Source organism: Lepidochelys kempii, chromosome 9 (assembly GCF_965140285.1).
Source record: "Lepidochelys kempii isolate rLepKem1 chromosome 9, rLepKem1.hap1, whole genome shotgun sequence".
NCBI lineage: Eukaryota > Metazoa > Chordata > Testudines > Cheloniidae > Lepidochelys > Lepidochelys kempii.
In genome coordinates, this window is record NC_136388.1 from 89,567,502 (window position 1) to 89,628,449 (window position 60,948).

The 60,948-nt window shown below is 43.8% G+C and overlaps 1 protein-coding gene across 7 annotated transcripts; it reads left to right on the forward strand.

Moving 5' to 3' along the window:
* The first annotated feature begins 16,894 nt into the window (after positions 1–16,894).
* On the forward strand, positions 16,895–59,532 carry SEPTIN6 (septin 6). 7 transcript variants are annotated; one of them, XM_073361333.2, is made up of 11 exons: positions 16,895–16,999; positions 24,732–24,846; positions 35,710–35,905; positions 37,276–37,462; positions 37,752–37,913; positions 46,244–46,340; positions 46,653–46,821; positions 48,233–48,365; positions 49,431–49,621; positions 52,268–52,310; positions 55,384–56,647. In XM_073361333.2, exons 1-10 carry the CDS (start codon positions 16,970–16,972, stop codon positions 52,269–52,271), a joined length of 1,284 nt encoding a protein of 427 aa, XP_073217434.1. In that variant the 5' UTR covers positions 16,895–16,969; the 3' UTR covers positions 52,272–52,310; positions 55,384–56,647. The 7 variants fall into 7 exon arrangements, with proteins under 7 accessions (XP_073217434.1, XP_073217433.1, XP_073217430.1 ...); XM_073361332.2 differs by lacking the exons at positions 52,268–52,310; positions 55,384–56,647 and adding an exon at positions 58,512–59,532; XM_073361329.2 differs by lacking the exons at positions 52,268–52,310; positions 55,384–56,647 and adding an exon at positions 56,654–58,332.
* The last annotated feature ends 1,416 nt before the right edge of the window (positions 59,533–60,948 follow it).

The following is a 60,948-nucleotide window of genomic DNA, read 5'->3' on the forward strand; positions in this document are numbered from 1 at the left end:
CCTGAACCCCTCATACCCAGCCTCACCCCAGCCCAGTGAAAGTGAGTGAGGGTGGGGAAGAGCAAGCGATGGAGGGAGAGGGGATGGAGTGAAAGAAGGGGTGGGGCCTCAGAGAAGGGGCGGGACTGAGGGCAGGGCAGGGGTGTTCAGTTTTGTGCGATTAGAAAGTTGGCAACCCTAGAAGGGCTGTGAGCCAGGACACCTGCTGTTTGAATTGTTTTTCATTCTTTCAAAGACGGTGCCTCACTTTTGGTAAGTGATCAGCTGGCAAGCGGGAAATGAGCAGAACAGCACAGAGTGGCCTCCAAAGGGCTGATCCTTTTGTGACTGCTGAGAGCTGCACAACTCACACATGGGCCTCCATTGCTAAGAGCTTCTCTGGACCAAAGCCTGCTTCCTGCTCGGCACAGGACATTATGTGAATCCTCCAGTCCCCGCTCCACAGCATGGGGCAGATACCTCACTGTGGCTACTGCAACCTTAAGGTTCTCCGTTCTTCTGAGGCTCTTCTATGCTGCTGTAGCAGACCCCTGAGAGAGGGGCTCCCCAGACCAGGCAGAACAGGTCTAAGGACTCCGTGCTAGCCCTACTGACGATGGGGTCATGGCCAGTCTGTGGGCAGGAAAGGGGGTATGTCTGGAGTGCACTGAGCTAAAAGGGAGCCCATGGGACGCTGAGGATAACTTAGAGCAGCCCTAAGACTGCTCTAATGTACACCACGGGCCTCCAGCAGCCCCACAATACAGAGAGTACAAAGGCAGCTTAAAGCCACTGTCCCAAGGACAGGAACAGAGGTACCTAGAAATGGGATCTGAAACAGGCCCTGGCTGCTGCTGTCTCTTCTTTTAGATACAGTTAGTTCCCCAGAAGCCGGGGTATTTGAATTAGTTTTTGCATACAGAGCCAAACTGCATGCCCCAGAACACACACAGCCCTGCCATTGAAAACACTGGTAGGTACGTGCTTGTAAACCATGGCAGAAATTGGCACACAAGGAGCGACAGATAATGAGCCCTTCTTTTGCCTTATGTTTTCCTCTGACTTTTCCTGAGCAGAGAGCACTGTGCTAACTGAGAGTTTGTGCTGTCATCTGACTGATGACTTTGGCCTGTGGGTTTTAATCTCTGTCCTCTGAAGCATCATGACCTAAATGACAACATGTGCTTTAGACAGAAGAGGTCAAAAATCTCGGGGCATTACAAGCAGATGAGGATCTTTCCGGTGCCGTTAGGAAAGCATCTCTCATAAGAGGTAAGGGACCTGCAGGCAGCTGATCACGTGCTGCACATGCAGGGCATGTCAGACAGCTAGTAGCAGAGGGAAATAAAGCAAGTCATCTTGTATTAGACACTGAGATCAGCATAGCCGGAGGGAACTCCCTGCTCCATTGGGAAGCATTTGTGTTTTCAAAACAAATCCCCTTTTGAGCTTCCTGGGTCCCATCGGCTGCTTCAGTGACTCTCAAGTGATGTCACTGTGGCAGCTCTGTCCTGCCATGCCGCCCGATCGTTCTGTTGTGGCTGGCGGTAAACAGCCATTCGAGATCTCTCCTGTGCATCAGTGACTCCATTTATGCACGTCTGTTTGTCCCTTATGGGACACGCTCTGCTCTGCGCTGCTCTGCCCTGCCATGTGGTGTGGAGCAAAAAGGGGTAGAAAAACTCTAAAGGGAGGGAATTGCACCATCTGTGTGACCCCCAGGCCCTGGAGAAGCCCCTCCATGTGACCCCATGCAGTAGGGTTTGCATTGCTGTTCCCCTCCCTCCATAATCTCTCACACACCCACACCTGCTAAGGTCATAATATTTGAAAAATCGGAAGAGGAAATAATTACTCTGGTGAGGCTGCTAACATTAAACATTGACGTTCCTAGGGAACGATAGGAGTATTTCCGTCCATCGTTGTTCTACTTAGAAATAGTGTAAACCACTAGGGCTGCGTTGGAATGCCAAGTAATGTTTGCTGGCTTTTATTCCTGGGGGCATTGCGGTAGCCATGGTGAGATCAGCAGAGTAGTCGCTCTTGCTGCTCTGTGTTGCTTGAAGTAAACATGGCTAATGCATGGCTAATGCATCCGATGAAGTGAGCTGTAGCTCACGAAAGCTTATTGCTCAGATAAATTGGTTAGTCTCTAAGGTGCCACAAGTCCTCCTTTTCTTTTTGCATTTGGTAGTGGGACGAGTGGCTGGTTCAGTCAGCACAGTAGAGAGGCTTCATTTATATGCAAACTTGTTATGCTGTGAGGGCCCCATCCTGTGAGGTGCTAGCTGAATTAGGAGCTCAGGATTTGTCCCACACTGACTCATTCAGTTTGAACTGTCCTGTCAGCCTCTCTTGGTTGCAAACTCCTTAGGGCAGACATGGAGTTTTCCTCTGTATTTTGTACAGGGCTGAGCATGCTCTGGGTGCTTAGCAAATAATAAGGATCACCACAGAAACTACACTGGCACATTAAAGGGCTCGTTCTTGCTCCCACTGAAGTCAATGGAAGTTTTGCCCTTTACTTCCCTGAGAGCAAGACAAGCCCAAATTCCATCGTCTCTGAAACGTCACCGCTCCTGTTTTTTCTCCCATAGGTCTTTATTGTTAATTACGTATTAAGTGCTCCTCACCTCAGGATGGCTTTGATTTGCCCTGCCTTCCAGCAACCTTTTTTCCCCTCCCCCATCTCCCCTGCTCCTTGATCATCTCATTTCTCCTCTTCCTTTTTCTGTGCTACAAAAAGGGCATTGTAGGTTGAGCTAATTCAGCCAGTTACCCTTTTTACTTAGGTTACATCTCTAATACAATCTCACTGGGTAACATGCCTTAAAATCCTAAATTTAAAAAATATAAGACTGTTTGACTCGCCTTTTCAGATGGCTGCCAACCCCAGAGCAAGGACATCTATGTGATCTGTCACTTGTGCCAATGGGATCAGATCTGCGGAAGGAATCTGCTGCACAGAGAAAACACACTAACCTCTATACAGCACAGACAGGCAGGTAAATGTGATTGTGGGAGACTGCAGGAGGCAAGTAAGTGCAATGCAACTTGAAGAATTACAACCAATTTTGATCAAAACACACTCGGCTCCTCAAGGGTTTGTCCTGGGGAGAATCGCCTCTTAGCCTCTGTTTGACTCAAAGGCTGCTGGACTGAATTAACAACATGAGCAGTTTTCTTTGGCAGCTGGGCACATGCTAAAGAAATTGGTCAAAAAGGAGGGTTTGTATCTGGAATACTGAACAGCTGAGAAAGCCGTTTTGCAGAGTAGGTTTAAACCACAGCAGCTCCAAAGACAATTAAATCAGGAACCAGACTTTGCGCGATGGGAAGCGAAATGGTGCCCATCCTGGGAATGCCGAAGCACAGTGAACGATGTACGGTGGAACTGTGAAGTACTTCAGAAAGGTGGTACTCTGCCACCAGTCAGACTCCACTGAGGGAGGCTGCCCTTCTTATAGACAACCTCAACTACGTACTTTGGTTGAGCCATTCTGTGCACCCATTTTAGAGGCTAGGTGGGGAAGCCTGGATCACGTCAGGAAGCCAAAGCTAGTGAAGGTTAAAACATAAATGTCCATTGGTTTCCTCTTACGGAGCTGTGTGGTTTAGTCAGTGACCTATGGTGGTTAGAGAGGACACAGGGAGTCAGGAAAATGGGGCTGCTGGAGACTCTGAGCTGTGGGAACTTGGACAAGTTGCTTAACTTCTCCGTACCGCTGTTTTTCCCTACTGTAAAATGGGGCTATGAAGCCCCACCTTTGTAATGTACTTGGCAATCTTCTGCTAGAAGGGGCAGAATGTTATTAATTCTGATTATCGTTCTGTAATGGACACACACAGGTTTCTAGCTTCTGTGTATCTCATCATGCTAGGAAAATCCAGTACCTGGTTTCAAACCTTTCTAAGGTGGCTGGAGTGGCTTACCTCAGAGAATGGGCCAGGTACTCCATGCCTGTTGAGATCCACTGCCAGGCTGGGCCCAGTCTCTAGTTCTTTACTCAAACAAGACTCTCATTGGCTTCAAAGGGAGTTTAGCCTTCAGCGAGTGTGGGAGTTCACCTCCCTCTGGTGTTGTCAGAGAAAGCCCTTTCCATGAGGAAGTCTAAATAGTTCTATTTCCTTAGAGCAGCAAATTTGCAAAATAGTTATCTATGAGATCCTAGTCAGAGATATGACACTGACACAAGGGACAGAGGGACCAAAAGAGGAAGAGAAATGAGTGTTACACAGAACTTCACTTCCTAACAGCTCATTCTTGTTTCCGGTCGTCTCATTACTATCTGCAAAATATTACCCCAGAACAGTGAATGGTTTGATTCCATGCTATGCAGACAACTTGCCAGCAGAATGTGAGCTGGGAAAGTTGAATGGGTAGAGAAAGATGGTAAAAGCTCAATGTGATCTCTGCAAGATCATCAAACTAACAAGCTTCCTCTGGGGCCACATGAATATTAAATCATATTTGCACATGGTTAATCGTCTCTGTACACTTTAAATCCCAGGAAGCTGTTTACTCTGCATGTGAATTCTGAGTCTGCTCCTCCTGTCACACCAGCATAATTCCAGTGACTTCCACTGAATTATTCCTAATTTACACTGGTGTCTGTGGGGAGATGAGACTGGGACACAATCCTGTGAGGTTTTGAATGCCTCCTGGTTTACTCAGATTTATTCATAGATTATAAAGACAGAAGGGGCTGCTGTGATAATCTAATCTGATCTCCGGCCTAACACAGTCCACAGAACTTCCCTGAATTAATTCCTGTTTGAACTACAACATATCTAGAAAAAACATCCAATCTTGATGTCAAAGTTTCCAGTGACAGAGACTATCACAGCCCTGGGTGGGTTGTACCAGTGGTTAATCAGCTGCATTATTATAAATTTAGACCTCATTTCCAGTCTGAATTTGTTTAGCATCAACTTCCAGCCATTGGACCTCATGATACTTTTGTCTGCTATTGCCCAGTTCTTTAGTGGTCATTGATTATTATTGATTTCCAATTAATTATTAATTTAAAGAGCTGTGGCTTGTAGGGGTCTAGTCCCAAAATCAAGATTATCCAGTTCAGTATCTGGTTGAGAGCCCGATGTGCACAACAAAGACATACTGAGGACAAAGCAAAACTTTAAGCAATTTTATTAGCACAGTTAATAAAGACACAAATGCTCCAAGCCACATAAAATGATGGCAGTATTATAGTATGAAGCTAATTTTTGTACCATTCCTTACATCTACTGACATCCTTTCTTGGGGATCTGGTGGTAAAATACAAAGGTCCTGCTCTGTCTCTGGCATGCCAAAAAAGTCTAGTGGTACAGATCTCTCCTTTCATGGTTGTCTGGCCTATTAAAGGGCCTATGGACTGTCATGAATATTCATACAAATATCTGGCCTCCTTTGTCCATATCTAACTTCCTCACCTTAATTATGTTGTAGTATCCTTATGCTACAGATTAGTATACTAATGGTCTTGACCTATTATCATATGTACATCAATTCACTGCCCAGGCAAGTTTATGGTTAAGCATCTGCAAACATTTCTGTCCTAAAATAGCCAAGACTAGTATCAGTTCAATGTTCGTGGTATCATTTTGTACACACTCCCCTTCCCTGCCTTCCCAAGCACAATGTTTCCAGTACTTCAAAACTCAGGGTCACTGCTGGGCCACTTATTTATGCTAAAGTTCATAGGCCTCAAAGCCATATGCTAACTGCTTAATGCCTTACAGGTTGTAGGCCTGTAGGTTCCTTGTGTGATTGTTAAATGAAATGCTAAGCTGGCTCTATAGGCTACACTCAAGAGCCTTCTTATTAAACTTCTGTCCCTCTTATAGGTAATTATAGCCTGTGATCAAGTCACTCTTTAACCTTCTCTCTAATAAGCTAAATAGATTGAACTCTTCGAGTCTTTCAGTATAAGGCATGTTTTCTAATCCTCTAATCATTCTTGTGGGTCTCCTAACTTATGTATATGGCTCTCACTAGAAATACTCCCATTCACTAATGATTCCCCATTCACAATTACATTTTGATACCTGTCTGTTATCTAGTTTTCAATCCATTTAATATATGCCTTGTTGATTTTGTATCATTCTATTTTTTAATCAAAATGTCACATGATACTAAGGCAGAAGGCTAAGTATGTTACATCAACACTATGACCTTTATCAACCACACATGTAATCTCATCAAAAAGAGATCAAGTTAGTTTGACAGATCTATTTTCCATAAACCCATCAACACTGATGGTCCAGAGAGCTCCTTGGCTGGGTCTTTTAAAACTCTCAGATGCAAGTTAGCAGGATCTGCTGATTTAACAGTGTCTGACTCTAGTAGTGGCTGTTTAACATTCTCCTGAGTTACTGTTGGAATGGAAAGTATTTCATCAACATACGATAAGAATACATCATCTGACTTTTCCTGAAATACGAAACACAAATATTTATTGAATACTTCTGCCTTTTCTGCATTATTGACAATCTTTTGGGGTTTTTGTTTTTTTAAGCCAGTGTAGCCTTCTTTCTCAGTTGTGGAATTGTGATTTTTTGAGCACCTAGTAAAATATTCTTAAACAGTTTCCAATTAGCATTCATGTTTTTTCTATTTAAATTTTCTCCCAGATGATTTGGCTCATAATTGTTTTCAGCTTTGTGAAACTGGCTCTTTGTAAAATACCAATTATATAGATATTACTGGTTTGGACTTTATTCTGTTTCCACATTACAAACATAACCAAGTCATGATCACTTGCACCAAAGTAACCACTAATTTTTAGTTCTGTGATAAAGATGAATTAATCTGTCAAGATGAGGTCTAATACAGAATTCTTCCGTTGAATGCAACACTTTTTTAATTAGGAAATTGTCATCTATAATTTTTAGAAATCCTGAGCATGCTTTAGTACTGGCAGCATGGGACCTGCAGCTTATATCACTCGGACTGATAAATATGAAGGACCAAATCCTTTCTTCAGATAAACGTGCTCATAAAAGTCAATAAGAGTTGTGCTCTTATGGCAAAGAATTTGGCCCATAGAATGTACTGAGATGGAAAAGGTCTATTTGATTATAGAGGAACTATTGCCCCTTTAAATTAATGAGGTATCTCCACTGATTTAATGGCTGTTGAACCAGGCCCTTAGTCCATCCCCCACAGGGACCAATACATTTCCAAATGTGTTGTCCTGGCTGGTTTTATGATACACTTCATGGGACATAGAAGTAAATAGCAAAACTGCTACTAGTTAGACTGGGGAAAATAAAAGACTTTTCAGTTGTCCACTGAAAAGCCGGGCACGTTTTGCTTTTTCAATCTGATGAATGAGAAATGTGACAAGTGGTTAAATATAAGGTTATGAGGTGCAAAACTGGTTGGAAAACCATTCCCAGAGATTCCAGAGGAACAGCCGTGTTAGTCTGTATTCGCAAAAAGAAAAGGAGTACTTGTGGCACCTTAGAGACTAACCAATTTATTTGAGCATGAGCTTTCGTGAGCTACAGCTCACTTCATCAGATGTTTACCGTGGAAACTGCAGCAGACTTTATATACACACAGAAATCATGAAACAATACCTCCTCCCACCCCACTGTCCTGCTGGTAATAGCTTATCTAAAGTGATCAACAGGTGGGCCATTTCCAGCACAAATCCAGGTTTTCTCACCCTCCACCCCCCCACACAAATTCACTCTCCTGCTGGTGCTAGCCCATCCAAAGTGACAACTCTTTACATAATCAAGTCGGGCTATTTCCTGCATAGATCAAGGTTTTCTCACATCCCCCCCACCCCCATACACACACAAACTCACTCTCCTGCTGGTAATAGCTCATCTAAACTGACCATTCTCCAGGTTTAAATCCAAGTTAAACCAGAACATCTGGGGGGGGGGTAGGAAAAAACAAGAGGAAACAGGCTACCTTGCATAATGACTTAGCCACTCCCAGTCTCTATTTAAGCCTAAATTAATAGTATCCAATTTGCAAATGAATTCCAATTCAGCAGTTTCTCGCTGGAGTCTGGATTTGAAGTTTTTTTGTTTTAAGATAGCGACCTTCATGTCTGTGATTGCGTGACCAGAGAGATTGAAGTGTTCTCCGACTGGTTTATGAATGTTATAATTCTTGACATCTGATTTGTGTCCATTTATTCTTTTACGTAGAGACTGTCCAGTTTGACCAATGTACATGGCAGAGGGGCATTGCTGGCACATGATGGCATAGATCACATTGGTGGATGTGCAGGTGAACGAGCCTCTGATAGTGTGGCTGATGTTATTAGGCCCTGTGATGGTGTCCCCTGAATAGATATGTGGGCACAATTGGCAACGGGCTTTGTTGCAAGGATAAGTTCCTGGGTTAGTGGTTCTGTTGTGTGGTATGTGGTTGTTGGTGAGTATTTGCTTCAGGTTGCGGGGCTGTCTGTAGGCAAGGACTGGCCTGTCTCCCAAGACTTGTGAGAGTGTTGGGTCATCCTTTAGGATAGGTTGTAGATCCTTAATAATGCGTTGGAGGGGTTTTAGTTGGGGGCTGAAGGTGACGGCTAGTGGCGTTCTGTTATTTTCTTTGTTAGGCCTGTCCTGTAGTAGGTAACTTCTGGGAACTCTTCTGGCTCTATCAATCTGTTTCTTTACTTCTGCAGGTGGGTATTGTAGTTGTAAGAAAGCTTGACAGAGATCTTGTAGGTGTTTGTCTCTGTCTGAGGGGTTGGAGCAAATGCGGTTGTATCGCAGAGCTTGGCTGTAGACGATGGATCGTGTGGTGTGGTCAGGGTGAAAGCTGGAGGCATGCAGGTAGGAATAGCGGTCAGTAGGTTTACGGTATAGGGTGGTGTTTATGTGGCCATTGTTTATTAGCACTGTAGTGTCCAGGAAGTGGATCTCTTGTGTGGACTGGACCAGGCTGAGGTTGGTGGTGGGATGGAAATTGTTGAAATCATGGTGGAATTCCTCAAGGGCTTCTTTTCCATGGGTCCAGATGATGAAGATGTCATCAATATAGCGCAAGTAGAGTAGGGGCTTTAGGGGACGAGAGCTGAGGAAGCGTTGTTCTAAATCAGCCATAAAAATGTTGGCATACTGTGGGGCCATGCGGGTACCCATAGCAGTGCCGCTGATCTGAAGGTATACATTGTCCCCAAATGTGAAATAGTTATGGGTAAGGACAAAGTCACAAAGTTCAGCCACCAGGTTAGCCGTGACATTATCGGGGATAGTAGTTGTCAGTGGTTCACAGTCATGCTGGAAGAGCATAATGAATAGGGTCCCGCAGGGATCAGTTCTGGGTCCAGTTCTGTTCAGTATCTTTATCAATGATTTAGATAATGGCATAGAGAGTACACTTATAAAGTTTGCAGATGACACCAAGCTGGGGGGGGTTGGTTGCAAGTGCTTAGGAGGATAGGATTAAAATTCAAAATGATCTGGACAAACTGGAGAAATGGTCTGAAGTAAATAGGATTAAATTTAATAAGGACAAATGCAAAGTACTCCAGTTAGGAAGGAACAATCAGTTGCACACATACAAAAATGGGAAATGACTGCCTAGGAAGGAGCACTGCGGAAAGGGAGCTGGGGGTCATAGTGTACCACAAGCTAAATATGAGTCAACAGTGTAACGCTGTTGCAGAAAAGCAAACATCCTTCTGGGATGTGTTAGCAGGAGTGTTGAAGCAAGACACTAGAAGTAATTCTTCTGCTCTACTCTGCACTGATTAGGCCTCAACTGGAGTATTGTGTCCAGTTCTGGGCGTCACATTTCAGGGAGGATGTGGACAAATTGGAGAAAATCCAGAGAAGAGTGACAAAAATGATTAAAGGTCTAGAAAACATGAACTCTGAGGGAAGATTGAAAAAATTGGGTTTGTTTAGTCTGGAGAAGAGAAGACTGAGGGGGAACATAACAGTTTTCAAGTACATAAAAGGTTGTTACAAGGAGGAGGGAGAAAATTTGTTTTTCTTAACCTCTGAGGATAGGACAAGAAGCAATGGTCTTAAATTGCAGCAAGGGAGGTTTAGGTTGGACATTAGGAAAAACTTCCTAACTGTCAAGGTGGTGAAGCACTGGAATAAATTGCCTAGGTTGGACAAACATCTGGCAAGAATGGTTTAGATAATACTTAGTCCTGCCATGAGAGCAGGGGACTGGAGTAGATGACCTCTTGAGGTCCCTTCCACTTCTGTGATTCTATGATGTGGACTTTATTGCAGATTCAATGTCTGACATTGCTGGCCATGAAATGTATAGACTGAATGTTATGGTCTGGTATTTTCACAGGTGACTAAGGGATTTAGATGTTGAACTCCTCCTTTCTTTAGGAGTTGGGTACATAATCCTTCTAGGCATTTTTGTAAATTCTGGCTGTAATAATTTGCATCAGACTATATTTAAACTTTTTTAAAAAATAAGAAACAGTGAGAGACATTAATCCAGTGCCTAGGAAAGATCAAATCATTTTGATAAACCCTGTGTATGATAATCAAGGTGTGCCATTTCCTGCACATATCCAGGTTCTCTCACCCCCCCACCCCCATACACACACAAACTCACTCTCCTGCTGGTAATAGCTTATCTAAAGTGATCATTAAACTTCCTGAAAAAGCACAAGATCAAATCCGCACAGACACACCCCTGGAACCCTGACCTGGGATATTCTATCTACTACCCAAGATCCATAAACCTGGAAATCCTGGGCGCCCCATCATCTCAGGCATTGGCACCCTGACAGCAGGATTGTCTGGCTATGTAGACTCCCTCCTCAGGCCCTACGCTACCAGCACTCCCAGCTACCTTTGAGACACCACTGACTTCCTGAGGAAACTTCAATCCATCGGCGATCTTCCTGATAACACCATCCTGGCTACTATGGATGTAGAAGCCCTCTACACCAACATTCCACACAAAGATGGACTACAAGCCGTCAAGAACACTATCCCCGATAATGTCACGGCTAAGCTGGTGGCTGAACTTTGTGACTTTGTCCTTACCCATAACTATTTTATATTTGGGGACAATGTATACCTTCAGATCAGCGGCACTGCTATGGGTACCTGCATGGCCCCACAGTATGCCAACATTTTTATGGCTGATTTAGAACAACGCTTCCTCAGCTCTCGTCCCCTAAAGCCCCTACTCTACTTGCGCTATATTGATGACATCTTCATCATCTGGACCCATGGAAAAGAAGCCCTTGAGGAATTCCACCATGATTTCAACAATTTCCATCCCACCATCAACCTCAGCCTGGTCCAGTCCACACAAGAGATCCACTTCCTGGACACTACAGTGCGAATAAACAATGGTCACATAAACACCACCCTATACCGGAAACCTACTGACCGCTATTCCTACCTACATGCCTCCAGCTTTCACCCTCACCACACCACACGATCCATCGTCTACAGCCAAGCTCTGCGATACAACCGCATTTGCTCCAACCCCTCAGACAGAGACAAACACCTACAAGATCTCTATCAAGCTTTCTTACAACTACAATACCCACCTGCGGAAGTGAAGAAACAGATTGATAGAGCCAGAAGAGTTCCCAGAAGTCACCTACTACAGGACAGGCCTAACAAAGAAAATAACAGAATGCCACTAGCCATCACCTTCAGCCCCCAACTAAAACCCCTCCAACGCATTATTAAGGATCTACAACCTATCCTGAAGGATGACCCAACACTCTCACAAATCTTGGGAGACAGGCCAGTCCTTGCCTACAGACAGCCCCGCAACCTGAAGCAAATACTCACCAACAACCACATACCACACAACAGAACCACTAGCCCAGGAACCTATCCTTGCAACAAAGCCTGTTGCCAACTGTGCCCACATATCTATTCAGGGGACACCATCACAGGGCCTAATAACATCAGCCACACTATCAGAGGCTCATTCACCTGCACATCCACCAATATGATATATGCCATCATGTGCCAGCAATGCCCCTCTGCCATTTACATTGGTCAAACTGGACAGTCTCTACGTAAAAGAATAAATGGACACAAATCAGATGTCAAGAATTATAACATTCATAAACCAGTCGGAGAACACTTCAACCTCTCTGGTCACGCAATCACCGACATGAAGGTCACTATCTTACAATAAAAAAACTTCAAATCCAGACTCCAGCGAGAAACTGCTGAATTGGAATTCATTTGCAAATTGGATACTATTAATTTAGGCTTAAATAGAGACTGGGAGTGGCTAAGTCATTATGCAAAGTAGCCTATTTCCCCTTGCTTTTTCCTACTCCCCCCCCCGACCTTCTGGTTAAACTTGGATTTAAACTTGGAGAGTGGTCAGTTTGGATGAGCTATTGCCAGCAGGAGAGTGAGTTTATGTGTGTGTGTGTGTGTGTGTGTGTGTGTGTGTGTGTGTGTGTTGCCCGGGGTGAGAAAGCCTGGATCTGTGCTGGAAATGACCCACCTTGATTATCATGCACATTGTAGGGAGAGTGGTCACTTTGGATAAGCTATTACCAGCAGGAGAATGAGTTTGTGTGTGTGGTTTTTGGAGGGGGCTGAGGGGGTGAGAGAACCTGGATTTGTGCTGGAAATGACCCACCTTGATTATCATACACATTGTGAAGAGAGTGGATGGGCTTTGGATGGGCTATTACCAGCAGGAGAGTGAGTTGGGGGGGGGGGGGGGGCAGAGGGTGAGAAAACCTGGATTTGTGCTGGAAATGGCCCAACTTGATGATCACTTTAGATAAGCTATTACCAGCAGGACAGTGGGGTGGGAGGGGGTATTGTTTCATGGTCTCTGTGTGTATATAATGTCTACTGCAGTTTCCACGGTATACATCCGATGAAGTGAGCTGTAGCTCACGAAAGCTCATGCTCAAATAAATTGGTTAGTCTCTAAGGTGCCACAAGTACTCCTTTTCTTTTTGCAAAGAATTTACTGAGACTCACAGATGTAAAATACTTAAATCCAAGCCCTAAACCATGATCCAGTCCCCGAGAAGTGTTTACAAACACTGCATTAGCATAGGGTGCCATGTGTTATCCAGATTATAAACTGAGAATACACTTTTAACCAATGAAGTGTTTTTTTCCTGCAAAGTCCATAGTTTCTCATTGTGTGTGCATTCTGTTAGTCCCTTGCTCTGCCGTGGGTAGCAACAGCCCACTCTCAGATTAATACGAATTTGATTAAACTTCCAAAAAGAGTGGATTAGGAGTTTTATTTAGAAGTATAAATCAAATATTGGTAGTATTTGTTTACTGAGCTCATTGGTGGAAGTTATGTGTAAAACACAGAATGAAACATGGGATGAAATCTTGGCTCCAGTGAAGTCACTGGAAGTTTTCCATTGACTTCAATCCCACAAAGTTTAGATTAGACCTCCTGCAGTTCTGGTAGGTCACTTGCAGATTTGCATGGGCTTGATGCTGCGGATCATTACTTGTGTGAGTTGCCCTTCTGCATTCACATATATTAAGAATTAAGTCCAATTTTAATAGACCAGCCACAAAGTTTTGAAAAAGGAGTTGGAAAATTAGTATCTCCTGCTGCAGGCAATCTGGACAACATCTTTTGGAATGGAACTAGTCACATTATAAGCACATCAGCAGTAGGGAAGGGTGTGTGGTCCACCTGATTGCATTCACTCAAAGGACCCTATGGTTCTATGGGTTAGTGATTCCCACAAGGAGATGAATACTTTCACTTTGCATCAAACTCACTGGGAGTTGAGGGTATTCAAAACATTACTGAATTGGGCCTGATCCTGTACTATTGAAGTTGATGGATACTCAGCTGTTACAAGGTCACACAGGCTCAATCCTGCACTGGGCTCTATTAAGGTGGTCTCTCTTGTGCCCATGTGGAGTCCCACGGAAGCCACTAGGACTCTATATAGGCACAGGCTGAGACAGAGAATCCCAATGGAGGACTGGAACCTCACTTAGTTGCCTAAGTATGGATTTTGGTGCCTAAAGTTTGCCACTCAAATTTGAAAATGCTGGCCCTAGTTCCCAGACTGAGCAGAGCGGTGGCTCCTACTGGCTCCTTTGATGGTCATGAAAATGCCATTTCATGGAAAGCATCAGCTGCTTTGCACAGAGGTCTGGATTTTGCAGGCTGGCAGCTGGAAAGAGTGGCTGATAATAGACGTGACAAATTGCAGGACTCTGACAAAGTAAGGGACTAAATCCATATCCTAGTGAAGTCAGTGTGGGTTTTGCTGTTGAGCTGAGTTGAATCAGGAATTTGCCCATGATCTTTGTTTTTCGGCTGTTCTGTAGGGAAACTGGACTTCATAACTGATGTACTGTGTTAAGACACAAAGCTGATGATGAGAACACATCAACATGTTTAACTTCTGTATCTTTGCCAGTATTATCCAGATCCTTCCTTTCTCTTGGGCAGGGATGGGCAGAGAAGGGTTTCATCAAAACATTCCCCACTTCTTCTGCAATGGAGCCCAAGTAAAAGGGGGGCATGTGCTTGCACTGTGAGTGAGTGACTCACTTTGTTCTCCCATTTAGACAAGAATGTTTGATCTTAACCATAATCAAGGCCAGAGACACCCAGCATACACCAACCTGCATGGTGCTAGCCTTTTTTATATTTTGTCCCTGAAATATGCTGAGTACATGGATAATATTCCCCCCTTTTAGAATACTTGTCAGGTGTTTATTTGTCCTCTCTGGCAGGCAGGGGGCCATGAATGAGGGGATTGCTCCTTCACAGACAGGGAAATCACCCCAACTCTCCCTTCAGAGGGGTGGCAAATTTTTAACAAGGGGGCTGTTCATGGTCCCTCTTATCACATCAGTATTGTGGAGACTCGTTCTCACCATTGGGAATTCTTCTCACCCAGAGCTGCAAGCTGCTTGTTATGTGTTTACAGAATATCTGAGTTTGGCTCAAGAATGTGAGTTACAATTTTGTTTGATATGTAACTATTTATTCCCATCTCTCACACGAGTTTTTATTTGGATCTCTACTCTTTCTTTAAAACATTTCCTTTTGTTTTGTAATGGAACTCCAGTGCTGTGCATAATACAGGAGTGGAGGTCTGATAAAACTGGTAAACTAGGGCACCCTGTTCCTTTGGGAGCAGAGGCTCTCTGGTTTCTGTGGGTATCCAGTGATCATGGGTTCATGTTGAAGGGACTCAGGGATTGGGGTCCATCCATTATCAACCTGCAAGGCAAAGACAGGGCTGGTGTAGCCCAAAGGAGAGTGCTTGAGTGGCTGACAGGCTGGTTGTGCTAGGGAGCTAGCACAGGCAAGGCTCCCTCATGCTGGAGGCAGGTGGTAACAAGGAGGCGACTCAATCCTGGTGCCCTGAGAAGCATCCCAGCCACCACTGTCAATCCAAGCTGTCACCTCCCAGGTGTGCTGCAAGAACTGGTGTGATCTGAATTACAAAATGAGGCTTTGCTCTTGTAATGGACTCCTGCTCATGCGTGGGGCCCCGTGGCTGCGACGCAGCTTTGCACAGGCCCCGGGATCTGCCAGCATGCATTTTGTCACAGGATGGGGGCCTTTAGTAGATGAAAGTAATATAGTTGATGTCATATATTTGAATACAGCATTTATACCGTCTCTCATGGAATCTGAATTGAAAACAATGCATGTTGGCTTGAGTAAGAACACTAGCCTGTGGACTGAAAACTGGCCAAAAGGTGTTAAACCAAAGGTAACGATAAGCAGAAATGTATCCTATTGGCGGAGATCTGTAATGCAGTGTCATTGAGATTGAGGTCAGCACCAGTCATCCTGGGAGCAGCTCCATGCACCAGGCTGGATCCTGGGAGCAGCTCCATGTTGGTGCATTCAGTGCTTAATTTGTAACAAAAGGGGTGCTGGGGCTCAAGCACATGTTTTAATTTCATAATTGATGAGGGGCTAAGAACTGCCACGCCCAGAGATGCTGGGATTTACAAACTGCCAAATCCAGAGGTTCTGGGATTTACAAACTGCCACGCCCGGAGATGCTGGAGTTATGAATTGCCACGCCCCGAGGAGCGGGGCCTCAGCCCTAACACCAAATAACCCCTGGAGGCTCCACCGACAGGAAACTCAAAGCTGGAGGCCTTATTTAACATCTTAATTAATAACCTGGAAGCCTGGAGTGAATTGTCTGTCACTGAGTTCATCACAGATGATGCTAAATTGGGACTGAAGCAAGTTCAGAGAACAGCAACCAACAATAAGGGGGGGGAGAGACTGAATATTGAGGAAAGATTAAAGGAGCTGACCACCCCTACTGCAGCACATGGCAGCAGCCATCCCAGATTTTAAAGGGAGTAAACACCAAGCTGGGGCAGGAGCTATTTAGTGATGTACACGGGAGAAGGGAGATGAAGGCAGGGAACAAGGCTTGAAATGCAGGAGGACTGAGGAAGAAATGGGGGCAGTGCTGCAGGATCAGCGGGGGGAGGGATGCATCTACTCCCAGCAGCAGGGCAGGGCTAAGATGGGAGTCTGCATGGCCCAGGGCTGCAGGCCGCCGTGTGCATCCCCTGCGGGCAGGTGAAGGAGGAACGCTTCCCCCCCCCGGGGGGCAGGGCGGGGGGTGCTGCAGATGGCGGAGCCTGGCCTGGGGGGGCCCCGGCAGTGGGGCAGAGCTGAAGCTGGCTGTGTGTGTGCGGGGGGGACAGCAGGGGAGCGCAGGGCTCGCGCCAGGCGCTCCGCCGCCCAGACACATTGTAGCCGACAACTCGCCCGGGCTCGGGTCGGACCATTCCGAGCCGGGGGGGGGGGAAGGTTCAGCAGCTCGCATTTCGGGGCGCCCAGCGGGGCGGGAGCCGGCTCGGGGCCGGCCCGTGGCCACGCGGGGAGGAGGGGCGGTGCGGAGGGGCGCGGGCGCCGTGTCGGGGTCGGCCTGCGGGGCGCGGAGGGCGGGGCTGCTGCTCTCACCCCCCCCCCCCGGGCGCAGTGGGCGGGTCCCGGGGGTAGCTCGGGCTCCCGGCCGCGCGAGGGGGCGTTTCCCCTTCGGCTTCTGGCGGCGGCGGCGGCGGGGCCATGGCGGCGACCGAGATCGCGCGGCAGGTGGTGAGCGCGGGGCCGGGCTGCCCGGGCCGGGAGGGGGCTGCGGGGAGGGAGGCCGGGGCGTTGCCGAGTGAATGGCTGCCCCGAGCGGCTCCGTCCGGCCCCGGAGCCCGGGCTGCGAGCGGGGCTCGTGCCGCCGGGGGGGCCCCGAGCTGCTCCCCGGGCCCCCGCGGAGCCCCCTAGGGGAGGTGGGCGGGACTGGAAATTGGGCGGTGCCCGGGCCCCGCGCGTCCCCCTTGCTCCCGAGGGAAAGTTTGGAGGCGAGCTCTGCCGCCGGGTAGCTCTATCGAGCTCACCCTCTTCCCCCCCCCCACCGGGGGACCCCCGCTTTCACCCCCTTCCTGGATCCCCCTTTTCCCGGGGGACCCCGCCCCCTACTTTGCTTTCCCAGCTCTCCATCGCGGAGAGGGGGGCAAGTGTGGCCCGTGTTCTGTGGCCGCAGGGCTCTGCTGCGTTTGCAGCTCATCTGCTCTCTGTCCTGTGTAGCTCTCTGTGCCTCCGTGAAAGCCAAAGGGACTCATGAACCCGACAGGAAGGATGGGTCCATGGTTAGGATGCTACCCTGGTGCTTGGGAGGCTGGGGTTCAAGTCCAGGCATGGCCACAGGCTTCCCCGTGACAAGTCACTGTGCTTCACGCCCCCCCCCCCCCCCCCGCAAAAATGATAATAGCCCATCCCTGCTTTACAAGGGTGTTGTGATGTTGCACACAGGGCTGGAAGGCTCTCTAAGTGCATGCGGTAGCTGGATGTAAGTGGGGCAGGGTTCCTGGTAAATCCACCCTCTGTTGAGGATGAGAGGAAGTTGTATGCGTGGTTCTAGTGGCGGTGCAACTAGTACATCCTGTCACTTCAGGGTATGTCTGCTCAGCATTTTGGAGCCCGTGGGCGCAAGCCCCGCAGCTCGGACGGACCATCTTGGGCGAAGGGGACTCATGCTGATGCTCTAGAAATAGCTGTGATGTTGCGGCTTGGGCTCTGGCGCCTAGGGAGGGAGATAGCCGTTAGAGCCCAAGCTATACCTTTAAAATGCTGTCTAGACAGCTCTTTTTAAAGTTCTATCGCAAGCCCAAGTCTGTCAACCCAGGCGGGGAGGCTTGTTCCCACAGGCCCCAAAACACTGTGTAGATATCGCTTAGAAGTTAGACATGAAGGGCTTGTGAGGTCCTCTTGCCGTAGGGGGACATTGGAATAGAAGGTTGGTGTAGTATTACCACCAAGGAATATCCCTGGTTGATCCTGAGGTTCTTTTAAAAATAATGTGGCTTTATGAATAAATGTTGGCATTCGTATAGTCGCACTGTCCCTAACTCACTCTGTTATGACGAGATGTTGCGTTTATCTAATCTTGGATCAGAAGGCTTCCCAGGAAAGTGACTTGTGCCAAATCCATCATAAATGCAGTAAGAATTAACTTTTACGTTCGCAGGATTAGGGACGTTAGCCAATTTTCTGTTTATTTCTAATATTAATGGGAAAGTCTTGTGCCTCTTCCATTGCTGTGAATGCTTGTTAACTTGGCATTATTTCCCATCCATAAAGAGCCATACTTTACCATTTTTGTTCTTAGCTTATTAACGGCTCACTTTGCTAATAGACTTTTGAATCTGTCCCGCATTGCAGACATCACTTAGGACGCAAACAAGGCTCTTCCACCCTTGTCGATCTTGGGCTGCTCTTTGCATGTCCCTGTGATATTAAGCACCATACATTTTCTCTTTGTGAGTAGTATTCGATTTAGCTCCTTTTGCATTTTCCTCCAGCTGCTCATGGCACACCTGCTCTGGCTTCATTCTTCGCACATGTCCCAAATATTTCCATTTCCTTTTCTGGATAACTCTAGCTATAAGGGGTTGTGGAACCCAGATGAATCTCGGCATTTGTTATAAATCGATTTCATTTAATACTTAGTGTTTTTCTATGGCATTTACTGTTGAAGGCATTTCGACATTTGTCTGTACTTTTGGCGGATTTCCAGCTTTCGTATCCATATGTTAAGATGGAAATAACAATTGAGTTGAATGTTCAGTTTGGTTTCTAAACTGTAAATTTTCGATGACCACATCTTGGTTAAACTGGTGATTGCAGCCTTTGCCTTGCCAGTTGGTGACATTATTTCCTTCTGGACATCCCCCTTGGCATATTGTCATGGTATGAAAATTGGCACACTTCTTGTATTTCTTTGCCTTCTAAAATAAAATTCAGCACTGCATTCTCGTAAAGGGATGCTCAGAACTGTTAAGCACTCATGTGATGTGGCATGGCTACTGTTGCAAGGCAAGGTAGACAGCTACTTATTCACACTGTGTGATTTAAAAAAAAATATTTTTTCTTTAGACAGATGAAAAAATGAATGTGTCACAAACTGAAAATGTCTTTATCCTGATAGATGACTCATGCTGTCGTGGGCCCAGACTTGAGGCAGTGGTTTGTTGTGCAGTCAGTCGTAGCACAGTGGAGAAGAAGAGCACTGTTATCTTTTGAGAGCAGTTTAAATTGTATAAGAAGGGTGGGGGGTTGGATGGCACCAGGGATTCGTTGCAGGGATACATAACCTTTCATCCCTGTGTTGTCACTTTGATACCAGCCCAGGTCAGTAGTAATGGAAAATTATTACTACTTAATGGCTGTTGAGTGATCTCTAGGAAATAAGTGTGGTATTGATTCAGTTTTCAGGGAACATGTATCCACAGCACAAAAATGATTGCTGTTATTGTCAGCCTTTGCTGAGATGCAAAGAATGAACTCCCCCTTTACCTCTAGAAGGCAGTTCTTTCTGCTCATGGTTGAGGTACCTTAGCAGGGCAGTGTAGATGAGCTTCGGCTACCTTCTCTGTAGATGAATAGGGTGCAAGTCTCAGTGGTTGTGAATCTGACACCTTTCATGAGCAATAAAGTCCTGATCCTGCAAGCTGATCATCATGGGCAGAAGCCTAATGCCCATGTGGGGCCTATTTGAAGTCAGTGGGTCTCTGCTTGGATGAAGGGGTTCATGTTGGGGAGAGGAGGTCACCTTGCAGGATCAGGGTCTAGATTTGGATAGGAAGCTGTCATATGTAATTTATATAGTATAAGATTGAAAGTAATGGGAGGAGGGGTGCTGAATGTTTTTTTATCCAATTTTTTTGGTTGAGGGGAATTTTTCCTGGGAAAATATCCAAATAGTCTGACATCTCTGCAATCTTTGGCAAGGGCATCAAAAAGCGTTAGCAATGGAGCTTGAGTCTGAAATTGCAGAAGCACTTGACTGTTCTTGGATGTTGAATGGATGATCAGTGCAATCAAGTCAAAGAGGAGACGGCCATAATTTTTTCTTGGTGAATTCAAAACCACTTTTTTTTTTTTATAAATTAACCTACTGATTTATTCAGTAATAGCTGGGAAAGAAAAAGAAACATGAAGCCCTTTTCCTCCACAAGTGTAATGCAGGCATCTGAAATATAGATGTTTACACTGCCAACCAGGGATTTCTGTCATTGCATAAAAGAACCACATACTTGTACAATTCAGAAGTAGTCAGTAAAAGTGCTGTTATAGGCTGTCTTCTGATCAGAGCCAACTGGGGTCTAAATTAAGTAGGTATCATAACACAGGATCTTGCTCCCAGCAAGTGAAGTTGCTTGAAAATTCTTCTAGCTTAAAAAGATTTTCACTTCATCTTTATCTGTTAAAAAGTTAGATACTTCCTTCCTAGACATGGTTATCAAAGGACAAACTTCTTAGAAGAAACAGTCAGATAATGGCCTTACCCAGATAAGCTCTTTTTTGTACGAGATTCTGGACAATTTCTTTGTTAACAAACATTAGAAAATGTGTGCCCCAGGTTTTACATCTTGGACTCTACCTTAAAATTCTTATTAAGGGTAAAAAGAAAAGGAGTACTTGTGGCACCTTAGAGACTAACCAATTTATTTGAGCATGAGCTTTCGTGAGCTACAGCTGATGAAGTGAGCTGTAGCTCACGAAAGCTCATGCTCAAATAAATTGGTTAGTCTCTAAGGTGCCACAAGTACTCCTTTTCTTTTTGCGAATACAGACTAACACGGCTGTTCCTCTGAAACCTGTTATTAAGGGTAGTCCATGGTAGAAGCTCTTGAGTGCATCCAAGCAAATGCAGGACAAAATACTGCACCGACTGAAACATTTTCCTTCAGTTTTGAGCAAAATTAATTCAGATCTGCATTGAAGCACTCAGGATGATTTGTCACCCTCACTCATACCTTGTTTATGACCTAGACATTACATGTAGCAATATTCTGAGTATTGAGTCTTCATTTTGTACATTGAGGCTCTGGTCCTGAAAACATGTATTTGCATAAGTAGGCTGTGGGCAAGCAGAACATTTCTGGCCCATGAGTCTCCTCTCCCCACAGATCTTCTCATTTCTGATGATTTTCTGGTATGCCCCAAGCAGCCTGAGTCTAAACCCTTAGTTTCCAATACATTTCACTGCTTCTTATCTCTCAACTTCTGGACTAGAGTGCCAAGGAAAATTAGTGGAGCTTTCTTAGGTGAGCTCCACTATATTTCATAGTGATGGGTTTCATTTTATGGCTGTTCTAATTTCCATATTTCAGGGCTGTTTATTGTTACAACTCTCCTTCTTTAACAGTCTCTAGCAGCCTGATATTCCAAGTTATTTTTACATAGTCTTTGTGTTTTAATGTGGAGGTTAATGTGCTATGATTAAAAAGTTACTTACATGGTATTTGCTGCTTTGTCTGTAACGGATATGCAATGTGGTTTAACAGCATTTTAAAACCACAGGTGACTAGAGAAGACTGAACAGGAAGTGAATGGTAGCTAGAGTTCTACTTGGTGAAATATGCCTTGCCTCTTGTTTTTTATGGGTAAACTTTTTTGTTCCATCTGTAATACATTTATATTTGGGGATGAAGAGAGAAAATGTGTTCTGAATGAGAGCCTGTACTTCCACCCACATTCCCTGTAGCAAATTGGGTTGGATTCTTAGAGTTTCAGTGTTTTAGGTAATATTTCAGCACTGCAGATTTAAGATTTGGTATTGAAAATGCACTTGATATTTCTCCCTGTCTCTAGTTAGAATCCTGTTTGTGATTCCTTCTCTGTTGATTTTGTTAGTGCTCATCAGTGGGGTGTTTCCACCAGGGTACTGAGGTAGTGATGCACACTTAGTGGAGACAAAACAGTGCCTGAGATTATTCTGTTGGTTTTTATTTTACTGTGTGTTAACATATGCTTGCAAAGGCTCTGTGTATTGCAACCTGATTCACCTCTTCTTCCTCCTGTGTATAATGTTGTCTTATTGGTACTCCTTTTTGAATTACTAGAATGCAGAGCTGCATACTCAGAAGGCCTCTGAGATAAAATAAAATCCCTTGGGTGACTAGAACGGATTCCTCTAATAAACATGTGATTTGGAGGCAAGGTGCTTTGGAATTCATCAAGCGCCATATTTGGTGAACATGTTGGCAGGAGGAAGCAGACGCGCACACAAAATATGGCTGGGGGAACATATTTATACATAACAAGGCTGTAAATATGGCTAATGGCTGGAATGTATCATGGAGCCTCAGATTAAAAAAAAAATAGCAACCATGTCGTAGTCTATTCCAGATGCATTTCTTGAGAGCATTTTCCCTGTGCTAAAATATCGTTTAGTTCAATGAAAGAAAAACACATTTTATGGCCTTTTAAAAAAGGATTTTAGATATGCAAAGATATTAATCTGAGAGACTAAAAAAAGAAAAGGACTTGTGACACCTTAGAGACTAACAAATTTATTTGAGCATAAGCTTTCGTGAGCTACAGCTCATTTCATCGAATGCATTCAGTGGAATGAGCTGTAGCTCACGAAAGCTTATGCTCAAATAAATTTGTTAGTCTCTAAGGTGCCACAAGTCCTCCTTTTCTTTTTCCGGATACAGACTAACACGGCTGCTACTCTGAAACTAAAAAAAGTGACATGGATGCATTCTCTCTCACTGGTTTTGGCCACCTGTTTACTGTAATACTAACAAACTAATGATGTGTTTCAAAAGCCAAATGTGAATTTTCTGCACTGGAGATTGAAATGCCTTATTTAGGGAGATGCCTTGAATGAGAGAAATGTCATTGTGGGGGACAAACTGTTCTTGCTATCACATTTGCATGCAAATATATGAGATTAACACTGAAATACAAATTTGGATGAGTTGGGCCTGGAATATGAACCTTTGCAAATAGTTTAGGTATTTTTATGCAGATTTCTAGCTTGTGTCCAGAATGGCTTATCGTAAGTTGACCTTCGTGCAGTAGCCAGGTGAACTTTTCAAAAAGGCAGGCAGTGAGCAGTGAGCTACCTGTTTGCTGCTCTGTGTGTCTGGGATGGGGGGACGGATAAGCCGTTTTGTTTCCAGGCTCATCTCTCTCTTTCATGGGCAGGTGCAGGAGTCGGAGTAAGGACCTGTGTCCTTTCGCTCCTGTCCCTTCTGCTGAAGCTCCTGAGGTGGTGCAGGCATAGCTGTTGGTTTGCGTTTTGTGGTAATGCTGTTTGTGGCCCAGGAATGGATGGAGCCTTGGGGAAGCCCCTCTCCCTGCCTTGTTTCTAGCTGACCCAGTGGAAAACTGGGAGTTGCTGCTGTTTGAAAGTCTCTTCTGGGTTTGAACCAGTGCAGCCCTATGGGGATTTAGCTCCTGGAACCAGGCTGCAAGTGGTTGGGAGTGGGAGAGTGTTGCTGAGGAGCCATTGTTGATGCAAGGCTGTGTGCGACTCCAGGGGTTGGGATTTTCTTTCTCTATGGATCCCCACGATCGAGATGCAGCACTCGTGCATGCCCCAAATCTCTTCCATCTGAGAAGACTCGCATTTCGAAATTTGTTCAACTCATGGAGTTTTTCTGGACCGTCTGTTGCCTCTAGTGGATAAATATGCTGGAAGGTACATGGTCTGCCAACAAACACTAATTATGTATAGTATTGTCTGTAGCTTGGACAGCAGCAATCCCAGAAGTATAAGACGTGGAGATGGAAAAGACCTGTTAGGTCACCTAGTCCATCTATCTGCAGTGTGGGTTTATTCCCTATTGGTCCCTGCAATGATGGCAATTGTGTCTGTTGCTAATTGTCATTATTAGGATTTTACTGAACTCTAATCGGTTAACTAAGATGTTTGCATTTGCAACAATATAGAAAATGTTGCCATATTCAACAGATTTCCATTCAGGTTGTGTTGGCAGCAGCTGTTACAATACTTACACTGTACAGCTGTGTTGTGTTTCAGTTGTCTGATTATTGGGTAAGGTTACAACTTTGTTACTAATTCTTTCTAGTCCTCAAGTTATACTGACATTTTATTACAAAATAGCTATAATTACTGATTAACTTCTGTTTCCCAGGGGAGGGTCATGTGTGTTGCTTCCATTATAGGGAAAGTCTTGAGTGTCCCGCCCATCAAAACTTTAAAAATTATAAATAAACTGTATACACACACAATTGCAGTTGTTTAAACATACTTCTCTAATATATTTCTGTGGCAAAGCAATTTTGCAACACAAATGGAATCAGGTATTTTGTGTGCATTGTCTGGAGCAGTTTATTAAGCAGTGAGGGAAGTATGTTGACAAGAAGCAAAGATTTACAATATGTACAGATCTGTTTTTGGACTGCTCAATAGAAGGAAGAAGTGACACATTCCTCTTGGGAGGTCTTAAAAAGTGTATATCAATGAGTGTGTTGTACTTAGAAGTAACTTTTAAAAATGTGTTTTAAATCATTCCAGGGTGAAGGCTGCCGTACTGTCCCACTTTCTGGACATGTGGGATTTGACAGTTTGCCTGACCAGCTGGTTAATAAGTCAGTTAACCATGGCTTCTGTTTCAACATCCTGTGTGTGGGTGAGTATTTCCATTCTGGGAGATTGTATTGATGAACAAGGCTGCCCTGCAACCAGAAGTCATGTATAGGTAATTGGGTTAACAAGGTAGCTTTAAGAAAAGGAGTACTTGTGGCACCTTAGAGACTAACCAATTTATTTGAGCATAAGCTACAGCTCACTTCATCGGATGCATAAAAGTGGAAAATGCAGTGAGGATGTTTTTATACACACAGACCATGAAAAAATGGGTGTTTATCACTTCAAAAGGTTTTCTCCCCCCACCCCACTCTCCTGCTGGTAATAGCTTATCTAAAGTGACCACTCTCCTTACAGTGTGTATGATCATCAAGGTGGGCCATTTCCAGCACAAATCCAGGTTTTCTCTCCCCCCACCCCACTCTCCTGCTGGTAATAGCTTATCTAAAGTGACCACTCTCCTTACAATGTGTATGATAATCAAGGTGGGCCATTTCCAGCACAAATCCAGGGTTTAACAAGAACGTCTGAGGGGGAAGGGGGGGTAGGAAAAAACAAGGGGAAATAGGTTACCTTGTATAATGACTTAGCCACTCCCAGTCTCTATTCAAGCCTAAGTTAATTGTATCCAATTTGCAAATGAATTCCAATTCAGCAGTCTCTCACTGGACTCTGGTTTTGAAGTAGCTTTGATTTATTCAGAATGCAATTTTTTTTGGTCATCTGATCCATTTTCAGTAACTAAATGAGATTTACTGGCACTCTGAGAAGTCTGCTGCTGAAGTTGTGGGGAAATGTAATGTGCAATTCCACTGAGCAAAAGAACTGTAAAAATAATGTATAAGATCCCTGGTTTTTTATTTTGGGGGGGAGGGATTCCCCCCCATATTTTAATGCAATGCTTTTAGTAGAAAATAAGCTGTTCAAGTCAAATAATTTGATATGAGGCCGCCTTTGGATTGCCAGTTATTTAAACAATAATTGTACAGGTCTTAAAAAGCAAACAATGATTTTTTTTGTTTTGTCTTTCTTTTTCCCTATCCACTTTTTTTTGTACTTGTGTGTGTGTGGGCATGTGTTTGCATGGGAGTTTGTATTGCAGTTTCCACAGTATGCATCCAATGAAGTGAGCTGTAGCTCACGAAAGCTTATGCTCAAATAAATTGATTAGTCTCTAAGGTGCCAAAGTATTCCTTTTCTTTTTGCGAATACAGACTAACACGGCTGTTACTCTGAAACCGGATTTAAGTTAGTGTTTGGACCAGGCTTTGTGTGTGTCTGCATTGTCCAAGCTGCCCTCACACAGCTCTGTCAGGGCACCTCAGTCATGGTATGCTGTTACTGTACGATTTTATATCTTATCAGCATAGTATCTGATGGAGTCCATATTGTCTTTTGTGGGATTACAGCACCAAATGGCCCTTTTTTAGCACAGGTTGAAAACTGTATGAAATTAGGTACTGGTGTCACAGTTTGGATAAACATTCCTTAATAACTAATGGAACAAGACTACCATACTTCCTCTGACTGACCTAAGCCCACCCTCCAGGGGTGAAGAGTGTGTTTGCTGCTTTGCTGCTGCTGTTCCAGGTAGACTGCTCCTGCAGATCTCTGGTTTCAAAGTACTGTTGATAGACGAGCGCAGGGGCAAAGGAAGAGATGATTCTAGTGCTTAATAAGAACAAAATTTCCCCCTCAAATCCTAATGACATGTCTTGATTCTGATAGTTGGTGCTCACTCTGTATGAAGTTCTCTCTTGGTATGTCTACGCCGCAATAGAACACTTGCGGGCCTGTGTCAGCTGATTCGGCCTCGCCAGGCTGTAAATTGCAATATCGATGCTCAGGCGGCTCTAACCCAAGCCTGAATGTCTACACTAGAGTTTTATAGCCCTTCAGCCCAAGCGCTATGAGCCCATGTCAGCTGACACTGCCCAGCTGCAGGTGTCTTATTGCAGTGTAGACAGACCCTCCCTGTCCATGAAAGATCCATGCATGCAATGCAGCGTGTGGCGCTTATCCACTGTGGAGTTCATGAGAAAAATTCAGACAGGAAGAGCAGAATGGTGAGAGGTGAGCTCTGCCAAATGGAGCTCACAGGAAAACTTTCTCTTACAATGGAATTCCTCTGAGAAAATAAACTTCATTAACAAATGGAGTGGTCATTGTCTGGCTCAGCTGTGAGGTGATTCCAGTGCATGTGTTTGACGTACCCTGTTTACATCACAGATAAAGCACTGTTCCCAAAGATGGAACTCTAACAGTATTTTCTTTGCTGTTGTGTTGTTTTACTCTTCTTTCTTTTGCAGTTAAGGTGCAGTGTTTCCTCTAAGATATAGATGTGATGGCAGGTTTCTCTTTAGATTATGTATTCTCCTTGATATGTGGAGAGCAGTTGAATACTACTGCTTGGTTTTTTTTACTGTCTGCAGGACAAAACTTTAGCATACCAATCAAACATTAGTCAATCTGAATAACAAGTATTAATAACAAGATTAATATTATCACAGTGAATATTACAAGTATTAATAACGCTGCTCATATAAATAATCATTACAGAATAGACACTTCTGCTATCTTCATTTTCTGTAATTACAATTTTTTTTAATGAACTTTACTAGGAAAAAATCATGTAGATGGCTTGGCAAAGGGCAGAATATAAACTTTCTTCAGCCTTATTTGAATGGTTCAGGTTGTTAAATGTTTGCTTTTCTTATAAGTGTTTGGGTTAAATTCATTTTAATAAAATCAAACTCCTAAGCATTCTGAAAAAATAACTTTCTCCTCTCCATTTGTCAGGTTTACTTAACATAATGGCATCATCAGTTCTTCTCATCCAGAAAGTGTTCCAGGAAAGCAGTAAAGATGTGACATTTTAATGCAAAAACACAACATGGGAAAGAATAGGCTTAGTTTTGTGCCATTTTGGGACATCTTAAAACATTAAAAAAAGGCACAAACTGAGTTTCCCTCCCCCCCCCCCGTTTTTTGTGTGCTAACCTCTTTAATACACCATACTGATGGAGGGATAATTCTTTTAACAGGAAATAGTTACTCAACTAGTTTATAACAAATTGCATAGTAAGACAGTTAAATATGAAAGAGCAACATTTACTTCAATCACAAGTAACCTTTGATGGAAAAAGGAGACTATGTAGATATTTTTAATAGATACCGCATTGGTTGTAAACCTGTTATTCTGCTCTCACTGAATCCCTTAATGTGATTACATTTTATTAAGGAACGATTTGAAAGTGACTTTTAATGATTAATTCAGATTAAGGGCCATTTTCAGCTGTCTTCTGCTGAAACTGATCTTTGATTTGAGACAAAAGCCAAAAATGGTGAGTGAAAAATAACTGAGCAACGCATTAGAAGCCATGAGGTTCACGAACAGAATCCCTGATAATTATCCCTCAGTGTAACCGTTTCCATTCCATAGCTGTAGTAATAAATGCTGATTGCCTTCCACTTCAGGGTATTACTTGGATAAATATTTTGGTGCCTCAGACTGTTTCCTTTTTGCTGTCAATGTTATTTAGTGACATGAAGCGAGATGATAGAATTGGGTGGCTGCTGAGCTTCAATACAGGCCAGTGCACATTATGGTCATGTTAGACTAGTATTCCACTGTACACAAGTAGTTCCTCCCGCTCAGGGAATCTTTAAAATGAAGATCCTCTTGCATTTGGAGCTGTGAGAAACTGACACAGCCCCCACACTGGTACTTGATCTCCTAGTTTGTGACGCAGCTGCTCTGGGAAAAGAGACCCAGCTCCAGCAGATAAGAATGGTCTCGAATTTTTTCACAAACTGTGTTTCCCAGTTTCGCAAGCCTACGCTTCTCGTTATTTGCATTCAGTGTAGTTCTAGTCTCATTATTTGACTGCTTTATTACTAAGAAGTGAAACTGTATTCATGTTGGTAGCCTAAACTGAGCCCTGTGTTAGAGATTCCAGTCTAGGTATCATTAACCGTTGTGCTGTTTGATGCCGGGGCTGAAGTTGGTTCATGCTCTGTCTAGTGCATTTGGGATGATGTGATCATTACAGTTCTCAATTACACTTTTCCCAAAGAGAACACTTTACTTGTCTGAAGCAGATTTGACAACAAAACTGGGTGGATTCAAAGGCGTCTGGCTGACATGTCAATGAAACATGTCTCTGAAACATGTCAATCTATGGTGCCAAGAGACTGGAATCACCCTAGATGCCTGCAGTGCTTGATGATAACAGAGTAGTAATGTTTGTGAGCTGTGACGTTGAAGGGGCCATTGTAAACTGTAATACTTTAGATCTGTGGTCTTGATTAGAATGGGTTCAAAATAAGGAAGTTGCTTACAATACATGAGTGCTCTTGAGAAGAGGAGAGGGAAGTATATTGTATGGAGTTTTCTGAATTTGGGGTCAAATTCTGCTTTCACATGCATGTATGCAGCTCCAGCTGATTTCAGTGGAGTTGTGTGCTTATGAGTCACAGAATTTGTCTCATTGAATATAAAATTAGCTTTCGAGCCAATAGGAGTACAGTCTTTGTCTCTTTAAGTCACCTGAAAAGCTATTGATAATTGTTTTTTTTGTTTTTCTTCATCATTGTTTCACCTGCCTGGAAATGGCCGCTGCCTGTCACTTGATGGCTTCAAAGTACCTCTTTTGAAATGATTCCCCTTTTGTCCTCAAGCTCCTTAATGAAGCGGAACCAAAACCGCACACAAATTACAAGGGATCTCCCTACAATACGCTGGTATAGAGATTGTCTATGTAGGAAGATTTCCCAGCATAGCTCCACTGTTATTATTTTGTTATAATGGAACTTTGGAAGTGGAGTAAATATTCTAGAATAGTATCAGAGGGGTAGCTGTGTTTAGTCTGGATCTGTAAAAGCGGCAAAGAGTCCTGTGGCACCTTATAGACTAACAGATGTATTGGATGTGTCTGACAAAGTGGGTGTTCACCCACAAAAGCTTCTGCTCCAATACGTGTGTTAGTCTATAAGGTGCCACAGGACTCTTTGCCGCTTATTCTAGAATAAAATCACTTTTATTCTGGAATAGTGGCCAGCTAGATGCTTTATACTAGCATAGCTATAGCAAAATAATTGTACCAAGTTAGCTATGCTGGGAAACTTCCCCATGCAGACAAGCCCTAAGGGAACTATTGTTTCTCTCTCCACAGGGAATGGTTTTATCATGCGGAATTGCCTGGGTGAACCCTTAATGTAGCCTAATCTCTTTAACAGGTAGTGTGTTGTTTAGAGATTGTAGTCTACTTTCCTAGCATACCAGAGTATGTGTGGAGGGGAAGAAGGTGGAGGAAGCAAAGAAGTGCCTGCTTTCACTTTAAAAGACTTTTTTTTATCGGAGGGGAAATGCTCAGCCCCAGTGATTGGGCTTTTTTTTTTTCTTTGATTGCTTGCTGCCGATCAGTGCTTGGAAAAGTGGTGTCCTGGCTCAGAAAACCTTTGTTCTGGTAGGGCAAGGGAGTGCCACCCTTGGGAGGTTGTGAGTTATCATATCTAAAAACTCACTAGTCTCTCGGTCTGGCAGTACTTTGGTACTGGTGCAGGATTGAATCTAGCAGCTCCCAGGTCTTGGGCTAGTTTATTTTTCAGTCCTTGAAAACACTTTGATTTAAAAGCTAAAATTCATTCACCTTTCATGTGCTTCTCATGCTTCTTTGTGCTAGGCTTGCCAATTATCAGGGATATATGTGCTCCTAAAGGGCCTTCTGCTGAAGCTGAATTTGTGAAATGACATTTTTTCACTGAAACTACCAGGATGTCACAGGCACAGCGCTGTGTGTTGCAGGATCAAGGAGAAGGTGGTTTGTCAGGGGAAACTGCTTAAGAAAGCAGAAATATCTGAAATAATTTGCGAAGCAAAATACCAGCCATGGCATGGACTTATGACTCATGCTTGAGACTAGGGATTGGTTCTGTGCCTAATGCTGCCACCCACTCGTCATGTAACCTTGAGCAAATCAGTGCCCCTCTCTGTGCCTCAGTTTACCAATCTGTAAAAAGGGAGCATACACTTGTAAAGCTCTTTGGAAGTCTTTTGTGAAGGTTGCTACGGAAGTGGAAAATAAAAATATTGTTTTATTGCAGTGCAACTGGTCAGTTCAACTGCTTTACCCTTCCCCCACCAAAAAATAAAAATAAAAATTACAATTCAGCCGTGCTCGCTGCTGCTGCTAAGTGATGCATGCAGTGTATTCAAAGTCATGTTGCTTTTGCTTTTCCGTAGGTGTGCAGGCTGTCAGAGCTTCCTGATACAGCAAATTATAACAATGGCAGGTCACCGCTACCTTCTTTTCCTTTCACTAAACAAATTCCCAGGCACGCTTTCGTGGCAGGGGGGCGGCAAAGACTGCTGTAGTATTGCATGATCCTTAGATACATCTTCCAGTACTGAACTCTGTGTGTGTATAATCTTGACATCAGGCAGCAGCTTCTCCGGTAAGGATTCTCTTGTTAGTATTTTCGCCCTGTAACACTCAGAGTAATACATCTCCCTTCATCCCCATCCATTGTTTCTGTTTTCTGTAGAAGATTCTAATGCCGTCAGCTGGAATGAGCCCATACTACTTTGCCTCTTGTCCTTTTTACCATACCATCTGTTCCATCTGGACTTCTCTCTCTGTATAAGAAGCAATTGGCACCATTCACATCAGCTGAAATTTCCCTCCAGGCCGGGCAGGAACTCCTGAGAGATCCAATAATAATCCTTCGCTTTATCCCTTGTTCATTTTAAAATAGCTTTGTTCCCTAGTTTCAGTCAGACGTCTTTTAAAAATAGCAGAGTTCATTAACAACTGAAAATGATTTGAAAATCTCATTTTTCTCATTAATGCTGACCCCTCAGCTCGTCTTTTGTATTTCTCCCATCTTACACCAGGAAATTCATTTCTCTCTTGTTTATAGTCAGTTGTGCTTTCAGTTTCTTAGTGCTACAGTGTTTGGGTTTTTAAACCTGGCAGGGAACTATTTATTATTTTAAAAACTTAAGTCTTCATTTTATTTACACACACGCGCGCGCGCGCACGTTTTTGGTCACAGCATTTCCATTGGTGCTAGTTTTATTGTAAATTTGGGTTAAGTTTTATTTGGTGGGTGTCCCTCTTAAATCAAAATACAAAAAATTGTCTTAATTGGGATTTGAAAAGAAAACCTACGGAAACGGATTTAGTCACTTTCACATTGATAAGATTTTGTTTTTACAAAACCTAAATTTGTGTGGATCTAATCTTACTTATGTTGTCCCTGCTTAAAGCAACTGATATGATTTTATACTGCACCATTGAAGTCAGTGGGAGCTTTCCCATTGACTTTGATGGGTTCAGGATTAGGCCCTGTATTTCTCTTCTCTTTTTTTTTTTATTATTGAAGACACCGGCTTGAAAACATGCTCTTTTTAAGGGGTCACCTGCTTCTTCTCCCACATGAAGTCACACTGACATTGCAGTCCTCTAACTGTGTGTTGTAACCAGATTATATTGATTTTAGGTGAGCAGTAATTAGCAGGTGCAGGCTCTACAGAAGCAAAGTTATTGTTTTTGTGCAAAAGCCCTTACTGCTAGAGTGAGGGAAGGGAGACAGCAAAAAGGGATGACTTAATATCAGAATTATTTCTAAATAGCTTTCCTGGAGCATGGTCAGCTGTTTAAGGTTTACCGAATTTTAGACTTTGACCCCTGCTGGTACACGAATGGGGAAATGCATAGTGGGAAAGTGTGCACTAAAGGGAATAGGGAGTGTGTTGTTTTTCATACACTGTGTTCACTGGGCACAGGTTCTGTCTAGTTCCTCTACTCTCCCGATTCTGAGTCACCTGGTTAAGCATGTTCCCATTAAAGTCAGTGGCAAAATTCCCTTTGATTTCAATGAGAGCAGGATTCAGCCCTTATTAGTTGTACCATGCATGCTTCCTGACTCCTGGATTTCTCAGGGAGGCTGGCATCCATGTGAACATGCATGCTGCTACTTCACCACTCTTATCCCACCAGTAAACGCAGTACAGCTTGGCAGGAATTGCTGGAAATACCACAGCCTTCTCAAAATCTGTTTAGATTTTCTTTTTTTAAACTACCATCTTCCTGGAATCCTTGAGAAAGTCCTTGTGGGGTCATAACAGGCATCTCTTTGTGCTTTCTGCTGTCTTCGCTCTCAGCGGATGGTCTTGAAGTCCTGATCTAAATTCTGGAAATAGCTGCTGGGCTCAGCCATGCTTTACATATTTGCTCTCTGTTTGGCTTCTATATGGGGGCAGGGCAAGCAGGTGCCCACGGAGAAAACATTCTACTGCAGCCTGAGTGAAAATCTCCTGCTGTCTGTTTTCACCCCCATGTGATCCATCCTTTTCATTTGTGTACTCCTGTCCTGCCCTCAGGCTGATGTGATTGTCAAGCAAGCAACTCAGGGAGCAGCTGCACGCTCAGTTGTAGTGCTTTGGTTGCCCAGTGCCCTCTTCCTTTAGGGCAAATGGTCTTTGATCTGCAGTAGAGCAAACTGTGTCAGTGCATTAATGTAGCACAAAAGAGAGTACTAATAAAAATGTGGATGGCTACAACCGGGATGTTGTGTTTTAGCCCATTTTCCTTTTGATTTTTGTACTAATTCTTGTCTAAGGTTAGAGTGTGACTAGCAATCAAATTCATGAGCAATCCTGACACTTACATTTGCATGTACCGGTAGGTAGGTATATGAGGGAAGCTGTTGTTATATCTCTCCTCTCCTCCTCCCCCCTTCCCCCCCCAGTAATATTTATACACACACTGTTTCAATTTTAAAGTTTGTAGTGAATTCGGGTGCTCATGGAAATATGTTAGAGCTGTAACCCTGGAGATCAAAGGCCACTCTGTCCTCAGAACAGGTCGAGTGTGGTCACAGCCGGGAAGGATTTTCCTGTGCTGCCTTGCTAGTATACAGTACTTCAGCTGTGTTCTGGAGGAGTCGCCTTCAGGGCTGCGAAGGTAATCGCAGGACCTTAGTAGGGGGTTGCATACAGAGGTTCTTTAAGAAGGAAAAAACAGACAAGTACTGTAACATTAAATGCAATTCTGGATAACAGGACTGCAACACACTACCTTCCAAAAACGTCACGGCTTTTTAAAAACGAACATGCAGAAATTAGGAAGTCTCTCCTTCTCCTGAAGGTAGTTTGGTTTTTGGCTGGGGGGAGTGTGTGCACCTGCCTGCCCCCCTTCCTCATGGCAAATTCCCCAGCAGCAGAACCTCAGCCTGTCAGGCTCAGCAGTGAGCATTTGTCAGGGTGCCACAAAGTGGGCGGGATCAGTTAGGCTGCTGAATGTCAGCAGATGCCAGCTATCAGGCACAATGACTTTTCAGCTTTCTTGCCCTAAAATCTAGCCAAGTCCCCAGTCCTCAGGAATAAAAGTTCACAGGTGTTAGCATCAACTCTCAATCATCTCACTAACTTTGAAAGCTAACTGCATTGCGAAAATGTAGTCAGAGATGGAAGTACAGTAATGCGTATTTTTTGCCTCTCTCCTCTAATTCTGGAACACCTTAATTTAGTTTCCAATCTACTGTTGGATAGATGCGAACTATAAGGAATTTGGAGGGATGGAGGAGGGAGGGAAACCGCTTTGGACAGAAAGCTGTGTGCATCTAAAAACCAGTGGGAGTGGGGTAATAATGGAAACAGTTTTACCATCAGAAGATGCTTTAGTAGAAGTGTAGGCTACCCTTGGAATTGAATGCACTGTTCTCTTGCTAGAACGTGTGATAGATAAGTTTGGGTTAAACTCTGCACTTCAGCCAACCTATGTACTGGGAGTTGTCTGTGCTATCTGGGTAAGGAAGTGTGCTCAGGTGTTTATAGATTCATAGATACTAAGGTCAGAAGGGACCATTATGATCATCTAGTCCGACCTCCTGCACAACGCAGGCCACAGAATCTCACCCACCCACTCCTGCGAAAAACCTCTCACCTATGTCTGAGCTATTGAAGTCCTCAAATCGTGGTTTAAAGACTTCAAGGAGCAGAGCATCCTCCAGCAAGTGAGCTGTGCCCCATGCTACAGAGGAAGGCGAAAAACCTCCAGAGCCTCTTCGAATCTGCCCTGGAGGAAAATTCCTTCCCAACCCCAAATATGGCTATCAGCTAAACCCTGAGCATATGGGCAAGATTCACCAGCCAGACACCCAGGAAAGAATTTTCTGTAGTAACTCAGATCCCACCCCATCTAACATCCCATGTGTTGGTAGACTGGATCCAAGTAGCAGTTCAGTATTGTTCCAAGAAGCGTGGAAGCGGGTTTCAAAGTATTATTTTTGTAACTTGTACTGCCACCAGTGTTTCAGGACCCAGATACAGCAGGCAAGGTCCCTGGCCAGGCAAGCACCCTGATCCTGCCACTGGATCTGGGTAAATGCATGAGTCTAAGTATGTAAATCACATGTGGACTTTAATTCTACAAGAGGGTGGGTTTCCATACTTCAGTTGTGGATTCTGCAGAGACCTCTACAGGGAAGTGACCAGAGCAGCTGCATGCTGGAGAGGATTCTTTCAACTGGAGAATATTCTTCCTCTGTTTTGGAAATGAAGTTTCTAATGAGCTCTGTGTTTGACAGTGATGGTCTCCTCTCTGCTACAGAAGAGCTCAGTTCAAGGCACAGTGCAGGGTCTGAATGCTGCTTCCCCTTTGCCTTTTCACCTCTTTCATGTCCAGGTTTTAATGATCTAAATGACGCTGTGAAGTCTAGTGGCCAGCGAATACAGGCCTTCCATTGTATGTGACTTTCTGCTCACTGGACAGTTCATTTGGAGCATGGGTTCTGTTTCCATCTGTTGAAGTTTCACCCCTGCTAACTTTTCTGAAACTGAGGGGCTGAACTATCAACTCTGGTAAAATGTTTTACCACTTGTTCTCTTTTTATTTTTAAGGGGAAACTGGCCTTGGTAAGTCCACACTGATGGACACCCTTTTCAATACTAAATTTGAAGGTGAGCCAGCATCTCACTCGCAGCCCGGAGTTCAGCTGAAATCCGGTACCTATGACCTTCAGGAGAGCAATGTTAGTCTGAAACTGACCATTGTGGGCAGCGTGGGCTTTGGGGACCAGATCAACAAAGAAGACAGGTAAGGAAAAAGGGATGATATTTGTTTGTAAATTGGTTAAGTCAGAGAATAAAACACTCGGCACGGGTTCCCCATCTGTTCTCTAGCCTGGCTCCATCCAGGCTGGTCCAGGTGGCTTTGAAATGGAGGTGCCTTCTCACATCTTAGGAATCACGTTTGAAAACCCATCTCTGTCCTGCTGTTCGGAATGGGATGGTGGAGAGCAGGCAGTTGGCCTTCTCGGAAGCCTACAGAACGTCCATGCTGCACGGAGCATTGGCCAAGAGACAGTGCTCATATACTGCAAGCTGTGTCTACCCGACTCAGTATCCCCAGCTGCATCCCATCCATTAGATGCCTGTGCTCCACCTGTCTAAAGAGCAGAGCAAGCTGAGGCATTTCCTCACTTGCTCTCTTGTGCTCAAGCAATGCAAACCACAATTACAGTCCAGTGGTTGCTTGTCTTTGTTGGTTGCTGGCTGTGGTTTTTCAAACAAGATTATGTGATGTGCCCTTAAATACTCTGTGAGAACTGGTCTGGTCCTTGGCAGCTAGCTTCCCAGTGCCTGTAAACAGAGTGGTCCAAGTGTACATCCATTCTTCTCAGTGTGCTGATCACAGAAATACCCTCCTCCTAAATTGTAGCTTTGTACAGAGGCTCTCTGGATGGTTTTACTTTGACATGTTTTTTTTTTTTTTTTTAAAAGCACATCCTTCCGCCATCTTGGCAGTTAAGTGATAGTCACTCTCTTTTTGTAGTGTGTCCAGCACTCAGTATTCCAAATCGCTTTACAGGGTAACTAAATGAGAGCATGTTGCTGGAAATGGACTTTTTGCTGTAGGAGGACTGTCGTGTTGTGTAGGAAGTGGTATTGAAAGCCATCCCAAGAGAGGAGAAGTGCAGTTCAACCCATGGAACTCTTGGCCACATGACAGTAATGAGGCCAAGACCTTACTGGGATTCCAAAAAGGATTAGAGATTTATATGAATAACAATATTATCCAAAGTTATGAGAGATAAGGGTATAAACCCTCATGCTTCAAGGCATAAGTCAACAGACCACTAAGTTCCATGGGTAAGAAAGGAATTTACCTGTAGGCAGGTTATTCCATATTAAGCATGCTTTCATGAGTTTTCTTGCACCTTCCTCTGAAGCATCTGGTATTGGTGTCTGTCAGACAGGGTACTGGACTAAGAGGACCATTTGGTATGGGAGTTCCAATGTCCTAGCACAATGCAAATTGCTTACAAACGAGCAAGTTTCACAGGAGATTAGGTGCTGCACTGTGGGTTAGTAACCAGTGGATGACTTTTCTAATAATGGAGCATAATAAATGGACAATGCTCTGTATTGCAAGGTGTACAGTTCTTTTCTCCCTTCCTCATAAAGCTATAAGCCCATCGTTGAGTTCATTGATGCCCAGTTTGAAGCCTACTTGCAAGAGGAACTGAAGATAAAGAGAGTGTTGCACAACTTCCATGACTCCCGTATCCATGCCTGCTTGTACTTCATTGCACCCACAGGCCATTCCCTGAAATCCCTGGACTTGGTAACGATGAAGAAGCTTGACAGTAAGGTACGGGGCAGATCACCACAATCATCTATTCCTTTTCATCTGGTTACTCTTCAAAACTATGTGAAACCTCATTAATCTGTCACGGGGCTCCTCCCCACCTCTCCATCCCTCATGCTAGTGCAGATTAGTGGGGTCCTGCATAATATTGTGCAGCGTTACTGAGAAGGCTGCATAGTACACACTTGAATTCTATCGTGTACCTAAGTTTTGTTGCTAGACATGGAAATTGCTCCTTTCGTGATTGTGACTGAATGAAGACCAATCCCTTTTATTCCTGTGTTCCTTTCAGGTCAATATCATCCCTATCATTGCCAAATCTGATGCCATCTCCAAGAGTGAGTTGACAAAATTCAAAATTAAAATCACGAGTGAGCTGGTCAGTAACGGGGTGCAGATTTACCAGTTCCCGACAGACGATGAATCAGTGGCTGAGATCAATGGGACGATGAATGTAAGTGACATAGCAGCTGTGATTTGCTCAGCGCAGGGCTGATTTTGATCTCCACTTTCTGTTTTATTCCACTCTAAAGAGCAATAAGAGGATGTTACTTCAATTTTATATTTATAGTTCAGTTCAATCCACAGTGTGTTGAACAGCCAACTCTGCGGCCAGCCTCTTGTGCTGTTCTAATCCACTAGTTCTCCCAGTTGTCCCTGGAGTTGCAAAGTAGACACAGCTTGAATTTCTAATATTAAAAAAACAAGCAGAATCGTCCCTTCCCTCAAAATATCCTTTAAGGCTACCTTCATACTTCCCCTTAATGTCTTCTGTTAGTTTAAAATGTGCTGATACTATGTGTTATTTTAAGAGATGCACTTTTTGGAGGTGGGAAAAGGGGTTGGTTTTGTTCTGAAAGTGACTGTTTGGGCCAATTCATTTGTGGGGGGGATTCCATTGTCTCAATGTAATTTGGCCAGGGATCAATTTAGTGTGTGTGTGTGTTGCCTCCTCTTCTGCCTCCCCTCCTCCCCCGGGCTCAGTAGTCTGGTTGCTCCAGATTCAGAGTGTGATGGGCTGAAAGGCTCTCCTATAAATTCTAGCAAGGGGAGGTGTTAAAATCTACCCCTCCACCCTGCCCCTCTGATCTTAGTCAGCTGTCCCTGCATTCTGCTAACATGGCTGTATTGGTATATGCTCCCCATAGATGTGGGGTCAGGGGCTTTGTTGGCTTCAGGCAGCTGGTTCCCTGAGGGCGGGCGTACCTCTGCAGGAATTGGGGTGGGGTGTGTCACTGGATGTTAAGGGAAGACCAGAGGGTCCTCAGTCTTTTCAAAACAAATCCTCTCCCAAGTTATGTAAACTCATCCCAGGCCGGCAGAGTCTCATGCTTTATTTACCACCTCTCTGACTGGCCGGTCACTGTTGGAAATAATGCATCCTTTTAGCCACTTCGCGGCTGTCTTGACGTCCATGTGCTGCAGCTGCTGACAAACGAATGGAAGATCAGGGCAGATGAGTAAGTCTGGCCCTACTACAGGAGTTCTGGGATATGCTTTATTCAGATTAGCATTGCCTGTGTTAGACACAGTGATGCATTCATACCCCTCTGCTGTTCTCCACACCCCCTCCCACCCCATCTCCTGGGTCTTTCGCCCAAGTGGTTGGTACTTCTGCATTCTTGTTTCTTGCAGAGTCATACGTTTCCTTGGGTCTTCCTTCTCATGTAGCCACGTCTTTGCACAGCAATAACTCCCCTTGCTGGCTCTGATCGCTCTGTGCTCTGCCTCGATGCTTTCACAGCCAGACGCTCATCTGGCTGGGTGGTCTAGCTGCCCTGTGGTGGAGATACTCTGAGGACGGTGGCATGTTTTTGGCCATAACAAGAAGGCAGAGGGACTGTTGCCGGGACTAATAGTCATAACGGTTCCCCTCCCCAAAAGGGCATGTGGCATTAGCTTTGTCCAAGTAACAGCTGTTTCCCTAGGGCTCAGAGAGATTCTCCTGTGCAGGTCTGGGTTTCCAGTGTAAAACACCATAATGCAAAGAGGGGCCAAACTTTCAAAAAGGCAGCCCTACCCTGCCTCTCATGGGCACCTCTTGCACCACAAAGCTTGTGTTAGCAGTTTTTGAAGTGTGGCTCAGACACCAGAACCCGTGCTACTCTGTCTGAACTCAGGGCAAACTGTCCTTGTAAATACCTTGGCCCTCTTGAAAACTGACACCCTCATGTTCTTGTCTCCTCACATCTCAGTCATTTTCTGAAGACTTTTGATGGAAAAGGCATTTTCTCTCTAAAGGTATTTGGACAATATTTTCTCTGACTTTATCTAAGGAGAGCATGTAAAAGGGAGCCAGCACTGTGAAGGGTTGGAACACAGGGCAGGACGTTGGGGAAACCTGAGTTGTGGTCTAGGCTCTGACATTGGCTGCTTCATTATGTTGGGCGTGTCACTTAATGTCTGCCTCACTTTCCCATCTGGGTAATGTCTACCTGGAAAAATGTGGTGTGAAGTGCTAAGAATCTTTATTAGATGGGTATGCTACCTACTGTGGCTGCTTTCTGTATTTTCCGTTGTGGTTTGATCTTGCCATTTGAATGGTTTTGCTGTTGCATCTCACTCTATGCATGGATCCTCTTGCTATTTTAAGATTTGAAATAATGTTGGGAAAAGGTAGACTCTGAGAATCTGGTGATTGACAGAGGAATAGCCACCACTTTCTTAGTAATGCTAAGGTCCATGGTAAATATTCATCCATCTGTCCCTTGGTCATTTCTGTTTCTCTTGAATGGGAGTTGCCATCACAGATTTTAAATACACTGTAAATTGCCAGCGGCTGAACAGAGAGAGAGAGAATCCCATTTAAATCCTCACATTTAACTGATAGAAATCATAATTGCCAGGTTTATGAGGACTAATGATTATACAGGAAAGAATCCAAATTTGATTCAGGTATTTTATCAAACCTGGGGAAAACGCATTCTAGTAATCTGTTTTATTAATTGCATAAAATGAATCTGCTTAGACTTCAGGTGCTGGAGATAACCTGGCAGAGCGATTGAAACCCATAATAATAGTGCGTAAGGCAAAAGCAGAGAGATTTTTTACTTTCTAAATTACATTTAGAGCAGAAGACGATGAGCCTATTTGAAAGACTTCTCTAAAAGAAAGGGAGGCTTTCCATTCCTTTTCTCATTTCTTCCCAGATCTACATACCAAGGGCAGAATTAAGTTTCTCTTGAACTATCAGATCATTCATATCTGTGCAAATCAAAACCCTCCTGAACTGGGAGAATCAATCCTTATATCGATGCTGTTGCTGGGTTACTTGATTTGATCTGGAGGAACTGACAGGGCTGTTTGCTTGTTTAGTGTATTTAAAAGTGTATTGCTTGTTTTTAAAAGATTGTGTCAAGAGTGCCAGGAGCATTGCATGGGCCACTCTGTTATGACAGTTTGTAAAAATCCAAATAAACTAAAATTAGAATAGCGAAGGAAGCTACTTTGCTCCCAAGATTAAAATAACAGCCAGATGATAAAATAGTTCAAACAGATGGTGTTCTGTCTTGTGGGCAGAGCACAGGATTTTGAGCCAGAACTCTTGGATTGTATTCCTCCTTCCATCACACACTTGTTTGACTTTAGAAAAGCTACTTCAGTTTACTCATGTGTGAAATCAGGGTAACAATTGTATACTTCATAGGGGTGTTCTGAGGCTTGATTGTTTGTAAAGTGCTCTGGGTTACTCAGATGAGAGAGAAGTTCAAACGATTTTAGTAAGGGTCTGAGCATCCAGATTTGGTAGTAGGCAAACATATAAAGCCTGCGGGTTGTTATCAGAAAGCAAAGAGCTGAGAAGTTAAATGTAAAGCACTACTGTGGTGAGAGAACATTAAATCTGAAAGGTCCAGGGTATAATCAGAATGTCCTTGTAAAACACATCTGAAGGCTCATTAGATGAATATTAAAATCTTTCTGAACTGACTCTTTCCAAGAAGCTCAGTGAAAAGCTGGAAGCCAGCTCTGAGACTTCCCAGGCTTGTAAAGGGCTAGCACTGTGCAGTAGTTGCGGATTATAAACGGGGCATTGTGAAAGAACAACTCTGACTGGTGGCTGAAGAGTCTGTGTGTTTCCAGCACAATTGCACAAACTGGCACCCAAAACACTTCCTCAACTCCGTAATGTACCTCGAGCATTTGCAGCTTGAGATAAACGCACTTCTCAGGTGGCTGATGGCCCTTGGTCCTCAGCCTGGTGCTGCTCAGAATGCCCCAATTGTCCTGGAACTCATAGGAACCATGTGCTGCTGCTCACGTGAATGGCAAGTTTTAAACAGGACTTGGGGAATTAATAGAGGTCAAAGTCATGTTAGAGCAAAAATAACCACCGTAGCCTGTGCTACCCCTGTGAAGAGCATTTAATTGGCAGACATTTATAGAACTATCGTATTAGCCACACTGGTCTCCTTCAGTTATCCAAGTCTCTGTAAGTATTGAGACATCCAGCTTAAGTTTTTCAATCAACTATTGAATTGGAAGCTACGGATCTAATGCAGTTTCACACATACTATGCCACAGAAGCACAGGAATTCAGACAGAAACTTGGTATGCTGGCGCTCCCAAGCAAGGTTCTCAAAACAGTAGGAGACTGTTCTAAAAACAGCCAAGCCAACTGGTCATCAGAAGATTGAACCTGCTTCAGAAAGGGTGACCAACATCCAGCAATGCAACCGCTGGACTGTAAACATGTCCTGCGTGGTGCCTAGCCAGACCTGCTTGATATCTGAACGTCAAGCAAATCAATCGCAAAAACAAAGGGATGAAAATAGGCCAAGTGAATGGTGGCTATGAAGGTGCTAAAAAGCCAAGAGCACAGTCCGGAAATTCTTGTGTGACATGCACCATCCTGGGAACCACAGAAATGGAAGAAAGAACTCAAGATGGGAGCCAACAGACAGTCACTACCTACAGTAACTAGTGGGTTATTGAAGGGAAAGGGTCAGCAGCAGGAAGCACATCAACTGTAATTACACACACAGACACAGACACACACACAGACAGAGAGAATAACCATAAGAATGACACCAGCATGAGAATCCACCATGTCTTTGTGGCTAAATGCAGGCCAGCTGTCTAGTGGAAGGCTCTCAACTAAACGATGGTGTCACAGTCTCTGGAAGGAGTATTTTCTAGTCCTGGAAAGACACCTGTAGTCTCTGCACTTTAAGTACCTGAATTTTCTTTGACAATTTCTAACGGTTGTACTTGAACATAGACTGACGATGACTGATACCATGTTGACAAACACAGTATAAATGCCTAGATAGGCTAAATGCCACATTCTGTTCTTAGTTATGCCACTTACATATCTGCAGCAACATCGTCAAAGTTATTCCTGATTTATGCCAGTCTAACTGAAGGCAGAGTTTGGCCCTTGATCTACCTTGTTAATCTTTTAGTCTGGTTACATTTTTCTTTTCTTTCAAATATTTGTTTTCTGAAAGCTGTGTTCTGCTCTTCCTACACCCTGCTGTGGGAAACAAATTTCCCATTCATAACCTTGTAGGTGGTAATATCCTGTTTTTCTGGGCAGTTGCTAATATGAATTCATTCCACTTCCGTGAGTAGATGTTTCCCCTTTAGGTCTCTGGACTGTGTGTGTGTGTGGGTGTTTGTAATTTTTCTGTCTGAAAAACCAAATACATTTTAAATGAGGACACAAAATGTTTCCAATTCAGTAACTGTTCAGTTGTTTTCTTTAAATGTACAGCACTGTATTTCCAGCCCTTCATAGTTAGCTGATTTCCAGCAGATATCTGCTTTCCAGCTGAGAGGCCGGATCCTTCCCTTTGGCCACTTTGCTTCCTAAAGCTCTCTGTACCCTCAGGCAGAGGGAGTTAAACCTAAACATAATGGGCCCAAATCTGTGCTGACTTATTCACAGCCGGTTGGTTTCAGGGGGAGTGTAGAGGTGTCTGTCCACGCAGAACGTAGCCCAGAACAGCCTCAGGGTGTTGAACGATTGCATGGTCCAGCAGAGCTGAGAGTCTATCTCTGCACTAAGCCCTTTTCTTTTTATACAGTATATTCATATCTTCACTATTCTGACCATCAGAATGAGAGCAGTAGGGCCCAGGAGAAGGCCACATGGCTCATCTGAGTCTGTCGTGGATGCTCTCAGGCAGTTTCATAGTGTTTGTTTGTTTGTTTTGTTTAGTTAGTAGCCTGATTTAAAGCCAAGGGTTGTATTTCCTATATCACTGACATGTGCAGGTGGAAAATAGCTTCTAATGCTTTGTTTGAAGCTCACAGCATTAAAATTACTAGGAACTCAGTCCTGCTCCACTCAAGTCAACAGGCGAACTCCCATGGCAGGATCAGTCACTAGCTGTTCTCTGTGCACCACTGCTCCCACCCCCACCTTTCCTGATTCCCCCTTCCCCCATCCCTACTCACTTTCAAAACCCTGTGTCATGTCTGACCATCCTTCAAGTTGACTGGGGCTGCCTCTGGTTCCCTTTGGGACTGACATATGATTCAAGGATGATGCCAGAGTGGTGCCTACAAAATGGCGGGCTGGTGCTTCCTCCCCTTTTCTAGGAACTCCACCTGCTGCACCCCCACGATGCTCGTATCTCACGTCTGCTCAAGGATTGAGGGGCAGATCCCTGGTCTCAGGCTCTGTGTGTCAGTGAGTGGGATGAGCTGGCTCTAATACAACCCTATCAACTTAAAACCAAATCTCTCCACATTCCCCGTCTTGACTCTTGTCACTAATCCAACAAATTTGTGATCTTAAACCTACTTGTGATCTTAAATCCTTATTCTTTATTCCTGTGAGCAAAGACAAGGTCATTGATCTTACTGGTGTAATTGGTATCCCACGGCTACATTAATTACTCAGAATTCAGTGCAGCTTAATGGCTCTTACTAGCAAATGTCAATGCATGCTATCCAGCATATGGGGCTGTGGTGGGGAGAGGGGGCAGAGGAGCTGGCTGCTTATTTTAAATGATGAAACCCAGAGTGTGATTTGTTCACTTCTGTGCAGAATGTACTATAATCCTCTGCCCACCCCCCGCCCACCTTTCAGATCTAGTTTTTCACATGGCCAACAGAATAACCTACCAAGAGCAGCATTTTTAGTTCAGCTGCAGAAGTTTTTCTGAAAGATTTTAGAGAGAGGGGTGGAGTGTACCCACAAGCCCCTGACTGCTGACTTTTAACGTTTATAGAGCTCTTTAGGTTTTTCAAGCTTTCATCCACACGGTGACCCTTTGAGGTTGCTAAGTATGGTCCCTATTTTACAATGGGAAGCTGAGACTGAGAGGTTATGTGGCTTGTGCAGGGTCACCGAAGGAATTGGTAGCAGAGCTGGGGTTAGACCCTGGAAGTGCCTAGCTTCGAACCCTACACTCAGTCTACTAGGCCATGCTGTGTTCTATTACTTGTGGGATGCCAATATCCCAGAACGGAAAGTTGGGTGAAATTCTCAAATCTCTCAGGCTTACTGCCTTGGGGTGGAAAGCAGCCTCCATTAACCTTTCTTCACATCTGGGCAGTGAGGGGAAAAACCGTGCTCCAAAGCCTGAAAACTGGCATAGCAAAGACAAATGGCAGAGAGGATCACTCTGAAGTTTACAAGATGTGCAAGTGCAGGGAAAAATGTGCATTCTTTGAAGGATCACCAGGCAAGCTGGTGGATGCCGTTTAGGATTGCTTTAGCTGGATTAATCCCTGTATTTTTCCAAGCCAAGCCCCAGAGTCCATGTGCTTATAGGAAAATTGAGTTAATACATCCCAGCTAATCAGAGCACCACTTCGGTTCTCCCACCTTTGTGCTATTCCAAAATGTATCTTTTTGGTTTGTCCCCCTAACTTGACCTGGGAATCTCTCCTTCCCTCTAGTGTGGAGTGAGTCACTTGCTGCTGTTGAGTTCATGAGGTGTGTTTATGAGGCAGCCAACGGCTCAGTGAACAGATCAAAAGCTGTTGGAGAATCTAGTTTGATCAAAAGGCTCTTGTGCAAGACTGGACCACTCTGAGGATTGGTGGTGGGCAGAGCCTTTTATTTCTAGATTGCAGGTTCAAATGCAATGCAGGCCATGGTAACTGCAGGTGGTGGCCATCTTGCTGGTTTTACGTACGCTCCCAATAGTTACTTGCCCACATCGAGACAAACCACCACAACTGGCATCTTGGCTAGTAGGCTCGGTGCAGAGGCCAAGGTACGAACGGGAATGGAGACTGACCTACCCCATAGACACGAGGGTCCCTTCTGGTCAGGGCTGAGACATGTCGGCAGGGAAGGCTGCTTCTGTTCTATGGCTAATGCTCCACAGAACAGCCTCCAGGACTATTAAGATGGTCACGTTCACGAGTACTGAGTTCTCTCTCTCATGTCACTCATGTGAGTGTCTTAAAGAGGGGAAATGTGTGAGAGCTGAAAAAAGCAAAGGAGGCTCCGAGAGGGGTCTTGCTGCTTCCACACCCCCGCAGGATTAGCTCCTCAGGCCTGTTAGGACAAAAGCAGAGTTGGTCACAATGCAGCTAGTTCAGCTTGCTTGAGACTTGGGGAGTGTATGTCTGGCAGGAGGAGCCAGGTAATGAGTAGAGAGCAGTCACATTAGTAACAGAGGTCCCCAAAGCCCTTCTTTGTCTTGGCCTGGGGCCACTGCCCCACCCCACTTTAGTGACTGGGCTTATGGGATGGAGGGGAGACTGAACTGGTGTCTTGGGGCCTGTGTTCAACAACGTCTCATTTGGTAGCTGTGGGTAATCCAGACGGTTTAAGTAGCCATAGTAAAAGGTGACTAATACAGACCTGTTGAAATGTTTCAGGCCCACCTGCCGTTCGCAGTGATTGGCAGCACAGAGGAACTGAAAATAGGAAACAAAATGATGAGAGCCCGTCAGTATCCATGGGGCACGGTGCAAGGTGAGTGCTGCTAGCCGGTGTTTCCTGGGTGTGCTGGGACCATTCTCGTAGGTGGAAGCACCACTGAGTCCCAGTCAGTCCGCTGCTATAGCTCTGCTGCTGACTTGGGTACTTCCGTGCTGTAGTTTTCCTGTTAGGGATTACCGTCCATATTCTTCACTGTGATTGCTGTGGGCTCTTCTTAAGAGAAGCTGCTTGCAGTGCCAGAAAGGGTTACTGACGTCCCTTCATGGGGTTGGGTAAGGCTGAGGAGTATCTGGAGAAGATTGATATCTCTCTCTCTGTGTAACTCCTTCTCACAACTCTGTACAGTTGAAAATGAAACTCACTGCGACTTTGTGAAGCTGAGAGAGATGCTGATCCGCGTGAACATGGAGGATCTTCGCGAGCAGACCCACACCCGCCACTACGAGCTGTACCGGCGATGCAAACTGGAGGAAATGGGATTTAAAGACACTGACCCAGACAGCAAACCATTCAGGTGTGATCCCTGGAGCACTGATTGTAGGAGAGTGAGGAGCTGGAGAGAGACTTGGTGGGCCCTGGTAGGAGGTTGGGTACTGTATAGCACCGTGTGACTGCTCTGTGACCTGGTTCTGCAGAAAACGCCAACCTCCTGAAGTGTTTGATCTTGGGGATCTTAATTGGGCTCTGTGCAGCCCGGCTGATTTACCTCCCTCCTGGTCAGTAATGAGTGGGAGACCAGCCACCACAGCTAGTTAACCCCTCAGTGTGGGCCCAACCGAAGTGAGAGAAAAGTGGAGGAAGGAGAAGTAAACAGATGAAGGGAGGATGTAGATGGGGTGTGAGTGAAATGGGGATTGGGGAGGAGAATGCTAGAAGCAGAGAGAACTATGGGAAATCTCTTTATGAAACACAGAAGCCTCTTGCCCCATGGGAGCCCCTGCTAGGCATAATGTGGTGGTTTCCCTTTGAACAAATGTCCATCTTGAAACACTTTGGCTGACTGATTTTCCAGCCTGCTCACGCCAGTGTCCAGAGGTGGTCTCTGCTGTTCTTTTCCACCCAGTCACGACTAAGCTAGACCTCTTCTATAGGAACTGCAGAGACCTGGGGTGAGGCTAAAACAATCAGAGGGTGGTTCTTGGAGGTAGTGGGCTAGCCAACTGCTGCATCAGACAGGATCACTGTGACTTGTTAGTCAAACCATGAGGCTGGAGAGCCCATCCATTCAAGCCCTTTTAATATATGGCAGTAGTGTGATATTGCGCAGAGCTAATAATGACCTGGCAGAAAGGACCCTTGGAGACATATGGATTAGCGAGCAGCATGTGAAGGATCTGATGGTGAAGTTCTGAGCCAAAGTTGATTGAAATAAATTGAAAGCCTTCCATTGATCTCAAAGGGCTATGGATGTGGACCTGAATGGAGAAGTGGGAGAAGGAAAATGGGCTGGGTGAGGAAGAAGGTGGGGCGGGGGGGAAAGCAGCATAAGGAAAAAGCTTGACTTATAATGGGGATGTGAGGTTCTCATAGAGTTGGGGTGTCTGAAGCACTCCATCTTTTCTGAAGCAAAGTCAGTGCTCCTCCCAGCAGGAGGCCTAAGGATGGTGTGGTACCTGGTACATTCATTGGCAAATGACTGACCTTTAACAGTCACTCAGATTGCAAAATGATGGAGACCTAATTTGCCAAGTTTGGATCCAGAGTCAGACTTCCCCAGAGTCCTATGGGTGTTGGGATGTGGGTTTTGAGTTGGCCCCTTCTGTTAAGATGATTAATGGCATTAGAGCAGCATGGTCAAATTCTGCACTGTCATGTGCATTCACCCCAGCCATCACCCTCCTGGATTTTAATGGAGATACACAAAATAAGAGCAGAATTTAGACCACTGATGATTACTGGGTTTTTTTTTTTTTTTCCCTCCTTAGCTTACAAGAGACTTATGAGGCCAAGAGGAATGAGTTTCTGGGGGAACTGCACAAAAAGGAAGAGGAGATGAGGCAAATGTTCGTCCAGAGAGTCAAGGAGAAAGAAGCTGAACTTAAAGAGGCCGAAAAAGAGGTAAAGGCAGCTCTGTCTCCAATCTCATCTGTGGCTGGGAGCATTAAATTCACCTCAAAAAAGTTGGCACTGCAATTGCCATTGTGTAGAGAACACGGCCTGGCTTCATGGTGACACTCAGTAAAGAGAGAAGGGTCCAAATTTGGGCTCAGGAATGGAGTGTGTTGTGTCTGTTTTATGAGGGGAAGAAATCAGATTGTTACATTTGCATGCCATAGGAAAATGCAACATTCTTCCATTGTGATGGCTACCAGACAATATCGCAGTACCATAAATAAATGCACCACTTTCACTGTGCTATGTCTGCATGCCTGGCCTAGGGAGAACTCGGACCCCCCTAGTTCAGTTGTGATCCCTGGTCCGTTGTCCCATTTGCTTTACTGAATTCCCCTCCACGCTGCGTGAGTGTGCCGAGATGCAAGGAGTGGAACTGAGGCCTTGAAAGAAGCCGAATCCTCAGTCTGTTTTCTTCACGTGCAGGGAATTTAAATACACAATTTCCTGAGAATCATAAGGGGAATAAATCCTGTAGTGTGATGGCCTGTGAGAATAAACTCTATGGCATGAAATAGCTGTAATCCATTTAGGCTAGAGCCTAAAGCCTATAATTTACTAACCTCTGTCGTTAATTAGGTACTTAAGAAGAATTTAAGAAATAACTAAGAGGTCCCATTAGAAAGTAAAATAAATGGATTAAAATAAATTAAAAAACAAAAGTTGACTGCTACCTTTTGTAACTAAACAGCACCTACCACTTGTCCCATCCCATCCATACCTTTCTCAATGATATATTAATACAATAATGTCTAGATTGTAAACATTTTGGGGTAAGGACTGTTTACCACGCTGTTTGTGTAGCACAATGGGGTAATAAGCATGTGATTTCCTGGGCTGTATAGCATGTTGTTATGAACCTATGATGACAGTCTCATAGGATCCTAATCAGTTCCCCCAGGGAGAGTCAGGTGAAGGAAGAATCAATACAGTACCTCGGTGTTCTCTGGAATAGAATGGCTGCTAATGCCTTGTTCTCCTTTGATGATCTGTCCCTTTTTGTCACTCTAGCTGCATGAAAAGTTTGATCGTCTCAAGAAGCTGCATCAGGATGAAAAAAAGAAGCTGGAGGACAAGAAGAAATCTCTGGACGATGAAATCAATGCATTTAAACAGAGGAAGACGGCAGCTGAATTGCTCCAGTCTCAGGCCCAACAGGCTGGAGGATCACAGACTCTTAAAAGAGATAAGGAGAGAAAAAAGTAAGTGGCTAACCTGGTGGTGTTTGCTTCCTGGAAGTGATTTTCCTTTATTAGTTTCGAGAGGTGAACTGGGTTCTTTTCATTTAAACCTCTCCAGTACCATTTCTCACTCAGTAGAACTCGGCATCCCTAAGGGCCGACTTTTCAATGAGACAAACCTTCAGCCCCTAGTATGGCTGAATAATAGCCTGAAGCACTTGACCATCACATTTCTTCTTGAAGAGCAAAGAACCAAGTGCTAACTAGGCGAGGTAATGTTGTGATTGCCACTAGCCAATGGGTGCCTTAAACCAGGCCTAGTCAGGTCTTTCTTTTTTGGGGGCTAGGATTCAGCCGTCTTTCCCTCTGTCTATGCCATGTCATTCAAAAAAACCCAACCTGATGTGATGCTTGTTCAGGGACCTTCCATGTTGTCCTGTGGACAACATGTGAGTAACATGATGGGGAATGATCTCATGTAGTCTAGAGAGGTGCAAGATGATGGTTCTCAGACGGAGCTCAGTTTGCCATAGTTAAGTATAAAAGCAAGGAGAGCCCTGTAGCCACTTGGAGGTACCATGCATCTAGAGCAGGGTTTGAGCAGTGGATGTATCAAAAGATGAACAGAGGAGCTTTTCTTCTCCCATTAACCTGTTTATTTAAGTCAGTGATACTCAGACTGAGGCTGGGGAGCCGCAAATGGCTCTTGAATGTGTCTCCTGTGGCTCTTTGCAGCACATGATATTAACACACTGTGTGATTTAATAATTAACCACTCTGGTTAATAACTTAATCAGGGTGCTTTTACTGTGTTGTCAACCAATTGTAGACGACTTGGTCAGTCATTTTACTGGTAGAATAATAGATGGTAAATGAAACAATGAATTCACACAACTGTGGCTCTTTTGCGTAATGTTGATCGCTAATTTAGCTCCTGAGGTCTGAGTATCCCTGATGTAAGCGAAGAGAGAGCTGAGTTTTTCCCTTGTCTGAGCTCTTCCTATAGCTCCTGGTTACATTGTGGACATTTTCCATTGAAGCTAATCACCTTAGATACATACATGCAGATCCTAGGACTAGTAGTTGTTACTTAATGAATTCCAGCTGCTTCATAACAACATAAGCCAAGTAATATTTTCTCATGGGAAAATGTAAGAACCTGGTGTGTGACTCAAACTAGGTGAAGAGATTAAGAGTGAAAAGAGGATTTCAGTGGTATTACTTTGGTGGGAAAACTAGTGTAACAGAGTGTAGAATTTGAGTCCATAACCTTTAGTCTGCAACCACTAGAGAGCAACATAGTCATGCTTACTTAAACAGCCTGTCATTCCACCTGGAAGTGGGCAGTTATCGTTTCTCTGTGATGGTACATTACCTGAAACAGAGTTTCATTGCCATCTTGTGTGTGTACTAGTAGCATTGTGCGTATAACTGATGTGATACATTTTTATAGTTTCCATGATTGACACCTGTCTAGACCACCTGTGCAAATGCAGAGTAAATCTTGCATGCAGTCAGCTAGTCCTAAATAAACCAATTAGTCCTGTTAATATGAAGAGTACGGGAGATGCCTGAGGAGCCTGATGAAAATTCTTGTCAGAACAGGATGGCCCCTTTTTGTTTGGATTTTATTTTTTGTAGCTGTTTCCTCACTAGTTCAGCAGTTAAGAATCAGGTGCAGCATTTAAAATGCTATTTTAGGTTTCATCTAAGTTCTTCTAATCTGCTACAGTCTCAGTATTTCTCTGGGCTGCACAAATCTTGCAAAGCTGTGGCTACTGACTAATTAGCTTTTCTGTCCTTTCCTCATATGTTGGTTCCTTCAGCCTGCTAGTCATTTTTATCTCTGTTTTGAGTTCCCTTCAGTTCCTCAACAGCTTTGTTACTGAGGTGACCAGGACTGAATTCAGTGATCTAGAGGGCAAAAGTCTGTCCTCCAACCTGAATCGCACCTTGCTGCATGTTCTGCACATGTTCCACATTTAGAGCTCACTGACATCCATAGAAATGTTACTTGCCAAACAGGAACAGTGATCTGCTCTGTGGATTGAAGATCTTTTGCCCTAAGATTGATCTTGCCAGAGCTGTATAGGAAGAGAGATTTTTATTCCATGACATGATGTGTCTCTACAGTATAAACAGCTCCAGAAGCACCCAAGCGTGCTCTGTGTACCTGAGTTCAGACACCCTCTTCCCCCCATGTATCGTTTGTAGAATTCAGCTTGATTAGGCCAAAATGGGCTAGTATGATCTTCAGTGAAAAGTTTAGGGGCCCAGAAAACCACCATCAAGAGTTGATATTGAGCACTGAAGCCAACATAGGGATCAGAGTGATTAAGAGGGTTCTCTGCTCGCAAATACAATAGCTGTCTTTAAAATGTGATATTGTGCTTTGCTGTCTACCTAAATATTACAGTTGATATTGTCCTATATGTTCCGTTACAGTATTTTAGATCGGAAATCTCTATAACAAGCCATGGATTATATACACAGTACTTTAACTCTTTCATTTCATAGTGGGTGAACATAAACTAGCCCTTCTCTTTCCCAGCACGTCTCACTTCTTTGTTTAGTTCAAACTTCATTAATTGCGCTAATTCATGACTTGATTTCTTTTTTTATTGTCATTCCATCATCAGTAGTTCTTACTTGTGTGCTGTTTTACAGTTAACTGCTGTTTGCTGCATGGTGCATGAGGTACATTGTCCTGGTAAGCTTTATTAACTAAAATAGACCTTGCAGTGGGGTGAATTACAGTTCTTAAAAACAACAAAAAAACAAACCTAAAGCCAGTAAATTTTCTCACCTCCTTGCCCCGCTGTGGATGTATTACCAGTCTGTTGTTATGCATACACTGATACAAAATTACAATGCATAGGTGAAGTGTGTGTGTGTGTTCTTTGAAGATGCTGCAAAGTAATGTGCATGGTTATTCCTATAGAACTGTTTTGATTTGTAATACTAAAAGACAGGACATTTCCTTTTGAACTTCACAGCCATTTAGCTCGTGTCACTAATTTAAAAGTTGTGTTCTTTTCTTTTAGCCCTGTAGAGATAAAGTATATTCTTTAAGCTTGTAGGCCTCTCAGATACTATGGTAACAGTTGCTATAGAAATGCATAAGGTGATAATAGAATCAAGCTAGCTGTTGAAAATTGGCTTTGTTTTAATCTAGGATGGAGTGGGCAAACGTTTTGCCCTGAGGGCCACATTGGGGTTCTGAAATGGTATGGAGGGCCAGGTAGGGAAGGCTGTGCCTCCCCAAACAGCCTGGCCCCCTCCCACTTCCCGCCCCCCAACTGCACCCCCCAGAACCTCCGACCCATCCAATCCCCCCCTCCCCCCACCCATCGCTTCTTGTCCCCTGACTGCCCCAACCCCTATCCACACCCGCACCCCCTGACAGGCTCCCCGGGACTCCCACACCTATCCAACTGCTCCCTGTCCCCTGACTGCCCCCCGGGATTCCCTGCCCCTTATCCAACCTCCCTGCCCCCTTAACATGCTGCTCAGAGCACCAGGATTGGCAGCCACACTGCCCGGCCGGAGCCAGCCACGCCACTGCGCTGCCTGGCAGGAACTCACAGCCCCGCCACTTAGAGCGCTGGTGGCACGGTGAGCTGAGGCTGCAGGGGAGGGGAGACACTGGGGAGGGGCTGGGGGCTAGCCTCCCCGGCCGGGAGCTCAAGGGCCAGGCAGGACGGTCCTGCGGGCCGGATGTGGCCTGCGGGCTGCAGTTTGCCCACTTCTGATCTAGGGTGTAGTATTCTCGTGGTTAGAGCGCAAGACTTGGTTTCAAAACTTTTATTCTTGATTCTACCACTGGTTTACCTGTTACTTGGGGCAAGTCAATGAACTTCTCTGAGCCTCCATTCACCTCTAGGCACCATATAATCACAAAGCACTGATTTATTTTTTAAATCAGCTATTGTCAAATAAGACAAAATCCAATTCAGGTTGATTATCTAAAGCGATCCAGGATCACAGGCTGCAGGTTTCCATAAGTCAGATTGAGAGATCAGAAACATTATTTATGCTTTGTATATCGAGCAAGAGGTGCCAATAGTCTTCAATATTAAACATGGGATTTTTGGCAAAAAAGATTAGCACCCCAGATACAGTCAATCTTCTAAAACCATCCCCTGTAAATATGCACTGACACATGCCTCTCTGGGCCATGCCATGCGCACTCAGGATTAAGGTAGTTGCTGCAGCCTTATGGAAGAGATTGGTCCTGCAGAGAGGCTACAAAAATGCTTCTTCCTTAAATGGGTCAGTACATTAGTCCTCAAGGAATTTTAACCAGCCTTGCAAAACTATTCACCCTGTATAGGTAGGTTTGTCTTGACTGCAATATCATTGGATCATGGGTCTCTTCTGCCTCTAACGACTATTCTTGCCACATTCATAGCATGGAAATGTTGTGGGCTGCATAGCGTTAGGGAAACTTCATTGTCTACATGAGGAGCTATGTCCTCCAACGCCAAACAGGGTAAATGTAACTTGCAGTCAGCATTCAGGGTCTGTGTTGTAAAGGGGAGGATAATTTATATAATAACTTTTGAGAAATGCACTCGTCTGGCTGAAGGAGACAGGGAAAGCCACCCACATCTCTATGGGATGGATGAAGAATAAACTGATGATTACAGCTGTCTATTACTTTTCTTAGAGCTGGAATGAATAAGTGTATATGTGAGTTTTTCAATTTCCTACTAAATAAATAGATGGTGGGGCATCAGCCCTGTCAACATTAATAGAGGCTGCATGCACTGCCGTAAGAACATGCTCTTAAAGTCATATTTACCCACCTTTTATAAAGAGAATCGGAATCATATCCATTTGGACCATCACACACACACTTACTATAATCTAGTTAAAAGAAGTTCTCTCTTTAGGATCTAGCTATTAACAAACCCACAGTCTGTTCTTAAACAGGGAAGTAAAAGCCAGTTCTAGTTTTATTCAGAGAGGGAGGAAACAATCCAAATTAGAATAGGAAGTAAGTGTTTGATTGTAAGTGAGGCATTTGAATTGAAGTTAACACGTTTACCAAGCTCCACTTAATGGTAAGATCTCCAGAAGTGTCCTATACTGATTGAAATAAACCAAAGAAATCTCTCGAGCTGTCTGACCAGATGAGTGTTCTTGCTGCTGATGAGAAGTGTAGAACAAAGAAAAGAACAATTCTTTGCTTTTCAGGATCTGAACATGAAAAATAAGCTCAAAGAACAGCTATGTTCATTCTCGTGCAGAGTACAAAGCTTCAGTGCTAAAATGCAATTGGAGTGAACATTACTGATTCTTGTTGGTTTTGGATTACTTTTGGCAGTCCTTGTAACTGGATGCTGTTGTGCGCTGGGCTCTGAATCCAATAAAGTGCTTTTGTTCAAAATACACAATTGCAAGACAGTGCCTTTTGAATGGATATTTGTCCTTACTGAGCTTAATATGTATATCTGGTACTTTTTCAGCAATTCAAAAAATACTCGCAATACTTACTGATCCCTACAGTACTCCAGGGTGTCACTGTTTTGCAAGGGTATAAATGATCCACAGATGATAGATCCTGCAATCTGCAGAGATCCAAAAGGATTGTTTTAAATAGAAGCCTGGTTTATCCCACTGCTTTGTGTGCCTGTGTGAAAAGCATGTCTTGTAATCAGTCAAATTAAACTTTATTAACACGTAGCAACATTTTCATTTGTTTTGTATGTTAGGAACCATATTGATTTTTATTTTTAAATCCATAAAAACATTAATCTGCCTTTTTCTTTCATTTTCAGTTCGGGTTTCCTGTAGAACCTTTCCCTTCGCACCAGAACCGAATGCTCCCACATTCAGTTAACATGCAGTTACGCCACTGTGACTGTTTGCCCACCTTTACCCCCCCACTCCCTTCCTCTTCTCATCACTCTTAAAAAAGCAAAAGAGTCTGCATCCTTGGCTGTCTTTTTGGTGAAGAACCCAGCAATAACCTGTGTGGAACTGACGAGATGCTAAACGCTGCTATCTGTTCCCTGGATCAGTAGCACGTTTGCCAAACGCTTTCAGAACTAATGTTCTCTGTCCTAAATTGTTATGATTATTTCTCTCTCATGTTTGTTTCACGGCTGCATGGTAAGAGAGCACGGCTGCTTGTTGGTTGCATTTAGTGCCATGACTCCTGAGCCTTATCACAGATTGCCTGTGAATGCTGTAGTCATGCATTTTGGTGAAATGTGGCTGCCTATAGATTGAGGCTTTTCTCTTTTTGTTTTCATTTCATGTATAAACATCTAATCCCATCATTATTTAGATGTGCTATTGTTTAATTTGAGTAATTTAAGTGACTGTTACAAAACTTGCCATGCTAGCAGGGATGGGCCTGAGCCAAAACCCAGAGGATGGAACAACCTTCCGCCCAAACTTTGGGAAAACTCAAATCAGGATCCAATCTTTGCAGCAAAATCCCTGTGATTTCTTCCCTTTCCCAATGGTGGACAGAACCAAAATGCCAGATCCAAACATCTCCCTTGCCCCCCTGTCTGGGAGATTCAGATCTGATCTAGGCTGCCCTCTTAATTTTATTGCCCTATCACTACGATGGGTTGAAACAAACTCTGGATCCAAACTCAGGGAACGTTGATGGCTAGGGCCCATATTGACTTGCTAGAACAAGCTGGTGTTTATGAAGAAAGATATGTTGCAATGTTTCCATGTGACTTGTTCTTCAGGACCTGTCAATTTTTTTTATTTTTAATATACAAAGTATTGCCTAGAAAAGTTCAGCATGTGCGTTCCTAAGCAGATGCTGCCAAGTTGCTTAAGTTTTCTATTCAGCAAAAGATTTTTTTAATGCGAGATTTGCACGGAAAGAGTGGGACTCTTGCCACTGACTTCAGTGGGGCCAGTATTTCACCCCATGGCCAGGTACACTTCGATCACTAAATATACATCTTACCACAGTCTGCATGTAAGTGTCTTGTATGTTTCTTGATGGGGAAATGTTTAAAATAGTCTTCCTCAGACAGTGAATTCTGGTTAACATTACATTTTTTTGCCCTTCTTTTACAGTAATCCATGGCTCTGTACTGAATAGTAATCCCTGAATACAATGGGCTGGAATGGACCTTCATTTACTTGTTAAATTGGGGGTTCTAATATAAACTGACAGCTTCTCATAATATTTCAGTCCTGGCGTTCCTATGCAAAACTGCTCTCTTAGGTATCTTCATCATGAATCTGTCTTTACTGTGTTCTGATGATTATTGCTTTTATTAAAACATGTAACGTAAGTCAGTAATGAGGTTTTTGGACATTGTAACTTTAAATCTCTAATTTTTTCTTCTACATTTAATGGATTTCCCCCCCCCCCCCCAATATTAAGGGATGTGAAAATGAGTTCTGTGCTTCTTTTTTGTGCTGTCAAAATAACAGTACAGATTAAAATATATTTATTGGTGAGTTTAAGAAGACAACAGCACCTAGGTTTGATTATGGTATGACTGAGAGGTTAAGAACTTCCCTTGTATCTTGGATGCTTTGTATAATAGCTGTAAAAGATTAATTCTTTCTCATTTGATTGATTTCCCAAGTCACATTGCCTGAAAATGGACATTTTAATACTCATTTGAAATTCCTACTGGCTCTGATCCTGCAGTCGGATCTGTGTGTGCTGGGCTCTGCCTGGTTGCGGGGTCTGCAGGCACAGATCCCATTGCAGGATCAGGGTCTGTGTTGGCAAATATCGCCTTTTATAACACATTTAAACTTCTTAAAACTCTGTGTAAGATAAGCACACTTACATTGTCATTCTGGGTGTAAAATGATCTTTCAATGCAGAGTTATACGCCGAGAGATAATTTTACCTAGAAGGATCTGAAGTGTGCACATCTTACAAAGTTTGAAACAAAACTCCCTCCTACACCGCCCCTCCCCCCCTTCCCACCCAAATACCCTTCTGGTTAAATGGTAGCTGGTAACTTCAATGTGTGACAGTTTTGCTGTTAACAGAAGATTAATCAGTTGTCTGCACATGCTCATCTTCAAATTAAGTACTGATCGACATTGATAGATACCACTCAGGTAAACTTTTCATTGTTTCTACTGGATATCATGATTTTTATATTCAGGGAAAATCTTTTGGGACACACACTGCCCCAAATCTTCTGGCAAACTCCTGGCTCTGGGGCTGTACATAGTCCTACATTCTGAATTAGTTAAGCATACGCTGATACAAGGTGTTCCAAATAGTATCATTCTAAGGCTGGCATATAATCTGTTCTCTGTGATGTGCATTGATGTTAAGGGGGAGTTGAGTTTAAAGTATTAGAGTGGTGTGTGTATTTAGTCCCCTTTCTATCCATATAGTCACTCAAGTGGTCAGTTAACCTCGTGCAGTAATCCATAACTGAAACTAAGGTGTGGCCTCGTTTTAGAAATCGGGACTATTAAAACTCTGTATTGCAATTTATTTATATTGTCTCAGGTATCCTGTTTCACTGTAAAGACAATTTTTTCCCCCAAAAAAGCATTGGTTTCTTTTTTAAGAAGTTGAAATATTTTAAGCTTTTGCTTCTTTCAGCTATGTGGAATGTAAGCATGTTTTCCAAAATCGGTCAGTTTCACTTTGTCAGGGGTTCCAGGGATTAGCTGAAAGGGGCTTTTCATCTTGCTTTCACTTGCTGCATTGCTGGTTGTTTTAGATCATTTGACTTTTTTTACAATGCTATTAAAAGTATTTTTTAAACAAGTTTTAACTTGTCTGGTTTTCTTCAAGCACTTTGAGCAGCCCCTGCGGGATCCATAATTGCCTAGAAATGATGCATGTGCCCATCTCTCTTCTATTGTTTTCATGTTGAGTTTCTATTTCTTGCTTTTTTGAATGTCCTTCTCCTTTTTGATAATCTCCTGTTTTTCTCTCTTTCTGTAGCTTTTTTTAAGTCTGTCTTCGCCAGCTGCACAGTGTCTGAGGGAGAAGACTGCCACTTGTAGAAGAGTTTAGGGATCCTATAATGTCTGGGGGGAAACAAATCTTCAGTGTTAGTGTCTTGGAAAGAAGCTCTTTTCTGACATGCATGGTATTTAAAATTGAAGTGTCTTGTATTTTGTGTGACAAGACCGCACAATATTGGGGAAAGTTGATCATGTACAAAAAACTTGGAGGAGCAACAGAAATGTGATGATTAGATTAATGAGTAGTGAAATTTTCAAAACGTTAGGTTACAACCATGTTTTTTCCTCTAATTTGGCCTAATAGAAAGGTCATGGACTCCCCTAAGGATCTGTTGAAGCCTGACAGGGTGTTTTCAGTATGTGAGTTCATTGGTTTGTTCTGTAAATTGTTGCGTTTGATGAAGGAGATACAAACAAGGGGTGATTTGCCACATTGACAGCCACAAAATACTTAATTTTAACAAGGAAGTAAAGCAAAACGAAATGTTTTCTTATTCATTACTGTCATTTGGTGCCTCCACCACATTATTAAACTGCATCACCTGATTGACCACAGGTTGAGTGAGATTTTTTTTAACGTGAAATCATTTATTGTGTAAAACACTCCAAATAGTGTGACCTCCCCCTGTGCGCTTTAGTTAGAGAATGATCTTGCACTTAGTGTTATTGAGATGGGAGGGGCGGAGCTGTCAGTGGCTGGTAATGCTCTGTCCAAATACCATGTGAGTAGAGTGCAGTGTCCTTAAAATGCATTTGATGCCTGTCGTAGAACTTTTTGCTTGTCTCGTTCTCTCTTGGAACATTCACTGCATGTTTCTCCAAACTGTATTCTGCTGTCTCTCTCCTTTATTTTTTGTTTCCTTTTTACAAATGGAAGTGTGAATAACTGCACTGCATCTCTATATTTACATGACAAACATTAAAGAACCAGCACTGTTAAGCGTGATACCTTTCTAACTTTAATGTAAATTTTCAATTAAAAAAAATGCAAAAACCCAGCCGTGTCCTGCTGTTGTTTGTGTTGTGGGACTCCCTTAAATCAAACAATCCGCCAGTCATGTTTTCTCTTCGAAGGAAATGTATGCAGCTCAGTAGATGAGCCACTTTGCATTGTAGCCAGGATACTGGGATTAACAAGTTTGTCAGAAGTATCACAGGTTTTTTAATGGAAAACACATTGAGAGGCTGGGGGGAGGGGGTATTGGTGATGCAGGGGAGGTTGTGTGATTTTTACATTTCATCCCAAGTACTTCATCTCTAGACAACACCCTTAACTCTGTGCTGAAGCTTTAGAGCAGTCCTGACTTGATGGAAAGTGCCCCCCACTAAATTGCCAGCACCACTTCCTGCAGCACACTCTGGGTTGTCTTGGAGATCTTGCATATGATTCTTTCCCAGGTCTGTGTCTGCTTAGTTTAGGAGATCAGAGCCTGAGATATTTTAAGTGCAGGTGAAAATACAGAACTATCTTAAGTATCAGGGGGTAGCCGTGTTAGTCTGTATCCACAAAAACAAGGAATCCTGTGGCACCTTAAACACTAACAGATTTATTGGGGCATAAACTTTCGTGAGTAAAAAACCACTTCTTCAGATGCAACTACCTTAGAGTCCAAAATGTACGGTGGATGAAAGCTCTATAAATTCAACATGGATTTTCTCTTAGCCCGTTGCACTTTAAGATAAAGAATTGTTTAGCTGACTTTTTTCAGAAGGCAGTGTCAGGCTAGTAACATTTCCTTGTGTGTTACTAACACTGCAGATTATTAAAACTGAAAATGTAAATATTTAGTTTGCTCTTTGCCTTTTATGGGATGTTTGCTTTTTGCACTGTGAGGGTGGCTGATTAAACTAGACTGGTCTGAACCTTAAAAATGTTTGTTTGGGTTTGTGTGAAACCTCAAATTGATAGAACCGTTGCCCAAAATGAGCAATGAAATATTGTATTTAAAGTATCCAGAACACAATGAAATACTGTATTTAAAGTGTCCAGAACAACCTGTCATGTACTTACTGTGTATTTCATCTTTATAACACAGTTTATATTTGTCTGCTTTTATATACAGCTAACTAAAGCAGTACTCTCAAATGGGAAAAAATTCCAGTTTAAACTAGGAGATACTCAGTTGGTTGAGGGAAGACTGTTTCTGTCAAAGTTATGAAACGGTAGGTGAGCTCTCTGAACTGCAGACTAAAAGTACAGTGAGATCTCTAAGGGCCTCTTCTCAAGGGCCTAACAAACTGGTTGCTTAAGAGGTGGCTTTAGATACAGTTGGAGCAGAATTGCATTCAATGCGCTACAATTTTGGCATATTCTCGTGGGGTCCCAGAGCCCAGGCTGCACCCCGAGCCCAGACATCCGCACTGCAGTTTTATAGCCCCACACTCTGAGCCCTCCGACCCTGAGTCAGCTGACA

Bases quoted from the DNA above. Each gene is read 5' to 3' on its own strand.
- SEPTIN6 (XM_073361329.2), top strand. From the start codon at position 16,970: ATGGCGGCGACCGAGATCGCGCGGCAGGTG. The intron at 35,906-37,275 runs GTAAGGAAAAAG...TTCCTCATAAAG, and splicing joins CAGATCAACAAAGAAGACAG to CTATAAGCCCATCGTTGAGT. The intron at 37,463-37,751 runs GTACGGGGCAGA...TGTTCCTTTCAG, and splicing joins TGAAGAAGCTTGACAGTAAG to GTCAATATCATCCCTATCAT.